Source organism: Ananas comosus, linkage group 13, assembly GCF_001540865.1.
Source record: "Ananas comosus cultivar F153 linkage group 13, ASM154086v1, whole genome shotgun sequence".
Taxonomy (NCBI): Eukaryota; Viridiplantae; Streptophyta; class Magnoliopsida; order Poales; family Bromeliaceae; genus Ananas; species Ananas comosus.
Genome location: NC_033633.1, coordinates 1,270,504 through 1,339,882, shown reverse-complemented (window position 1 = coordinate 1,339,882; position 69,379 = coordinate 1,270,504). Strand labels below are relative to the sequence as shown.

The 69,379-nt window shown below is 35.9% G+C and overlaps 9 protein-coding genes across 21 annotated transcripts in view; 2 read left to right on the top strand and 7 right to left on the bottom strand.

Annotated features, from left to right (window-relative positions):
• The window catches only part of LOC109719676 (protein DWARF 53-LIKE-like), a 13,140-nt gene extending 7,273 nt beyond the window's left edge, over positions 1 to 5,867 (bottom strand). Inside the window, 1 exon segment of the mRNA XM_020246457.1 lies at positions 5,681 to 5,867. Within this exon segment, the coding sequence (XP_020102046.1) occupies positions 5,681 to 5,867 (187 nt within the window).
• On the bottom strand, positions 17,841 to 21,173 carry LOC109719853 (60S ribosomal protein L13a-1). The gene is made up of 4 exons (XM_020246698.1): positions 20,819 to 21,173; positions 19,395 to 19,511; positions 19,195 to 19,282; positions 17,841 to 18,252 (listed from the first exon to the last, which is right to left on the bottom strand). The coding sequence occupies exons 1-4, from the start codon at positions 21,088 to 21,090 to the stop codon at positions 18,109 to 18,111; spliced, it is 621 nt and encodes a 206-aa protein (XP_020102287.1). The 5' UTR covers positions 21,091 to 21,173; the 3' UTR covers positions 17,841 to 18,108.
• LOC109719852 (probable ubiquitin-conjugating enzyme E2 C) lies at positions 22,630 to 26,151 on the bottom strand. Of its 6 annotated transcripts, XR_002218803.1 has the most exons (7): positions 25,817 to 26,151; positions 25,673 to 25,700; positions 24,408 to 24,635; positions 23,828 to 23,891; positions 23,683 to 23,742; positions 23,458 to 23,548; positions 22,630 to 23,273 (listed from the first exon to the last, which is right to left on the bottom strand). XR_002218803.1 is itself a non-coding variant. In XM_020246694.1 (6 exons), exons 1-6 carry the CDS (start codon positions 25,924 to 25,926, stop codon positions 23,514 to 23,516), a joined length of 525 nt encoding a protein of 174 aa, XP_020102283.1. In that variant the 5' UTR covers positions 25,927 to 26,151; the 3' UTR covers positions 22,630 to 23,513. The 6 variants fall into 6 exon arrangements, 5 of the variants coding, with proteins under 5 accessions (XP_020102283.1, XP_020102282.1, XP_020102284.1 ...); XM_020246694.1 differs by having other exon boundaries at positions 22,630 to 23,548; XM_020246693.1 differs by lacking the exon at positions 23,458 to 23,548 and having other exon boundaries at positions 25,817 to 26,149.
• On the top strand, positions 28,846 to 30,989 carry LOC109719850 (DNA-binding protein S1FA-like). 6 transcript variants are annotated; one of them, XM_020246690.1, is made up of 3 exons: positions 28,846 to 28,937; positions 29,117 to 29,192; positions 30,490 to 30,989. In XM_020246690.1, exons 2-3 carry the CDS (start codon positions 29,163 to 29,165, stop codon positions 30,703 to 30,705), a joined length of 246 nt encoding a protein of 81 aa, XP_020102279.1. In that variant the 5' UTR covers positions 28,846 to 28,937; positions 29,117 to 29,162; the 3' UTR covers positions 30,706 to 30,989. The 6 variants fall into 6 exon arrangements, with proteins under 6 accessions (XP_020102279.1, XP_020102276.1, XP_020102278.1 ...); XM_020246687.1 differs by having other exon boundaries at positions 29,117 to 29,195; XM_020246689.1 differs by having other exon boundaries at positions 28,876 to 28,937; positions 29,112 to 29,195.
• LOC109719849 (probable serine/threonine-protein kinase PBL26) lies at positions 31,292 to 33,675 on the bottom strand. The gene is made up of 5 exons (XM_020246686.1): positions 33,551 to 33,675; positions 32,942 to 33,123; positions 32,562 to 32,751; positions 31,892 to 32,283; positions 31,292 to 31,737 (listed from the first exon to the last, which is right to left on the bottom strand). The coding sequence occupies exons 1-5, from the start codon at positions 33,672 to 33,674 to the stop codon at positions 31,486 to 31,488; spliced, it is 1,140 nt and encodes a 379-aa protein (XP_020102275.1). The 5' UTR covers position 33,675; the 3' UTR covers positions 31,292 to 31,485.
• Positions 36,167 to 48,802, bottom strand: LOC109719848 (E3 SUMO-protein ligase SIZ2-like). Of its 2 annotated transcripts, none has more exons than XM_020246684.1 (16): positions 48,505 to 48,802; positions 47,546 to 47,626; positions 47,212 to 47,305; positions 46,300 to 46,378; positions 45,990 to 46,149; positions 44,941 to 45,074; positions 44,358 to 44,426; positions 43,438 to 43,525; positions 42,602 to 42,677; positions 41,560 to 41,633; positions 41,138 to 41,245; positions 40,140 to 40,301; positions 39,343 to 39,447; positions 39,174 to 39,254; positions 37,810 to 38,833; positions 36,167 to 37,196 (listed from the first exon to the last, which is right to left on the bottom strand). In XM_020246684.1, the coding sequence occupies exons 1-16, from the start codon at positions 48,778 to 48,780 to the stop codon at positions 37,045 to 37,047; spliced, it is 2,763 nt and encodes a 920-aa protein (XP_020102273.1). In that variant the 5' UTR covers positions 48,781 to 48,802; the 3' UTR covers positions 36,167 to 37,044. The 2 variants fall into 2 exon arrangements, with proteins under 2 accessions (XP_020102273.1, XP_020102274.1); XM_020246685.1 differs by having other exon boundaries at positions 47,263 to 47,305; positions 48,505 to 48,801.
• LOC109719847 (protein IQ-DOMAIN 1-like) lies at positions 49,597 to 53,165 on the bottom strand. Of its 2 annotated transcripts, none has more exons than XM_020246682.1 (6): positions 52,950 to 53,165; positions 52,350 to 52,485; positions 51,581 to 51,913; positions 50,876 to 51,097; positions 50,688 to 50,807; positions 49,597 to 50,567 (listed from the first exon to the last, which is right to left on the bottom strand). In XM_020246682.1, the coding sequence occupies exons 2-6, from the start codon at positions 52,422 to 52,424 to the stop codon at positions 49,911 to 49,913; spliced, it is 1,407 nt and encodes a 468-aa protein (XP_020102271.1). In that variant the 5' UTR covers positions 52,425 to 52,485; positions 52,950 to 53,165; the 3' UTR covers positions 49,597 to 49,910. The 2 variants fall into 2 exon arrangements, with proteins under 2 accessions (XP_020102271.1, XP_020102272.1); XM_020246683.1 differs by lacking the exon at positions 52,950 to 53,165 and adding an exon at positions 52,768 to 52,912.
• Positions 57,601 to 63,327, top strand: LOC109719346 (mitochondrial substrate carrier family protein C). Its single transcript, XM_020245949.1, has 7 exons — positions 57,601 to 58,892; positions 59,526 to 59,943; positions 60,464 to 60,608; positions 61,055 to 61,170; positions 61,267 to 61,345; positions 61,925 to 62,158; positions 62,561 to 63,327. The coding sequence occupies exons 1-7, from the start codon at positions 57,806 to 57,808 to the stop codon at positions 62,873 to 62,875; spliced, it is 2,394 nt and encodes a 797-aa protein (XP_020101538.1). The 5' UTR covers positions 57,601 to 57,805; the 3' UTR covers positions 62,876 to 63,327.
• On the bottom strand, positions 64,355 to 68,585 carry LOC109719844. The gene is made up of 3 exons (XM_020246678.1): positions 67,737 to 68,585; positions 65,731 to 66,515; positions 64,355 to 64,867 (listed from the first exon to the last, which is right to left on the bottom strand). The coding sequence occupies exons 1-3, from the start codon at positions 68,475 to 68,477 to the stop codon at positions 64,612 to 64,614; spliced, it is 1,782 nt and encodes a 593-aa protein (XP_020102267.1). The 5' UTR covers positions 68,478 to 68,585; the 3' UTR covers positions 64,355 to 64,611.

The window sequence follows — 69,379 nt, the reverse complement described above, 5'->3', positions numbered from 1 at the left end:
TCACGGACCAAACAGAAAAAAAAAAAAAAAAAAAAAAAACATGGAGAGCGAACCTATTCTCTGCACCAGCTGTATCCCTACATCTCATACATCGCACGCAACAGCCAATAATTAATATCCCAACATGATCGATACGATCTACAACCGTCCGAAGTTTATGATTTTCTTTTTATTTAGGAAAACTTTAAATATTCTTTTTGTGGTTTTACTCTTTCTCATTTTAGTACCCTATAGTTTAAAATGTATCAAATTAGTATCATGTGGTTTCGCACTTTCTCACCTTAGTACTATGTGGTTTAATATTTTATTAAAAAAAATAAAATTACAGGATACTAACTTAATACCAAAATAAAACCACAGAGTACTAATTTGATACACTTTAAACCACAGAGTACTAAAGTGAGAAAGCACGAAACCACAGGGTACTAACTTGATACACTTTAAACCACATGGTATTAAAATAAAAAAGTACGAAATCAGAGAAAGGGTTTTGAAGTTTTTCCTTTTATTTATAAGATTGGGCCTTTTTAACATATTAAAACAAGCTTAATTAATTAGTATATTTTAATTTTGAGATCTCCCATCATAGCATTTTTTTTAGAAAACCTCAGATACTGTGATTTTATTTTTCTCTTTTTATTATTTTCTTCACTAATTTTTTTCGTTAAATTAGTGACAAAGTTAAAATTAAACGGTGCTAAAGTGAATACTTGGTAAACCTAAATAGAGTATCTGAAGTTCTTGTATATATAATTTAACGAAATGTTAACGGGGGAGCTAACGAAAATAGAAAAATGAAACCACAGGTATTAAATTGATAAATTTTAAATTACGGGGTACTAAAATATGAAAGTGTAAAATTATATGGGTAGTATTTGAAGTTTACTTTTTTTTTTTTTCTTTTTTTTGGGAGAAGATGTAGTTATACACCGGGTGCAGGAAACAGTTTCTATAACGAGGTGGGGTGTCGGCTTTCGCGGGCTTTTTGGGGCATGTTTCGGCGACGGGTGGAAGCGTAACTGCCGGCGCGTGGGCCCCGCCACGCCGAACAGGTGCTTCGCTGTCAGCTGTTGACCCGCCTCGGCACGCGTGTTTGCTGTTCTGCGGGCGCCTGCGGATCCCCCGCGAATGTGAACGCCTTTACGTGGAAAGTGGACACGTGTCGCACGTTATTCGCCTCGAATAAAATTTTCGTCACTAAAATAAGAATAATAATAATAAAAGTTTAAGCCGCATCAAATTCATTCACTTTTCTTTTCGCTTTGAAATTCGCTTCATAATAAGTTAAGTTTGATTTGTCAAAAATAAGTGTTTTTTTTTTTTTTTGTGAATTTCATACATATCGGTACAAATATAATGTATTATAAATATATCTCTATAAAATTAAAATTTTATATGTTGTCTTTACAAAAATTTTAATGTTTTCGAATATGTCTATCGGATTTGTTACCGTTAAAGTACTACCTATTTTATAAACAAAATGATATTTTTGTCATCATAAATATATTTTTTGAAAAATTTCAGCTGTTAATTGAAAAGGAATTGTAAAAAAGTCACTTCATTAACTAATCAGGATTAAGTATTTAATATATAGTTAACTAAATTTTTCTAACATATTCTAACGATAAGGACATATTTGAAAATATCAAGAGTTTTGCAGAAACAGTATATAAAAGTTGAACTTTATCGGAGTATATTTGTAATTCACTATATTCGCAGGAATCCGTATGCAATAAACCCTTTTTCTTTTTTTTTTGCTCGAGTACAAAAATTAGAAAAATAATTTAATAGAATTGAGCTCCTATATTTTTAAAAATATCAAGTGATTGGTGCTTAGAGGTCTTCGGCCCTTGAATTAAAGGATATGCTGTTAGGATGATATATAATAATCCTCTAGGGTTGAGTCGATGGTTGGTTAAATAATATAACCAAATGGATAGAAATGATTAAGCAGTAGATCTAACGGCAGAAAACTTACAAGCACGAAGTGCTCGGTGCTTGTAAAAGCACCATAGCCGGACTCGATTTAATATAATATAATATGTGTTATATATATCTAGTAATAAAACATACTTTGATAATATTAATAATTTTTTTAATTATTTCAATAATAAGTTATATATGGTTCAATAGAACTGGGACATGGTGTGAGAATGTAGAGCTTGGTCTCCTTTATTAGTAAAGAAACTGGCCTATAGTAAAACGTTCTAGAAATTAATCTCGAATTTTCAAAATAAGTAATTAATAAGTATAATATGCAACCTTCAAATGACTTTGAATATTGAGATCTTTTTAAAATCAGAAACATAATGAATACATATTCACCGTCCTAAAAGACCATCATATTAAAAGAATTTTTATGTATTATAAATATTATGACTTGCGACACGTTGGCGCTTAAAGTATTGTATTTCACATCTAATGTTTTAATATTTCGTCCTAATATTTTTAAGATTGAGTTTCACAATCCATGGTGCATTAGGTCCCCCCTAAATTAATAACAATTCTTTTTGACCAATGATATCTCATTAGTTGCATGTGTTAAATGTTTAGTGAGATGTAATAATTAACTAGTTTTTCTTATTGTGCCATGATATGATCACCAACAAATAAGGAAGTACACCACAACAAAAACAAGTATTTTTGAAAAAGATTGGTGATATCTTGTGATTTCAATTTGGTAAATTAGTTGCATATATATATATATATACTTTACTATGTATTCCCCAATTAACATATCCGTCATTTTTTTTGGGTAAACTTTATAATTTTGCACTTTCTCACTTTAGTACCATGGGGTTTAAAATATATCAATTTAGTGCCCTTTAGTTTTATTATTTTTTTTTCTTTTCGTTAGCTTTTTCGTTAATATTTCGTTAAATTACACACAAAAAACTTTAAATACCCATCTAGTTTTATTGAATATTCACTTTAGTATTTTTTAGTTTTAACTTTGTTACTGATTTAAGAAAAAATATTTAGTGGAATTGAAAATAAAAAGAGAAAAATGAAACCATAGGGCACTAAATTGATACACTTTAAACCATAGAATACTAAAGTGAGAAAGTGCGAAACCATAGGGGCCGGTGTTTGAGGTTTTTCTTTTTTTTTTTTAATAGATCAGGGCCTCAGTCATCCTCTCATATTAAAAAATTCAATGGTATTAACAGAAAACATCATTTGTCTTATATTTCTCGAAAGCATGTAAAATACATATACAACTGACCGTCCCTAGAGCAAGTGGCAAAGAGCTTGATGGTTGGTACCCGAGGTCTCAAGTTTGAATCCTAGTTGATTCACATTTTCAGCTAAGTTTATTTCTAAATGAAATAAACGAAGCGGATAGCGTGCTACTTATCTCTCAAAAAAAAAAAACAAAAAAAAACAAAGTGTTATAAATAAGCAAAAAATTTAAGAAATATGATCATTACTTAGAAATTAAATTTGATGGAATTTAATAAACCACAATGGTTGGTAGACACCTCCAAAACTTTAGAAAACAAACAAAAATATTAAAAATTGGTAGACTTTGATATAACAAAAAATTCTTTTATATTAAAAATTGGTTGGTTACAAACACCATTTTTTTTTTTTTTTTGTTGGTGCCCTTTAAGCTTCTGCACATCTCTATAATGGAATTTAAGCAATCAACTTACGTCAAAGCGTTAACGGGTCAAACCAGACTCTTATGTAGAGTACTCATCACCCCTATTAAGATTTATGTGACTTAAAAAGAAGATAAGGATCCAAATAGTTAAGTTAGCTGGTGTCAATCTTATCCTCATCTTAATAGAATTGGGCTCCATTAAATTTCAATCTGATCATATATATACATATAAATTAGGTCACTATTTAAATTCGTAAGCAGTGTTTAGTCGAGGAACTAAACTTTAATCCCAACTATTTTCAGATGTTGCAAGACAGCTCGAATAATTTTATTTTTAACCAAAAATACTATCTTTAGTAACATCTGAATAAACAGAATAAAACTTTACTGAAAAACTCCCTAATAAGGACTAGTGTTAGCTGTAAAATATCACCGGCTATGAAACTTGTAAAGATTATAATTTGACGGTTCACGCTTGGCCTGCTTATTGAAAAACTATTTGTCTGATGGGGCCAACTTTCAAATCCTATAATTGGAAAAGGAAAAAGTAATATGGAAAAAAAACAGTGTTACACCTGTACATGGCTCTAGGGAAAATTATTGGCCACTTCATAATACCAAAAACCCTAAAATAAGTTTACACATTCTTGAAAATGACATGGGACTTTCCCTTCCGTTCAATATAACAGGATTATTATTGTTATGATAGTGAAAAAAATAATGGTGGTGGTGGTGGTGGTGGTGGTGGTGGTGGAGTGGTAAGTGTTGGTGGAGAGGGGAATAGAACCCCCCACCAAGCCCACACCACACACATCACCCTCACCCTTTTAGAATCTAAAAGCTTTGGAGTTGGACCCCTCTGAGGGCCCCACCATCCACCCCTTCTCAATCTTTATCCCTTTCTCCATGACTCTTCGATAGCGATTCGTATTCAGGCGCGCCTATTTGGCCTTACTGTAGAATATCATATTAGTTTATGAATTATTATTTTTGTAGTGACTCGACCCGCTTGCACAGTTCTTATGTTTAAGCGTGTATATAGTTCAACATCTAATCATAATCATTCGATGTGAAATTATTGGGGTGTCATAATTTGAGTAGTACTGTGCCTTCGTATGCAACAGCTTTTCGCCGTGTAATCAAAAGAACCATACCGAAGTTTCTACTGAAGGGCATGAAAATCTTCATAACTTTATTTGTTTTTGCCTTTCAAACGCTGACTCATGAGAGATGATCGTAGTGAAAAGCAAAAGCAAATGTTAGGCCGAATGAAAGGCGACGGCTAGTTCGATAGGCCGATGGAGCTTACGTAAGCGGTATTATAGATGAGTAGTTCGAAGATCACTGTGCACGCCTGTTGGACTTCTACGAAAAAAATATAATGTTGTTCGATAAAATACTCTCTTAGTATAGTTAGCAGTATTGTTAATTAGCGAAAGCACTAAATCTAAACATTTTTCAATAACTTTTTTTTGCAGTAAAATCAAAAACTCCAAATAAAAGTTCTTGCTTGTATACTTTAATTTTTTTCCTTTCCGGCTACGGTAGGAGTTCTATATTTTTCTAATTTCCACATGTCATGTTAATATGATTATTGCCGAAAGAAAAAGTAGAATCAGCGCCAGACAAAAATTCAATTTATTCTAATCAGCTCGAACTTTAAAATTTAAATTTAAATTGTTTATATAATTATTTTGTAGGGTGAGCTTCAATTTGCTTTCCTGAAGCTAAAAACATTTTTATTTGTTTTCGAAAAGCATCATGTTTGCTACTCTATTTGATGGTAGTTCTTTAAGCGAAACAAAAACAAAACTCAAAATAACTAAGTGCAACTTTTTAAACCACGGAGTCGTAAACTAAAAATGCGCTTAATCTTAAAAAGGAAGCAAATTAAAGTTTATCTTCTTTTTTTTTTTTTTTTTTTTTTTTTTTGTTCTTCTTTAAAGAGCAGAGAACTTTCTTCAGACTCTGTGTCAACCAGTTTAGGGTTTGAGTGAGGAACAGTGAAAGTGTGGTGATCTCTCTTTGTCTCTTACTATTTGTTTCCCTGCCTATCCCAGATTAAGCACATACAGGGAACACCAACATAAGTGTTTGCACAAAATGGGCAGATACAGAGAATCCAAGGTGTCCCCTTCATACCATCCCTGTTACTGGGGACAGGTGGGGGGAACTTCCCCTGCTTTTGGGTGATGATGAGGTTCATACAAGTTGTTGAAAAGGGTAGTAAAACTAATAAATGCATCATGGCCTTTTCCATGCAGCACTAGTAGGGGTGGAAACGAGCCGAGCTTGAGCAAGTTTATCTCAGCTCTATCTTGACTTGAAATTAATTTCGAGCCTAAATTTAGGCGCAAGCTCCGCTTGAACTTAATTCGAACGGAGCTCGAACGAGCGTAACTTCCAGTTGAGCGAGCTCGAGCCCTAAACGAGCCACTTGAAATTCTTAATATCATACAATTTATAGTTTATTTTTTTATAAAATTTTATCTAAAATTCGATTCGAAAATATTTCTAATAGTTCTATATACAAAATAAATATATGAAATGCGGTAGTATAATATTAAGAAAAATAATTTAGTTGAAGCGACTTTGTGAACAAGTGAGAGAGAGGGAGAGAGAGCAATTAAAGTAGGATTTTACTGGTTCCATTTTGTGGGCTAACTAATATGCCTAATAACCTAAACTCTATACACGTACATAAATATCTATATATATTTGAGCTTTACAAGCCTAATTCGAGTGACCCCAGTAATATTCAAACTTTGCTTGAAATATATTTTGAGTTTTTTTTTTTTTTTTTTTTTTTTCTGTTCAAGCCCGGCTTATTTAATTTCGAGTCGGGCTTCAAGGGAGCCAAATACCGAGCCGAACATGAGTCGAACACCAGTCGGCTCACTCATTTGACAACCCTAAGCAGTAGCAACCTCTGGTCATGTGAAATCTTAACCCTAGTTCTTTTGAATTGTGTGTGCGCATGTGTGTGTGTGTGCGCGCGTGAAACCTTAACCCTAGTTTTTTTGAATTGTGTCTGTGTATGTTGGTCGAATTTAATACCTCGTGCTCTAATATTATGTGAAACTTTTGTTTCTCTTTAAAATCTTCAGCTACTAGAGAACGATACTTCTAATATTTTATGTTCAACAGTTTTTGTATATTTTTGCTTCTAGTACTTTTCTCTTCTTGGATTTTTGTCGTAGTGAATGCATGGTACATAAGACAACAATGTTTACCAAAGATTTTTTTTCTTTCTTTTGATCTTGTCCCCAACCCCCTACACCCCATAATTATTTCTAAATTTATACTAATTTTATAATCCAATTTAGAAGTGTGAGGTTGGAGTTTTTCTTTTCTTTTTTTTTTTTTTGAAAAACTCAGTTGAGGAATTAAGCCTACGACCTTTAAAACAATAATCTAAATAACAACCACTTACGTGATTTTTGTTTTTAGCGTAACAGAGACAAGTCAAGCGCAAACATTTTATGTCCAAGATCACTTTTAAAATTAGGTAAACATACACATCCTTTCCTTATAGCTCTACCTTTTAAGCTTTTATTTAAAATAATTATTCCTTTTTAAAGAAAAGGTTGTGAGATGGGACCCACGCGAGTAAAAATTCTTAAGTTCGAATCTTTCCAAACTCCTCTTATTTAATTCTCTCTTTTTCTCTCTTTCCACTACCACGCGACTTTGGTCTATTTCTTCGCAAAAAAAAAAAATAAAAAAAAAAAAGGTGACTTATGTCTAATTAAGGATCACCAATAAAATTAATATGTGTTAAGACATAATATTTTGATTAGTATACATGCGAAAAATGGCCCAAAATATGAAACTTAGAGAACCCCAAACTTTTTCCACTTCAGAAAATGGTCCCCCACAAGATTCCTAGAGGAGAGGACACGCTTAAGGCGCGCACACACATCATGGCCATCACTCCGAGGGCGACTTCGTTGCGGAGCTCCTCAATGAGTTCTCTTTAAGACAGTTTGGTAAATCATATAATTTACTCTGCGTTCGAAGTTTAAAGATCCGTTCTGATTTAGAAGTACTTTATCCAAATCGCAGTACTAATTCAAAGGATCCAATAAGGAAGAATGAGACAACATTCCTAATTCAAGCTTTAGGATAAAAGAAAAAAAAAAAAAAAACTTTTGAGTAGGTAGGAGAGCTCTCGATCCACTGCCACGTGTTAATTGTTATCTCGATCCAAATGTACGCCGTGTGGCTTTTAATACCAAATTCAAATTCAAAAAAAAAAAAAAAAACATAGGTAGAAAGATTATTTTATTTGAGTAGAGACAAAATTGATATATGATAGTAAATCAGGCAGGAATTTTCAATAAGACGTCGTTGGGAGCTTCCCACTGAAGTTCTTTTTTTCCCCAAAATTTTGCCGTCAATTATCTCTCTCTCTCTACTTCTTTCTCTGTCAGCATTATTAAGTCTCCTCAAAGATATATGTACAACTACAATGGCTTGGAATAATAATTAATAGTAATAGTAATATTAACAATGATATTTTGCTTTTAATGTTGGAATTATTGTGGTGCCTTTTGTGAATGGAGTTCTCCCTTGACACGCACTTCTTCTTGCAGCTCTACCTTTCCTTTTTGCCTTTTATGCCTCCTTGTCCTTTCAGGTCTGGTGCGAGCCTGTCTCTTAAAAAATATATAAATATATATTTTGTAGGAGCCCTGAGCACCACGCCAAATTTGAATCACCACCCAGTTGATCTGTTCCTCATTATATTTTTATGCTCAGAGCCCACCATATCAATTCTGGACGACTCGGTTGATCTGGTCTTTTATCCTATCTTTTATTTGCAAACAGCGATTATCCTTCAATGGAGCATTCGACCGGCAGGTATACCGAAGCTTATATTGCAAGCGAAAAATGAAATCAGATGCAGAAACCCCGAAGTAGAAGTTTCAAGCTACAGACGAAGTTTAGATGTACAATACACTCTACCGTCGAACCAAACATCCTCCGCATCTGAGCCGTTCAGATTACGAAAACTACTTTTGTAGATCAATTATTGGCGGGCTCAGGCCGACCCGGCGGTGGACCAAATCTAACCAATAATTTCTCTGGCGGGCCCAAGCCGCCGCGGGCCCGCCGCCAGGCCGGTCCCTCCACCAAAAGGCCACTCCACACATATGGATATTTTCATAGATTTTGGACCCAACCAAAGTTGATGGAGTGAACAAAACTAGCAAAATAATAATAATAATAATAATAATAATAATAATAATATATAAGAGACAATCATAAAAAAAGGAAAACCTTATATTCTCATTTGGTTATGGTTTGATAGAATTGTGGTGCTTTTCCTTGAGTGAGATGGATTGATAGGAATCTGATCCCCAAACTTTTTCAAAACCCTAGCACCAAGGTGTGGAGAGACTCATTGTATCCCACCCCCCAATGTGTTGTTCATATTTACTCTCCTTTAAAAAAGTTGAGCGTGAAATCTAAAAACTTTTGGCCCCTTTTTAATTTTTTCGGTCTAACTTTTACGGTTCGACGAAAATGCTGTTAGAATAAAACTATTTAAAAAGTTTTAACGAGTTTTCTATTTAGTACCCGTTCGATTTGGGACTCAAAAATGACTTTTTACTGAAAATGTAGGCGGAAATAAATCTAGAGATTCTTTTTTGAGGGAGAAGCTGAAATAAGCATCTGATCTCCAAAAAGAAGATCTAACCTGAAGATTCTCCATTTGGCATCATCAGGAAGCTACTGAAGGTGTTTTTAGCTACCTACTTGACCCTAAGTTCTGCGACAATGGGCATAGTTTGCAAACAAAGCTTAAAATGTTTAGGTCCTGTTTGGAAGGATAACTTATTCGGTGTAAGAAAAAAAAATTTTAATTTTTGCTTCTTGAAAAATCTTGATAGTCAAATTTAGTACCTACGAATCAATTTATCTTATCTTAAAATATAATTTGAAAGTCGAATATATATAGTATTTAATTGTTAATAACTCTCAGGAGTATGTGGTACAAATTTTTGTTAGTATTTTCTCATAACAGCTCTACTCAAATAGCAACTCTATTGGTAAGACCCAGGAAATCCAAAAAAAATAATTATGAAGAAATTATTGGGACTTTTTCGAGCTGCTCTACGCAAACATCAACTTACGCTGAAGTTCTAAAGTAATATGTTAAACGAGATGACCTCTAAATAAATACTTACTCATAAATCAAAAGGTCCAAATTTGAATTTCCAAGGTCTACACAACAAAAGTAACAGATTATATAATAGTTACATATATGATCTAATAAGCACCTAGAATTGACAGATAAGAGATGAAAATTTAACTCATTAAATGGATGTTGAAGCTGAGGATAAAATCCACAACCTTTGGATGGCTGGAGCTAATTATGATTGACTCTAATACCATGCCATTCATTAAGATCAATACTGCGACACCCCGCTTTTCAAAGGGTCACACATCCTAAAACTACTCTAACTCAAACATACTTAACTCTTCTAATCTCTTGGGCCTACCCACTGCCCAAAATGTTGTAGCCACGTTAAGAAATTTAACCATATTATTTTTCATATATAGGACTATTCCAAATCTTAGGACATTACAGTTAATATCAGAGTCAATTACCAGCTGAAAATGTGAGATAAGTCTGGCTAAACCAGAATTATACAGCAAGTAATCCCCATAAAGTCGGATAAGGCTAACGAGACAAGTCTTATATCACCTGATAACTGTGAGTGTACTTAAATCTAACAAAGACGCCATGATTTAAAGGGAAAAAGAATCTGATACATCCAGATTTGGAATATATATAAAAAATAATATGACTAAACCTCTTAATACGGTTATAATATTTTGAGTTGTGGCTAGTCTCAAAAAGTTAAGAGGATTAATGGTGCTAGAACTATAGTAACTCTGGAATGGGTGACGATCTGGTAAGTGGGGAGTAGAGATGTCAATGGGTCGAATTCGAGGCGGATTTTTAAAATCCGAACCCGAACCCGAACCTGACTCCAAACCCGAGACCCAAACCCGAACCTGAACCCGAACACAACGGATTTTAAAAATCCATATCCAAACCCCAACCCGACCAAAAATCCGAAACCCGAACCCGAACCCGAACCCGAAAATTTGAACCCGAAACAATTATTTCTTTTTTCAATATTTCAAAATATATTATATTAAATTTAAATTTTTAAAATACAAATTCAAATATAACATCAAATTTATATATATATATTATATATAATACTAAATAAATTCGGGTTCGGGTTCGGGTTCGGGTCGGGTACAATCAAAATCCATATCCGAATCCATATCCGTCGCGTTTTTATTTTTTATATCCATATCCAAATCCATATCCATATCCATATCCATCGGATATATCCGTTTCATTCGGATTCGGGTTCGGATAAAATTTCGGATATCCATATCCATTAATATCCCCAATGGGGAGGCAAAGGCATGTTAAGAAAAACGGTCGATGCATGTTCCACAAAAGCAAATCTAGTATAGCACACTATATGACAAATTTTAGCTTCTTAATTAATTCTCATCAACCTTAGTTTTAACTAATTACCCTCATTCCTGTTTTTGTCTCATTAGCTATATATATATACCTCAAACCCTAGCACTCCTAGATGTCCTGTGCCAATTGCGTTGCATGTGCCCAAGAACGATATACTAAGATGCGGTTTTTGTCCACATTCTCCCATTTGTGGGCCTTCATTGCGTGCCTTTTAGTTACTACAATTAATTATATGGTTTTGATCTCATTTATATTTATATATAGCATGGAAAGGTCAAATTAACAAAGAGTGCTTTTCGGTTAAGCTATACAAGGGCTAGCCCCTTTTTTGGAAAAGCTCTTTTGGAGTAGAGTTGTTCGTAAAAGATACTCGTAATTTTTTTAGATAAATTCTCTCAACAACCCATATAGTATAAGGCAATAAGAGTTAAGAAATTTAATATGAATTAAAGTTTTTACTTTTGGGATGGAAATTCTACTTGGCCTTTCCATTAACTGAAGCAAAAGATAATTTTCAGAGTTTTCATTTGTTAAATGCTTTTTTTTTGGGGTGGGGATAAAAATGTTCAAAATTTATCTGAGCTATGAACCATTTTGAGTTCATTATATTCAATTTTTAAAAATTTTGATTTTACTAGTCGACCTTTCAATTTATTTGATTTGATTCAGCCAACAGCATTTTAATTTTAAAAGTTAAACTAATTGCTTACTTCAATAAATTTACAATTGTGAAAATTGTATGTAATATACTAATTTAACATGTAAAAATAAATGATGCATCCAAATTTTGAAGTTAAAATGTCATTAACAGAATCAAGTCAAACAAATTGAAAGGTTGGATAGCAAAATCGAAATTTTGAAAGATTGGACAGATGACTCAAAATGGTCCATAGCTCAGTAAGTTCTATACGTTTTTACCTTCTGTTTTTGAAGAAAAAGGACAAGAACAAGAAGATCGAGTTGCTTGAGAAGCAAAACCAAACAACTACTAACCGATTCGTCTCCACTGTGGAGTATAGTTCTGTTTGATCAAGTGTTGTCGAAAGAGCACAACATTAAATAGCTTTTCTGCGAAACAAAATCAGAAGCACCCATTCAAAGCATCTACGGTTAGAATCTCATTGCTACCTTACATTTGCAACAAAAACTCTTCATATATATCTTCGTACGTCAAATATTTTACTAGAAAGAACTACAGCTGAAATCAAGACAAGAAGCCACAGTAATTGGAGTGCTGAAAGCCGAAAATTCCTGCCCGCTAATTAAGAAAGTGATAAATTTGATGTTGTTGGACAAAATCTATGATTTGAAAAGATGCATGATAAGAACCACATTTGTTTTGTGCGTGTCCACAAAAAACAATCGAATCTCCAAAAAGATGAGAATCAAATATAAATGTTGCTAAGATCATTGCATTACTTTACAAGTGTTTCTGTAGCAGGGTCAAAAACCTTCACCATCTACAATGCATCACTTCACTTTATTCTTGCTTCTCTTTAAAGACTCGGCCACATTCAAAGTAGGACCCTAAATTATGCTCTGCGTAGAATATACTGTTCAATCGTAATGTTATGTTAATAGTTTAGTAAGATAATGCATAAATGGGAAAAAAAATCTATATCTCAACTTTTATATAGCTTTCGCAATTGTAGCCATATATAGCAATATTCTGTTAAATCACTCCTCAAACTTTATACATATATATAAATTAATAATATTTACTATCTTTTTTTTTTTTGTCCTCAGATGCATAATAGTAGTAGTAGTATCACCAAATAGAAAATCCAAGCATATAGCAAATACTATTCCTTCAGTTTACTGCGAAGAGCATTCTAGCTAGTTTCTCTCCCTCTCTTTCTATATATATATATATNTATATATATATATATATATATATATATATATATATATATATATATATATATACAAACACACACAAACCACACCATATATATATATATGCATGGTAATAGGATATGTGTTATATTTTAACTAGTATATATAATTTGTAAATAACACGACCAAATAGATAAAAATTGTTAGAATTGTTGCGTAGTCTCATATATACTGGATAGAAGAAGGATTTTAGCTACAGAGATAATATATATTTGTAAAGAATTTTTATCTATCAACTTAAGCTTTTGGGTTGATTCGAGCCATTTAATAGAAACAACAATTTCACTATTTTGTGACACTATAAGCTAGATGGAGAGTCAAATGAAAACATTCTCCTAGCAACATGCATGATATTGATCATGAATGAGCTGGAATGCTCAGGAAAGAACAATTAAAAGAAGAATAGTACAAAAATCTATCCTCTAAGCCTACACTAGTTAAGCACTGAACACACAAATGTATATATGCCATGTTCATGGGCAACCAAGTTATATATTCATAACTAATGAGAAAGGAAGCATCAAAATGCCCACAAAGTCAATCAACCTAGCTAGTTGGGTAGTGGTGGTGAATAGCAATGCTATGAATGACCTTTGTACTCAATGAATATGCTCCCTCATAGGAGGGTGGATTAGATATGAGAGAACATGATAGAGAGAGAGAGAGAGAGAGAGAGAGAGAGAGAGTCATAGCATGCTCATTGAGGGGACCATTAATTCATCCCCACTTGTAAAATGACTGAGAGCTACACTAGTTGATAATACCCCCACTACTAGAATAGAGAGAGAGAGAGAGAGAGAGAGAGAGAGAGAGAGAGAGAGGCTATGTCAAAGCATTCAACGTTCCACTCCCTAGAGCATTTGGACTTAAGCCAAGAAGGTACTCAACTAACTACATGGAAATGCTTTGGACATATGTCCTATGGGTACCCACAATTATATGAAGTAAAACTTCAATAAAGATCTCTATATCACAATAGAAGAATCGATATCAGCTGCCGGATTGCACTTAAGTTGCATTGTTGATTCATATAGATTGCAGTTCGACAGCTGGGGAGTTTCTCACTAACGTTTTGTTTCTATTGCCATTGATGTATTGATCTGCACTGCAGGCGCGTACGTCGTCAGTCCAAAATATCAGCGATATTTAAGAATGAAATATTAGGGTACTCATAGCGCAGTATATTCTATATATCATTAATTTGTGCTTCTTTTCAAATCACTTTTTTCTTTTTCTTTCTTTTTATTTTAGTGCTACATAGATGGTCAAAGCCTTAATGCTATGTAATAATTAGGCTTTCTGTTGAGAGTAGGCCTGGGCCTCTGAATCCTCTTTCCTGTGTGCTGGGTTTTCCCTGTGTAATTCCTTCTTGTCCCTTTGTGGGCCATTTTGCAGTAAAACAGGAGCTTGTTAAGGCAAAAACAAAGTAGAATCTAGAAGTAAAATCTCTCCTCTCCTCCTCACTTTTGCCCAGAGAGAGAGGCAGGGTTTTGGGGCTGCTGCAGCAATCATGGGAAAGCAGTGTGCTATTTTGTATAGATGATGCATGATGGTCATGATCATGATGATAATTAATGGCTCACAATTGGGCAAATTAAGGAATATTTAAGAATATAGTTGATAACTCAATCTTGTAAATAGATTACAACGAGATCTTTTCGAATAATGTTATTGTCCGCACAGTCCAAAGTTTCATTCTATATGAGTTTACTTATACATCAATATCTCAAAAACAGAAAAAAGAAAATTGTGTGAGACTCAAAAACTTGTCTCTGTGAATCCACACATATGACAGTTAGTTAAATTTTAGCTTACTGAAGTTGGAATCCAACACTGGTATTGTGTCATAAAACCTACCAAACATAATATAATAACTATTAATTAGACATCATTTGTATACCTCTTATATAAAATTGACATATCAGCTTCACCTGGCCAGTTGAGGCCTGGCCTTTCTTTTGTGGGGATGTGGAAATAGAAGATCTAGTTGCCCTGTGGCTGATGGCAGACAGACTTCCAATGAGTGTGGGTGTGTGGAAGACAGCTACAAATTCACCACTGTGACTGAGTGGTGGTGTCTGATGGCCCAATGGCCCAGACACATTCCACAACTTGAACTCTGCAAATTTTTAGAGGGGGTCCCGCAGATGTGGATCTCAAAATCTTGCAGAGTATTAATTGATATGACCTTTTACTAACTGCACATTCTCTCATTTCTATGGGGGCAGTAAACACTAGTAGAGTAATTTTGTTGAGAGTTTAGTACTTTTATAAATAAGCTCAGTTAAAATTATGAAACAATTAACATTCGAATTTGGAACTTTCAGATACCAACTATTAAATTCTTAGCCAACTATGTAAGACATAGTGGATCATAAATCTATTATTTTCCCAATAATCAAAAATAAATAACTGCCAATTAGTGTAATCTTATTACCTGAGCTATTGTCTTAAGAGGTCACAATTTGGTCCCTCGAGTGTGTTTAATAAATGAGGCTCGAAAGGGCTTCATGGTTGGTATCTGAGACCCAAGTTCGAATTCTAATTGATTCACATTTCCAGCTAAGTTTATTTCTAAATGAAATAAACAAAGCGGGTAGCGTGCTACCTATCTCTCAAAAAAAAAAAAAAATAAATGAGGCTCGAACCAACTGTCCCTAACGCAAGTGGCAAAGGACTTGGTGATTGGTATCCAAGATTCCAAGTTCTAATCCTAATTGATTCACATTTCTAGCTAAGTTTATTTTTAAATAAAATAAATAAAGCAGATAACATGTTATCTATCTTTCAAAACAAAAAAAAAAAAAAGCTCGAGCCCTTGGCTTCTTATAGAGGGTGTAAGGTTAAAGAGCAAAGACCAAAGATCAAATAAGAGAAAAGAAAAAAAAAAAATCAGAATTAGTATGCCTGCTTTAACTGATGGTATAAAAACATTTTTTATATGATATATTTTTAGCAAATTTAGTGAAAGATATTTTTGCTTTTCTTTTATTCACATTAATTAGTCTATTTATTCCTCATTATCTTAAGATACTGTCAACCAAATATGTAGCCCCACAATTTTTTTTTTCTTTTGTATGATAAACTCTCTTCAACTTTTCTTGATTCCCTTGTCTACCAAACCAACATGTTTTAAAGTACTGGGAAAAAAAATATACTAAAATTTTGTTTGGTATCGTTGTCATTTTTTTTTTACTATTTTTAAATACTAATTATGTATAATTTAATATATCAGTAGAAAACCTTTCTCTTGTTGTTATGATTAGTTTACATGTAATCATTTCGGTGAAGTGATGGATGATAACTTATTTATAGAATTTTAGAATCCAAGAAAAGAAATTAGTATCAAATTTTTATTTTATGTTGCCAAATAAATATCTTAGATGTAAAAATTATAACCAATCTATCATTTCTTTCTACACTATTTAATATAAAACTTCTATTTACAAATTTTTAGAAAATAACAATAATATCAAAAGATGCTTAAGCTTAACACTGCAATGTATGTGTTATAGTGATAACTGATGAGTTAAAGGGAGGCAAAATATATTTGCTTTATCTCTCTCCCAGTAGCTTTGCCAAAATGTTGCTTCTCCCACCCCCAAACACACACATAAACATAAATTTCTTTTTTTCAAAAAAAAATGCAGCTAATCTCTCAAAAAAAAAAAAAAAAAATGCAGCTGAATGTTACATCTAGCATCCCAATGCTAGTAGAATGAGTTCTAGATTGCTCATTTATGAACCAAGGAAGCATATCAAGTGAAATGGCTCAGTAGTGTTTTTTTATTTTATTTTTTTCAAGAGAAAGGTCATATATTATCCACTTTATTTATTTTTTTTAAAAAAAATTTAGTTAAAAACTGTAAAATAACTAAAGTTCAAACTTGAAATCACAACCATTAAATTTTTTTGCCGCTTGTACTAGAAATGGTCAAAAAGTGACTCGTTATTATTAATAATTGGTAAAAGTGTATGAATATTATTTAAACTAACTATTTAGATTTGATTACTCAAATCTTTCAAAATTTTGATTTTACTTACCAGTTTTTTAATTTATTTGATTTGACTTGATCAATGGCACATCTGACTAAAAAATTTTAGCTAATTACCTGCTTTAATGAGCTTCCAATTATGAAAATTGTATAAATAATACAAGCTAAACATATAAAAATAAACAACACATTCAAATTTTAAAATCAAAGTACCATTAACTTACTTAAAACAAACAATTGAAAAATTATATAATAAAATTAAAATTATGAAAGATTGAATATCTAGATCCAAATGGTCAATGATTCATGCAAGTTTCATACAATTTTACCTTATTAATTTTGTGGAAACTACTATATGATAGTAGCATACTTAGAAATTGAAAGGCAATGGTACCAAACTTGCAAGCAATTTTTTGCTTCAAAAAAGAAAAAAAAAAAAGAAAAGAAAAGAAAAAAGAGCAACTAGTCTAATGTAGTATGCGACTCACATAAACAAAACAGGACACATGAATTGGTAGAATTTTGCATCTAATGAAAATTAAACAGAGCTCGATCAACTGGGTAAAGAAGGTGAAGCTACTGAGAGTTTTACTATCATATACTAAGCATTGCGTAGACCACGCAAATACAATTGTTGTGTATAAAAATGGAGTTTTGCATGCCTAACGACATTGCGACTGCTAATTCAAACACAAGATTTCAATCACCAAAGACTAAGCCTACAAGTTAATAAATGGAATTGAACAACCTGAAAAACAAAAAGATTTAAAAAAAAAAATCGGATGCTGAAAAACAAACAAAGATAGGTATAGAATCTCAGATGTAGGGCTAATTCGACAAGACCAGCTAAACTTGCTTAAGTGGCAAAAATAAATTTAGTTGCAATCTCTCACCAAATTTAACCATATCCAACATAAAGCAACATATCAATCAAGAAAAGAACTACTTAGCTAACACAAAAATCTTCAACACAATTTGATAAGTTACCGACATTAAGCAGCATAGAAGTCTACTGACTCCACACATCTTCGAAAAACAAGGGACTCAAAATAGTTTAGCTCATTGGATTAAGAAGTGCGAGCTAGAGAGTACTAATATTTGATGGGAGCAAGGATGTCTAGTTGGGAACCGAGCTTCTCTTCAGCAGTCTTCTCCGCCTTCACCCGCAGCTTCGCGAGCTGCTTTCTCCTTTCGTACGCTACCTGAGCTCTTTCTTTCCTCTTGTTCTCTAGTTCCTGCACATAGATAACACACAATGTGTGTTGAAACATTTTTCCATAATAAATGATCAATGATTCAAAACATCATACTATTGGATAAAGATGCAGGACATTCTGTCCTGATCAACCTAAGCTAATAATTAAAATATGATCATACAAGGTCATGCATAAGACCAGAATTAGAATACCTCTGTTTTGCCGCTAGGACACAAAAGCAAATCATTATGCTAAGTTGCATAAACACGATTGAAAGTTTTGGTATGCTATGTTGTGGTACAGAAAGTAATTTCACAACACCATAGCATAACAAAACTTTTCCTCAACAATTCTTATTCTTATGAAGACCAAGTGTAGGAATTAAGTTCTTTACCTCCTTCTCGACCTCAACTGCTCAGATTACATACAGAATAGTATGATCTTATTCAAATGGAGATGTCGTGGAAAAACAAAGACCTACATCACAAGCCCATTCCATTTCTTCCTACTTCACAAAACTCACAATAAAGGATGTGCGGTATGAATGAATAGTTGTTGGCGGAAAAACAAATCAAGCCACCAATTTTGGCTCTGTTAAGTTCCTTCTAGAGATTGCCATTGCACTCACTACTTGAAAGTGAAAACCACTTGTGTGGTTGGGGTAAGGGATTGAAATTTATGTAAATCCAATCCAGTTGCAAGCAATATGACCATTTTAATTCGAAAGTGGACTGTTAATATACATAAACAAGTTGAAGTACATTCTTGATGTAGAGCAATACAACATTCTAAAGCACAATCAACCGACAAAGCTTAATAACGCATAACTGTTTGTAGACTTCAAAAAATGTAGGAAAATATAACTAACACTTCAAACTGTAAAATGTAAGAATATAGAATTAATGCTTAAAACTCTAAAAAATGTAAGAACATAGAACTAATGCTTAAACGTAAAGGAAAAGGGACCCAGAGTAATCTAACCTTGATGGTATCATAGTGATTCCATCCAACCTCCGTGGAGAGCCGACCAAGCAAGCAATACTTGTGCCCCGGCTGAAGCCTCAAAACCCTAAATTTCCCAAAACATCAAACCAGATCATCGATTTTGCTTATCTAGAGACAACTCTTCATAAAAGAAATGAAAAATAAACACTGAAATGGTAACAGGAGAAAGATCTCACTTGAGAGCATCAGGAATGACCATTCGCTTCATCTTATCGTACGGCGGAGGAACCCCCTCATACGCCTTGAGCCTCGCCAGCGCCACCTCTCCCCTCTTCGTCTTGTGAGGTATCATACTGTGAATCAATGCAAAACAGAATGACACTATGTCTGGAACCAAATTGAGACAGAATTGAATTGCTTTAAATCAAATTGCTTTAAAATTCAATCATTCCAATTTTATCGAATCTGGGGCTAAAATCTGTTATTTGGAATAAAATACAATTGTATCAAATTCCTTTGCTTACTTGAACTATTTATCTTTAGTGATGTTAAGACTTCACACTACAAGATACTAAATAGCAATAAGAATCATGTCCAAGGATTTAAGGTACCATCGGCACGGGCTGTATCCGTACCGTATCGTACCAATAAGATACCGGCACGATATAGCCCCCATGCCGATGGCACAGTTCAAACCCCTTTTTACCTTAAATTACTAAGTAATTTTTTCAATAAAGTTCAAAAGATTTGATAAAAATACGTAATAAGCAACTAGGAAATTTTGTTGCTAAAAAAAATAAACTTTTCATATCATTATGTGTCGGCACACATGTATTTTCTATGGCCAGCACGCATCGGTATGGCCCGGCACACACCGTGCCAGCAAGTTTATGGCACGATTCCGTGCCACGGCACTTAAATCCTTGATCATGTCATATCAAATTGGGTTCTCTTGTGATGTTCGGATGTATAGTAAAGAAAAGAACACAAAATCAAAGAAAACTAACATTTGTTAAAGTTAATTTCACTCTTCTGGACTTCTCTCAATTTTTGGAAAGCGGAAAAAACTACTATTTCTCTTCCTTCTTCCCCTCAAATTTGATTCCAACATTGGAAAAAAAAAACTTAATTTTTTACCCAAGAATCTCTTATTCCTCTACATTTCTCTCCCTCCAAACAATGCAAAGCATTAGACATCCATGCAAAACAGTAGAACAAATACGAATCACGAACTAATGAGCGTCTCCAAACAAGGCACGCATCATGTAGCCATAATGTTCTTTTCCTTTCTCCCCTAAATTAATATCCAAAACACAAAAAAAGAAAGATTTTCTTTTTCGATCTTATTGTTATTTCTCTTCTCTAATGTCCATTTGAAATCCATGCAGAGTTGCCGACCCGCAGTGATATACACAAATCACGAACCAACGAGGTTTCCAAACAAGTAACCCTAATCTCGCCAACACTATAATCTCGTCAACACTAAAGGAGAGAAAGAGAAAGAGGGAGATCGACTGTTAAAAAATGATCTTTTTTGCTTTGATTTCTCTCTCCTCTCAATCTCAATCCAACAAGTACATATCAGGAAGTAAAGGAAACGATCGAAAAACAAATAAAGCAGCATATAACCCACGAACGAGAGATTGGATGTTGTTGTTACCCTCGGATAGTGCGCCAGAGGATCTTCGCGGGGGCGCGGAAGTGGATGGGGCCGTGGGAGGGCTTGGTGTTCATGCGCTTGCGGAGGAAGCGGAGGTACTTCATCTTCTGCCGCACGAGACCCCCCGAGAGGCAGATCTCCTCGCACCGCACCACCACCACGCGCTGCCCGTTCAGGAGCTCCTTCGCCAGGATCGACGCCAGCCGCCCCAGCATGTGGTGCCGCGCGTCCACCACCACGCGCTCTGCGCATATCCCCGACCCCGACACCATCCCTACTCCTACTTCCTACGGTTAGAGTTAGGGTTTGGGGAACCGCGAGGAGGCGGGGTACGAAGGAGAGAGGAGAGGGCCGGCTAGGGTNGGGTTGAGTGGGTGGTTGGTTTAATAGTATTATCTAACGGATGGAAATGATCAAAGGGTATATTTAATGGTAGAAAACTCAATAGTACCAAAGGTTTGGTACTATCAATAGTATAGTAGCCGGACTATATATATATATATAATAATGAGTATAATAATAACGGCTAAATTGAACTATTGGTCCTCAAACTAGGAAGCAAGTAAAATTTTAGTCCCCAAATTTTAATTTACTTTAATTTCTGACTTTAAATTTAAAAAAAAATATTATGCTATCTAGTTTATTTTTTTTAGAAACAAATTTAACTAAAAATACAAAATAATTAGTTTTCGAACTTGAGAACTTACATACCAACCATCAAATCTTTTGCCACTTGTGCTAAAATGGTTGGTAAATTTTATAAATTATTGTAATTGAGTTTTATAATTTAATTGATTAAATAATAATATGTCACTGATATAATAATTATTATATATAATATATAATAATATTATAATTGATAATGTGAAAATATTACTGCCACGGTCTGCCGCATGCTATCATTCAATCAATTAGATTGCAATATATGACTTTATTATTACAATCAAAAAATTCAAATCAGAAATAATAAAAATTAAAATTTAAGGATCAAAATGCCATAGATTTCTTAGTTTGGGGATGGAAATTGCAATTTAGCCGTATATTAGTTACTTTGGTGCATATAGGGAAATTGGAATTTTCGTTTCAAACACATTGATGCGATGAGTAGAAAAATAATAGTCCTTAGAGGTAATAAAATGTGTAAAATGTACAAGCCACTTTAAAATGCACCAATTGCATTTCTCTTTTTGAAATTAGCCCTTAAACACATTTTGTTCAGTTATTAATTGCATAATTACTTCTTGAACTTTTTTCCACTCTTAATGCTGGTCTCTAATTTCTAATTTGTTTTCGTTAGGGATATTTCGCCTTGGTCTTCATGTTGACCTTTAACTTTTTATTTTAATTTTTGTTAAGAATATAAATTTTTTTTGTAATTAGATTCCTAATGTTTAAACCAACTCATTCTAGTAGCAAACAATTTTGGGCATACTAACACTAAATAGAAGTGAAGAGCTGATTTTTTTTTTTTTCCAACCTAAAAAAGAGCTTTAACATTAAAATGAAATAAACTTTCGAACCCTAGAATAAAATCTAAAGATTAATAGTTCCCCTGCTGGCGCAGTGAAAACCTTTCCTGGAGGGTATAAGAATACACTTCTAGTGAACATATAATAATGCATATAAAGGCAATTAATGTTTGGAACAAAACTGTACCACAAAACTTCAATAAAATGCGAATCTCGAAGCAAATTAAGTATGATCCTCTTTACTGAGAAGGCTATCAACTGGAAAAAATTCTATGCGAATCTCATAGCAAGTTATAAAAAAGGAGAAACAAGATCCATCTTACTGGGGAGCTCGTCTCAGTACCCAAACGCAGCATAAGGCTTCTCATTGACTATCATGCTGTAAAAGCACTTCTGCAAGAGCTTGAACCAAACAGAGAGCACAACACCAGACATGGTAGATAAAGTTCGAAAGAGAAGAAGTTGTCATTACAAAGAGTTGCACATTAGACTTATTAATACAACCAATTACCAGAAGGCTCAAAACTACCATTTCTAAGGTTAACATGCGCAAAAGAATGAAATATACAAAGCCAATGACCAAAAAACTTCCATTCACCCCCATCTAATAAGGCATACTTTTTCGAATATTGCGTGCGGTAGTATACTTCATCTCGAATGTTCTGTAGTTTCTTATACATGAAAATAAGGTATAAGGGATCTATTGGTAAATAATATCTAGAATTTTCCTAAGTGAAATCTTGGAGAACAACGAAAGTAAAATCTTTAATTGTTACCGCCCGAAGAGGAGGTATTCTCAAACTTTACAAAGAGAATTATGAAACTGGCGGTGCAAGGTGGACAAGTTTATAGCCTATTTGCGGAAACACCAACCCTGATCCACAGATGTAACTTACGGTGTTCTCCGTCTGTTTAGAATCAAAAGTTTCAGCTTTCTGAAACTTCACCGCCAAATGTATACTGTTTGTGAACCATCTTCTTATATTCTACAAAAACAAGAGCATTACAAAGTAAAAAAAGAAAATCTCGTACACAACATGTGCATAGGATAAAGGTTATACACGTCAAATGAATAACGGTTAGATCCCCTGCGAGATCATCTATCTACATAAATAACCCCATATAATCAGAATTTTAATCTCTACCCCACGAAATGCTGTTGCTTCTTACCTTAGTACCATTTTTTTAAGTGGGGGTGTCATCCAATTCATGTGAGAAAGTTGGTTTTATATTAGCAAAAACTTCTCTAATGGGGGACTTCCTGTAAATAGAAGGGTATACATGAAGGGTAATACTGATGTATAAGGAAATTCTCATTTTGCAGGGATCTATGTGTGACTATCTGTCTATCTCAAAGAAAACTACAAAAATAGTAGAAGACAAAAATTAGCACACCTTCTTGGTTGCTCCATAATGTTGCAGCATAGCTATTGAGAGGACTTTCATTGTTGGGTTCTGTTATTAAAGAACTTGAATCCAGAATGAAAATTTCCAGAAATATGAAGTATTTTTGCATTTAGTAAAATTTCGAATGACTTACCACCAAACAAGCTCTGGATGGACAGAAGAATTGTTCTGCAATCGTACGCTGAAGACCACATGTCCTAAGATGAAGCACAAAATGAATTAATTGGTAAGGAGATCAGGTCCATATATAATAGCACGGGGTGATTTCCTCTGTATCCAAAAAAAGTATTTAAATATCTAACACACCCTCTATAGTCTATAGGTTGTAATATAACAGACACCAGACACACCGTTTCTAACATAGATCTTCCCAAGTAAATGCCCTTACCATCATAATCCATTTAAAAAAAACTAAATTAACGCATGTTAAGCAATGGTTCAATATTGGAATTTCCAATTTGCCCTTTGCTTGATTTGATCCTCATCATGTACAGTAAGTCTCCAAAGGGCTAAAGGGGTACTTTAGAAGCATTTGGTCAGACATAGATGGCCTCTTACCACTAAAAAAGGGACTTAGAATGATTACCGATATTTACAAGGGAATATATCATATTTTCAACTTCAGGAGGGTAATATGATATTATTGGTAGCCAGGAGTTTACTATTGTAGTTTTGATATACTAATGGTAATATCAAGGCAGGCTGAAGAGTACCTGAAGAATATCTAGGCAAATATTGCCACATTGGTCTACATTTGGATGGAAGCATGGAGTCTCAAACTTGACCACTGGAGGCTTAAACGGATAGTCAAAAGGAAAACGCAGCGATAGCTTGAAGGTTAAACCTTCATATGGAGTTCCTTTGCTTCCTTCAATAGTACCAACCCAAGAGAAAATGTTCTCGCCTTCAGGAAACGCTGATACTCCTGCATCTTCACTCATCTGCTAACGAAGAGAATGACTAAAACTAGGGAACAGACTACAGAATATAACTTGATAACAGAGAAGAGAAAAGTGGAGGCTATGCTGTTTTTATATTTAGACATTAATAACATAAAACTAACGGTAAAATCAAACTATAAAGGAAAATGTTATTCTTACACATAACTTGTACAACAATTTACAAAATTCGGTGGTTAGAATTTATTCTTTGCCTTGTGAATTACAACAATCACCTCGTGATTGATACCTTTTAACCCATTAAATACAGGCACATGCCTTGTGAAATTTGCTTGTTAAGTATAGCATTACTCAAACTATAAATCGCTACACGCAATTCTCAATTAGATTGAACCAATCAAGAGACTCTAATAATATATAGAGAAACCAAAGCACCAAGGAAGCACAAGTATATGGGTATGTTCAGATGCATCAATATCTTGTTCAACATATCTCTTGTTTACTCAAAGGGACACATGTTAATAATTGATTTCGAAAGGCTTGTTTTTCAGAACGAATAGCATGATTCTTTTCTCGTACTGCTACAAATTACCTCATAGGTCTCCTAAAAAGTCAGGAAAACTAAGGTTTCACAACAGCTCAGAACCAAGTGTTGTGCTGTAATCACAAAAAAAAATTCTCATAAACACACAAGTTATCAACGGCTAACTTTTCTAGTACCCAAACAGATCCTACTATACTAGCACTTTTTTAATTATGTAAATTTTTAAATAATACCATTATACTATCAGATTATATAAAAAGGAACTAACGCAATCAATAATCAGCTAAACCAGCAATAACAAGGGCTACCACCCACTTTGCACGATTGATTCCCAAATCACCAAATGAAACGATATGATAAATTCATCTGGTATGAATTACGAGATATAATGTACCTAATTCAACTCTGCTAAGGTTTATCAGTTAGGTTCTCCGTTAATTCGCCTCTAAAAGGGCATTCGAATTGTTTTCTAACCTAAATTTAACCAGCTTCGTCAAATCCAATCGAAAGGGAGCGAGATTTAACAAAAACGCACCATGAGAGACATCAATTCCTTCTGGAGCCTGCAACAATTTCGAATCCGGAATCAAAATTGAGCCCACGATAAAGCGAAATTCGAAAAAAATAGAAAAAAGGGGTGCGACGCGATCGATCCGATCCCGATTCCCGATTCCCGAACCTCTGGGACACGGAGGCGGCGTCGACGGGGTTGGTCGGAGGCTTCGGCTGCTTCGGCGCCGGCGCCGGCGCCGGCGCGGCGGCGCCGGCGGTGGCGTTCCGTACCTCCATCTCCGCGTCTCCTCCTCGCGATCGAATTCGATCGATCGATCGATCCCTCTTCGAATTGGGGATTTATAATAGTATGAGAAGTGTAATTGATCTCGATGAGAAGCGCTAAGATTGAGATTGAGATCGAGATCTATCGAGAGAGAGATCGAGAGAGAGAGAGAGAATGGGGATTGGGGACGAGTTGTCGGAATAAGAGAAAACGACGAGGGAAATGAGGGAGACGGAACCAAGTAAGAACGTGGTCCACGTGTTTTATCCTATCCTTCGTTTTTTTTCCTTTTTCGTGTAATTTCGAACATTTTTTTTTTTTTTTGGTTAAACATNCTCGCTTTAATATCACGTGGTTTAAAGTATATCAATTTAGTATTTTATGATTTTTTTTTTTTCGCCAGCTTTTCTATTAACATTTTATTAAATTATTAAATTATATATAAAAAATTTCAAATACTCTATTTAAATTTACCGAATATTCACTTTAATATTTTTTAGTTTTAACTTTATCACTGATTTAACAAAAAAAAAAATCTGACGAAAAAAAATATCTATATATAGAATACTAAATTAATATATCCATACGATACTAAAATATGAAAAAGATACAAATCAAGCATTTGGAACTCAATCACGGAATAGTATTTGCCCCTAGGTTTTTGAGGAATATAAACCATATTGGCTCATAAGTTTCTCAGGATGAGAATATTTTTTAATAATCTATTGTTGTAGTGGTGTGTGTGTTTAAATTATTTGTGCGAGCATATAATAATAAGGGATAAAATAGATAGAGGTAAATTTTTTTTAAAAAAAAATAATAATCTTTTAACACTTTTGCATGGGACTGGTATGTATATCAAAATAAAAAATACCATATGCACACGTTGTTATAATAATTGTACTCAGTTAAACCGAATTGGATATGTTGTTATAATAAATATTGGCACTAAGTTAAATCGAATCGAATACATTCATAATCGGACTTAGATCCGACGATTATTATATTATCTAATTAGACTAGACTTAATTTTATTTTTAAATTAAAAAATTAATTAGAGATATATTCGGCCTAATCTTTCACTTATCTATTATAAATTAAATTTTAAAATTTGACAATTTAAAATTTTAAATTAAAATTTTAAAAATGGCATATTAAAAGGGTTTGGGAGGCCGAGGAATAAACTTATAATTCTACATGTTTAAATTGAAAATTTTAATTAGAGATTTATTCGGCCTAATCTTTCACTTATCTATTATAAATTAAAATTTAAAATTTGACAATTTAAAATTTTAAATTAAAATTTTAAAAATGACATATTAAAAGGGTTTGGGAGGCGGAGGAATAAACTTATAATTTACGTGTATGCAAGATATAATATGAGATACCCACCCCTATTTGGTAATATTTTCGGTGTAATTTTGGACCATTTGTAATGTAATCCTGTCAGAATAACTCGAACCAAACACACCCTTAAAATTTTGATATCCCTTTTATAAATATACAGCTATTCTCTTATAGATAAAATACAAGAAAAAAAAATATTCATAAATTCATGAGTAATTTGTAAGTCATATTATTAGAGAGAGAATCCATTAACCTATTGCTTTTAGAGGATTTTAAACGGTGGATTACAGATCGTATTTGTTCATAGGTCAATCTACAACGGATTTGGAGCGTTAGAAGACCTTAATGAACAACTCGAGAACACGTGAATCAATTTCTACGATCCAGACTCATCACATTCTAATGCGAGTCGCTTTCACAATAGGTACGAACAATTACTTTCGCTATGTTTTACCGTAATAATATGTAAATTTTATATTCCATCATCCAAAAATTTAAAATTTTTAAAATTTTTTGTATAAAAAAATTAATAAAATAAGTGAGTAAATATGAACATGGGAGAGGCTAAAATGTAAAATTTACACTTAATATGTAGATATATAAATAGTACTGCTCTATCATAATAGTACTGCTCTATCTACACTTTTGAAAATATTTGAAAACTAAATTCTATAGTTTTTCGACATTATTTGGTTAGTGATCAAAATATTTCAAAATTGATAATTTTAATGGTCGATGTGATGTATTTGTAAACTTAACAGTGTAAAACAATCTAAATCTGATAAAATTTTTATAAATTTTTTTTTCACTGAGATAAGTATCTTTGCTTAAATTCAAGTATTTTATCATTATTTTTTATGAGATTTTTATTCTTAATCGTTTATTTTTGAACTAATCATTTGATAGGTAAATGATGTCAAAAAATTATAAAATTAATTTCAAATACTTTCAATAGCGTAGATACTTGATAAAATTATATAGTTTTTTAAACAAAAAATATTTTTTCCCTCTCTGTATAAGNAACTTTATACGAATATATTTTCAAGTGTATGCATTTCGAAATATAATGCATTTACAATTACATAAAATCAATCTGTTGCTTGGTGTAAAAATAAAATATATATACAATTTTCTAAATTTATCAAATTTTAATTTATATTTTACTCATTTTATTTAAGATTTATAATTTTTTAATTCGGTGCTTTATTGCCTTTCTTTTCTACAACTATAACATTACACCAATATTTGAAATTACAAATCTTGTATATTATAAGAGAATGACTTTTATAAATATATATTTCAGTCCTCTCAACCCTTTTTTTTTAATTTTTATGGCTTTAAAGAGATAAAAAAATATTTTCATACTATTTTTTTGCACATATAGTAAGAAATTAAAAAAAGATTAAATTTAAATTTTATTGTTTGAAGCTCTGATTTTTTGTCAGCAAAAGCTCCGCAATGTTTTTATAATATCTGAAACTTTGAGGGATATATCTGAAACTTTGAGGGACTATTATGTAAAAACATCTATGATGAACCAATAGAAATGCGAAGTCGACGTGTAAAGAGCACAAGAAACAAAAATAAAAACAAAATAAATAAAAAGAGAAAAAAAAGGATAGCGAGAGGGAGAGAGAAAGGAGAAGAGGGAAAGAGGAGGATCAACCACGCGCAGGTACTCAAAAATCTCTTCTTTTTTTTTTCTTTTTTTTTTTTTTCCAAATCCCTTTCTACATCGATTCTAACAATAGAGAACAAAGCCCTAAATTCCCAAATCGAGGATCGATTTGTAGATCTCTTTGTTTAATTCACGAATCACTGGAAAAATGTTGTGATTTACTCCTCAAAGTCCAGGAATCGGGGAAGCGGCGAGTTTGGATTTGGTGAGGTATTGTTCGCCATGGCCGATCAGTTCTCGTTTACTGATGGAGGAGTAGGTTTCCTCTTTCTTAGCTTATTTCTACTATTTTTTTTTTGTAGATCTCACGTTAATTTTTGATAGATCTTGTGTTCCTCGCTCTTTTTTATTTATTTTGCTGCAATTGATCTGATTTTGGTGGCCAATGAGAGAAAAATTTTGCATACTTAATGCGATATGAGGTGTTCGGAGACTACAGTTCTGGGGAGATCTTATCGGAGGGTTTTTGTTTCATCAAATCCTTTATTTCTGATGATTATTTGAATTGTGATCATTTCTAGGGTTTGAACTAATGATTTTGTGACTTTGCATGCAGATATATCTCATTATCATTTTAATGATTTTAGGTTTATTAATAATTCTCTCCATTTATGAATTTGGTTTACTTGCATAATTGCATTCCTTCTGAGGTGTCTTAGACTCGTTTCTAACTCATTGATTGATTCAATTCAAGAGCTTTTCCATAGTATATAATTACTGCATGCAAACTTGGAAAATGAGGATTGCTAAGAGCTTGAGTTTAAGCTTGTTTGGCTTGGATTGTTTGGAGCTTATAACATCGACATGCATTTCTTGGTCGCGAAACGCGTTTAACTAAAGTTTACTTGATGCTTTTGGTGTTTGCACTAGTTTGTTGTTCTTACAGAATAAGGCCAATCACTTTGCCTCACCAAGTAAATATTCTTCTTTATTTATTTATTTTGGTAGTGTGTTTCTTCTGCGTTCACCCGGCTTCCCTTAGGAAGTAATAACACTTTACTTTTCTTTATCTACTAAAGCATTTTCTTTTATGTGTTTGTACATTTTTCTATTTGGGGTACTTTAGCTATTTATGTGTTTAGTTCTATTAATTTGTTAAGTGGGATTTAGAAGATTATTAAAAGATGCTTCAATTTCTTTTTATGCGAATTTTGATTTCCCTTCTATACGTAAATACTATGAATATATAATTAGTTGAATTTATTCTGTGTATACTACGTACGGCAACTATTCTTGACCTCCTCGAATGTTTATGAAGACATCTTAGGATTATGTCTACTTAAAGTGTCTTTATAATGTAATCCTGAATACACGATGCAAAGAGTAGAGTGAGGAACTTGTGGATATGGAGGATTTAAGAAGTGCATGTCTACACAATAAATAATGTAAAGAGGAGAGCCAGGAAGTCAAACGGACCTCCGCTTTATTGCTGTTATGCTCGTGGCTCCGTTTGAGTTTTTGCTGCTTGTTTTGATAGGATTTATCCTGTTATGTGCTTACTGTCTTTGATTTCTGATTTTCTTTTCTCTTTTGTCATTTCAAATCACAGGGTAATGTTATTATCGAGGAGGGTAAAAAAGGATTGAACCCTGGTTTGATCGTCCTGCTTGTTGTGGGAGGCCTTGTGCTGCTTTTTCTAGTCGGAAACTACGCTCTCTACGCATACGCGCAAAAGACCCTTCCTCCGAGGAAGAAGAAACCTGTCTCTAAGAAGAAGATGAAGAGGGAGAGGCTGAAGCAGGGGGTTTCGGCACCGGGTGAATAAGGAGGTCGCAGATTCTCATGTCAACAGTTTTATGTCAAAGTCCAACTAGTTTGAAATTTTGCTTATCAGGTGCCAAAAACTTTGCTCGGTGTTCAAAAAACAAGAATGTGGGGAACCCCTAGAACTCCATTGTAGACAAATGATGCTAATTATTCATCTTTCTTTGAACTGTCTCAGATCCTGTGTTGCGTTTGAACTTCGTTTATTCATCATATTGTTCATTGACTATGAACTATTTTCAACGCGTTTTTCTAAAGATTGACCTATTTGACGGTCGGTTATCATTTTGTGAATTGTCAATGAATGACTCGAAGAAGGATATCGTACCCAGTTCAATATGATGTTGGCTTTGGTAATGTGGCTTTTGATTATTAACAAAAGTATTCTTGAAACATTTTGCATTATTTATGTCATGGCTTTTTCAAGTTGTAATTGCTTCATCTTATTTAGTTGAGTGTAACATGCAAAGATTTTTTATGTTGCCTTCTTTTCCTGCGTGATTTTCGCCTTGTATGCACATCATCTTTTTTTTCCTTTTTTTCGATTATAATGTTGAATAAATAGAATACAGGTCCTATTATCAGCTTTCTCTTACATTAAATCGCACATGATTAAGGTAAATAACAGGGGAAAAACCAAAAAAGATCATATGAAAACAAAAGTTCCATTGCAGAATGAAAAAAGGAGTTAGCAAGCCAGGCTAAGCCAAATGTATCTCATTTTTTGTAAGTCACTTCATTACTGTTCTTCTCTCATTGGCCTCGGCGGCGGCCTTGTCGATCACAGTTCGATCTCGTCGCCAAGGGAAGGAGCATGTGATCTCGGGATTGCGGTACCGTCACTCGGGCCCGTCGCGAGGAAACTCAAGGCCATGACGACATCAGCCATCAACGGCCGCACCGAAGCCTCCTCTTGGAGGCACATTGCCGCGACTGCTACCGCTTGATTCAATCCTTTCGAGGGGTACTCTCCCTGAAGGAGAGGATCCACCAACTCCAGAAACCTCTTCTGATCCTTGAACACTGGCATCGCCTGCGTCAAAGGAATACAAACATGAAAAGATAAGCTCACATGCACTCTTCGTCGACAAAACCCTAGTTATGATCATCGCTAGCTGCAGAAGCTCCAGTCGTGCCAAACAATTCATTAAATCTTCGAAACTTATAACTCGGCTAATTAAACATACCCAAGCTACAAGATTCTGCTCTTCTTTTGGCCTTGCAGTGTCAATGACCCTCCTCCCTGTGATCAGCTCAAGCAGAACAACTCCAAAACTATACACATCCGATTTCACCGTGAGATGGCCCGTCCGTGCGTACTCGGGTGCGCAGTACCCGTACGTGCCCATCACTCTCGACGACACATGCGCTTTGTCTCCGGTCGGTCCAAGCTTTGCGAGCCCGAAATCGGAGAGCTTCGGATTGAAATTCTCGTCGAGGAGAATATTCGAAGATTTTAGATCACGGTAAATTATCGGCGGGTTCGCCTTCTCGTGTAAATACTCCAGGCCTTGAGCAGACCCGTAAGCTATTTTCATTCTCGCGTGCCAGCTTAAAGGCTGCTGATCAGGTGGCAGATCTGTTAAGATGAAGTCGCGCATCAGTTACTACGTAAAACACATGTGAAGCTCTTCGATTCATCGGACTCAAGCTCATATTAGACACTAAAGATGTGGGACTTAAGTTCATCCAAGATCCACATCTATTTGAGAAATTTAGAGACTAATCGCGATTCATCGGAGACTGACGACAACAACTGTGTTCTAAGTTGAGTTTGAACAATCCCTGAAAAGGTTTAGAAAGTAGAGAACGAAAGATGAAATCATCAATTCATGTACATTTATGCAACTACTATACCAAGCAAATGATCTTCCAAAGATCCCAAAGCCATGAACTCATACACCAGGAGTCTTTGATCCCCATCTGCGCAATACCCAATGAGATTTACCAGATTGGGATGATGCACAAGACTGAGCATTAGCACTTCAACCAGAAACTCCCTGTTTCCCTGCAGCCCATTCCTGTCTAGTTGTTTAACAGCCACAATCTGAAAAAAGTTTTAAAAAAGTATATTAAAAAAAGTGTGCATTATTGACAAATTTGTAGAATTTACTCGAATCATAGCGCAGTACGATACAAGTAAAATCACTTAAGGCGTCTGTTTCAAAATACGTTGTAGTTGTAGTTTAAGTAAGTTCGCTACGTCTTTACCAAACGAAAAGTAAGTTTCTGTGTACCTGGCCGTTTTCAAGGCGGCCCTTGTAAACTCTACCGAACCCTCCTTCGCCTACAAGAGTTTCGGGTCGGAAATTCTTCGTAGCTGCTGCAAGTTCGCGGAAGCTGAATGTTTGAGCTGCGATATTTCCATTGCCTGCATCTTTAGGGGTCGTTTCGGATGAGCTCTTCTGATTGTTTCTTTCTGTAGATAAATCATAAGAGAATATACATAAGACATTAACTATCAAAGGAACTGATAATTCTGCAAGGAACTTGGTGCTAAATTCATCGAAATCCTTATGTGTATACTACCAAAATAAGAAAAAATTCAAGGCACAATTTTCACCTGTAACACTCTAGCAACCCTTGGTAGTACTTTCACATAACTTATACATCACAAAAATATGCTTAACTTAACATGTCACAATTGTTCTTGAAACTATGTTTAGAAACTCAAAATTGCTCTTTAAAACATGCTTAACTTATATATCAATATCATTTCAATAAGGACTTCCACCCCCCAAAAAATATCATATAACACAAAGTGAATATTTCAAAATTTAAGAGTCATACACACAAAGTTTTTTAAAATTTGAGGACAAAGTATGACACTAAAATGTGGAGCTCACGGATATTTTTCGCAACTTCTGCGTTCGTCGTGCCTTCGACCGCTTGAGCGGAATCCTTCGAGGGATTATAATTCCTCGCCTTTTTCTTGTCGGATGACGATGAGAACCAGCGAAAGCAACTCATCTCTCTCTCTTTTTCTTACAAATAAACCTATATATTCTTCAAATGAAAACCACCAAAATCTACTAAAAGGGTATTAATTGTAGCGACCACCGCCGAATTAATCATCGAAATTTATCCATCGAAAATAATGACCACACATCAACGGAATCGAAACTCAAAACTTTGAAAAGCAAGTTTGATCAAATCGCGGTCTCTTTTTTTTTTTTTTTGAAGGGTCTCACAATTAATCTATGTAACCTCAAAACATGACGCGAAACCGGAATCGAAAGAGAGAACGATTTCTCTCGATTCTGAGATTGAAGGAGAGAGAAAGAGAGAGGATTTGATGGAGGGGTTAGAATTTTAGGAGTATATTATTTGAAGGAGAGAGTGGAGACGTGGATGCAATTTCGCGGGAATGAGGAGAGAAAGAGAGCTGGAAATGAGAGTGTTAATAGCCGTTGGAAATTTTTAAAATTGGTAAAAGTGCATCGAGGCCCACTCAACTATAAGCAATTTTAACTTGCCCCTTCAACTTCTACTTTTTTCAGTCTTTGGGAATTAAGTGATTCAAGTTGAATAAATTAAGAATTTTATTAAATTTAATCAATAGTTGAATCAAATATTATAACTTAATAATTCCGCAGCAAATAATATTCAAATAATTTAACGACAATATAGTCATTAAATTTAATAAAATTTTTAACTAATCATAGAAAGAATAATCCAATTTCAAGATATTGAAAATTTGAAAGGTGTGAATTAAAAAAAAAAAATTTAAAGTTAGGAGAACCATTTCAAATGGACTATAAAACATTTATTTTCTTTATATATGCTGCTTAAATGCTACAATACAAGTATATGCTTAAATGTCAACTATATAGCTGGTCTTATTATTCTTCAAGGAATTTTTTTAGGCACGATAGTTGCCAAGTATGCTATGCAAATAATGCAAGTCAAAGTTTAGGAGATGATTACCTCCACACCGAAAATAAATTTTAAAAAAATAATATGGTATATCATAAGCCAATATATATATATATATATATATATATATATATATAGAATTAGGTTATTATATTATCTATAGTACCGGAGCTCGTTACTATAGTCTTGTTTTCGATCTTAGGGTGTTTAAATTAACGATCCATACCGTCAAATATGATTTAGGATATATGAAGTTCTTAGGAATAAAATTTTAGTTTTTTTCAATATCATTTACTTAGTAAATAAATTATGTCAAAATGGACGGTGGAAATTGAATATTCTTTAATTTGAGCATAGGACTTTCAAATTCAAGATCAAGAATGTTAACCTTAATCTAGATAGTTTAAAGTATTTTCTATCAAAATTTGAAGAAATTTAGATTCTTCTACACCGTTAAACTCCAAACTCGTCATAATAGCCATTGAAAATTAACAATTTTGAAATAATTTGATCATAAAGTAAACTATGTCGAAAAATAATAAAATTTTATTTCTAAAAACTTTAAATACCCTATATCAGTTTTAATGGTGTGGATCGTTGATTTGAACACCCTAAAATCGAAAACGAGACTATAGTACTGAAGCCCCGGTACTATAGATAGTATAGGAAACTAGCTATATATATATATATATATGTATTGCAAACTTTGGTGCTAATTTATAACTAATCAATGCGAAGCACAAACCAAAGGAAAGATACAATCCGGGCTTTCCCTTGTGTATCTTTTTATTTTTGGTAATAGGCTATAAAATATTTAGCCGTCTAAGATGAATATTCTCCGAAACACTATATTTAGAAACTGTTAATGTGTCGGCATATGGGCACAGAATATAAGCTGCATTATAAATTTGTCGATATATAAATGGTCCATAGAAGGTTCTTTGAAGGGACTCGAAAGCATTCACCTGAATTAGATAGTGTTTACTAACATTCTCAGCGATGTACTTGGAATATGCTTAGATCATCACTAAATTTATTTTCAATTGAAACTATTTACAACTTCGATTAAATATCCTTGCTAATCACCTTTCGTTCTCATCACTCTACCAACATGGATTCTTAGTGAATAGTTTGTTCCCTGCCATTATGTCACGCCCCATTATGTCACGCCCCGAAACAGCCAACGACTAGAATTGGGGTTATTCACTTTCCAATCTGCGCTAGATTTCAGGCCCCGTGAGACATTTCAGGCATTCGAAACCTAGCGCAGACCGAGAAGTGGAGAACCCTAATTCTAGTCCTTGGCGGTCTCGGGACGTGCCACATTAAACACAGGGTGACAGTAGACTATACTGTATCAAGAGGATCCGACACACAATATAAACAAGATGAATATTTTAAGTTTCCTAGGTGTTGGATTGACAAGCAATTTTAGCTTTTTCAAGGGGCATGAGTGCAAAAGGTATTTACCCCTCAAGCATTCACTTCTCAAGAGCTAAACACAATTTGATCAGCAATTTCAGTATCACCCAAACAATGGGAAAGGCAATTTCCATTTTTATCTCTTTATAATTTATCACCTGCCATAAAGAGAAATAGGATGAACTGCTTCAAACTAGTTAGAGAAACATATTTACATCATGTGAATTTCACCGTACAAACAAGAGAAGAAAAAATAAAGCCTCCACAGTTCAAATACATAAAATCTTAAAGGCTGAAAATATAGAAACACCTCGTTTTTTCACTTTTCCCTTTTGACTTTAAAAAATCTACATTTTATCCCTTCAAAATTTCAAGTTGATACACTTAACCTCCCTCCGTCAGAATTCCATTACTATTTCTACTATTTCTTATAATTTGTATCAAAAATGCCCTTCAAAATAACAAAAATATAATAAAAAAAATTTTCTCATAAAACAAGTAAGAACAATTTAGTAATTTCGCCCTTTCCATTAACACCATAATTCTCTAAAAATATTTCTGAAATTTTAAGGGGGCAAAATATAAGTTTTTAAAAACCAGGGAGAGTTGAACAAACAGGTATTTACATAATTTGTTTTTTTGGCATTTTAGCCAATCTTAAAACATAATCTTACCTGCTTGGCTAATAACATCTAATCACAACTCGGAGGCGCCTAAATTGTGCCCATTTGCAGACCAGAAACCATTACGAACCGACCTCATTAAGATGGGCTGTTAAAAGTTACCCGGCAACTCGAAGAAGTTTCTTTCTACAGCCAACAGAACGGCAACTCGAAGAAGTTTCTTTCTACAGCCAACAGAAACTCGAAAGCATCTATCCTCATCTGTAAATTCAAGTCCAGTATCTCTCTCTCTCTCTTTCTCTCTGCTTCCCTTCACTGTAAATTCCTCTTTCTTCTATCAATTTTACTTGGTTGTCAAACCCCTTATAGTCGAAAAAGGAAAAAAGGGTTCGCCTCCTTTGTTAAGACTCAGCAGGGAACTAATCAGAGTCTGTATCAATTGATAGAACCAGTCGTTGCCGAACAGATCGTGGCTGGCGAGGAGGTGAGAAAGGACCAAAAGACGGCTGACTTTTGGGGTTTGTCTTGTCGACTCTGTCATACTTCATGCTCCCAAGGATTGAAGCTCCATCTGGAGAAAACAATGCATTAAAAGGCTTCAAAATGTGGAGCACGACTGAAAAAAGTTTATAGGGTCTCAAATTTGAAAGTTTGAGGATGCAGAAATAAATAGTTAAAGCAATGTCCAAAAACAATAGAACAAGGAAATTGCATGGTACCCTGTTTAGCCTGGATGGAGCTTCCGTAGGAGAGCTAATGTGTGAAGCTGTATAAAAAAGCAATAACAGCTTTTTTTTCAGTAATTAATACTCTCCAACAGCTTTCTCCACCACAGAAGCAGAAGCAGAAGATTCAAATCGAAGATTCTGTTTTAGGGGTTCACAAGCTCACAGCTTCCTACCCCAACAAAAGCAACAGATCTTTCATTGTTTAAACATTTAACTGCTTCCCAAAGTAGAACTGTTCCATAGGACAGACCATATAGGCATCAAAATGAACATAAATAGGTGGAGAAGATCTCGGTCTGAGTGTTACGAAGTGGAACATAAACAAAATAAGAGAGAGCAATTAAATAGTGACCGGCACATGATCGTAATTTGGTCTATACCCTTCAGGAATGTATCTTAATCAAGAAAAACTATTTCCAGAAATCTTCGAGAAAAGAGGAAAGCTCATATACTAACCGGCATTGACCAATCTCTCCATCTCCAAATCGTCAAACTGTCCTCCCAAATCCAGCCCTTCAGTAAATCCACTATCACCGCCAACACCAGGAGAGATCCAATTATCAGAATTGCCACAGTTTGTTGTAGTAGTAGAAGTAGTAGAACAGTCATTATAAGTGGCCTTCATTTTACCATTATCAAGCTCTTTAGAAAGAAGACCCACCAAAGAATGGTCTTCCTGAACAAATTTCGAAGGGTTATCAATAAGGCTTCCTGCCAAATCAGCAACTAAAGGGTTTTGTGTGGTTTGCCCTATATTACCACCTGAAATTGGCCCATATCCATCAATAGATGAATTGAGTACTTGGGAACTACGGTCAGTTTGAGGAGATGTCTGGTAGTCCCAAAATGGCACTCTGAATTCATCTGTATCACTGTCAAGAAGATCAACAGACGATGTTCTGCTAGTCACTAGTCCAGGTCCTTCAACATATGTTCTAGAAGCTTCCGGAAGATTTCCGGAATAGGAATTACCAGTATGGAGAGTTGTGCCAGCTATGGCAGACACCACAGCTATATTCTCTTCATCAGAGTCACTGAGTATTATAACATCGGCGTCTTTTGGTGATGTTGCTGCAGGATCTCTTTCAAAGTTAAGAGAAAGAGAATCGAGCTTGAACTCTTGACTAACACATGGATTTTCCACATCTCTGAAATTATCAGTGGCGCTGCAGTTCATTGAGCTAGTGTTTTTGTTCTCAAAGTTCTCTAGCACCTGAATTTCAAAGGCCAGAGGCTTAAATTCTTCAGGCTTGACATCCTCCCACAGTTCATTATAATTATTCTTGATGCGCGAGCCCTCCTGTCTAATCTGCTGTGTGATATCCGATTTAGGTCTAGGCTCTTCATCTTTAGCCATACAAAGAGTACCATCAGGTGAATGCCACTGTGAGAGCTCCCTATATGTACTTCCATTCTTTACGCGCCAAGAACCATCTAGCCTAGCTTCAATTTCGGTAACATCTTCTCCACAATTTTGCATCTATGTCATGAAGAGAGAAAATAAATAATAAAAACAACTAACGAATAAAGGTAAATTGCAGGAGGGATCCCCAACATTTACACAAGAATTTACTTTGCTCTGCTATGTTTGAATTCTTATGATTGAGTCCCTGATAAAATTCGATGGTCTTTCATTGTGAACACGAATTTGCCAAAAATTTTAACTCAAGGTCTTGGTTGCAACCAATAATGAAGGCGAGGGATTCGATTACAATTACAAGGTTGGGGATTAAAGTGAAGCCTCGTGAAAAGGCTGGCATCTGTTGTGCAATTTACATAATGATTTAATTAAGCTTCATTAAAATGCCAGTAGAACCCACCAAAGAAGTGATGCGATTGAAGTAAGGATCAATAACGATGCTCTCCAAAGAGTAGTTCTTCATGCAGATCGGACATTGCCACTGGAGAAAGTAAAACGGGAAAGATATCAAGCTAGAAATAAGGGAGAAAAAGGATTAATTCTATAACATTTCAAAGTTTCTTTTTCACCTTCCTTGAGCGTTGATTGAGTTCGACGAAAGTTTCTAGATTAAAACAACCCATGTGATCACACTGTTTAAATCTGGCAGCGACTTTTATTCTTGAACCACTCATCTACCAACAAAATTTAAAAACAGAATTAAACTTGAGAATTGAGACGGTAGAACTAATCAACCTTTTGATAGAAGAAAATCAAAGAAGTAATATTTTGACACAGAATTAAATTTAAAGAAACCTGCACCACAAGAAGGCCACTGTATGATTTTTCAAAGCCAAGCTTGGCTCTAGGGGTACAATGAGAGTGAGTCACAGGTTAGGCTCAGATCGCGTCAAGCATTAATGTTACGTATTATTCACAAGGTTGCATGGGATTAAAAAAAACGCAAGAGAGGTTCGGCATTTTCAGAGGGAGAAAGCTAGGCTAGAATACTTCTAGAAGTAAACAAGGCCGTGTACTCCCGCAACGTTTCTGGTAATAGGGCATCCGAATCGACAATTGGCACCATTAATCGCCATGTAGAGTATTTGAACTTTTTAGGTTTCAAATTTTTTCAATATCATTTGCCTAGTCTTCAAGTAGTTCAAAAATTGACAATTTTGTAATGGATAATATAAGACGAATTTACCACCACTTGATCATTAAGCAAATGATATTGTAAAATCATGAAATTTGATTTCTAGGAAAATCATGTTTGATGGAGCCGATTATCGATTTGGATGTCCTATCGCCAAAAACAGCATAGAAATAAAATGGCTCCATTTACTTCTAGATAACTAAACAAAGGCAAATTAACGATACTACTTACGGGACATCGGAGATTGATAGTAACAGAATTGGACACAACTTCAATATCGCTGTCACTGTCTGCATTCTCTGTTGCAGTTCCACCATTGATACAACGACAAACACGGACAAGGGCATCATTGAAATTTTCACCATCTGCTTCCTTTGGCACCAAACTGAGTACCTGTAAATTAAATACAGATTGTTACCAAGAACTAAAAACTACCAAGAGAGGCACAAGAACCACTAAATGTCATGATCATATATAAGGTATTGAAAATGCATAACAGAACCTGTAGCAACTTATAATGGCTAACCTAAGAAGATAATTGAATACGCCCTCCACTAGTAAAGTTCACAGTAATGCGAATATATGTATTAGTTAAGAATTGTATGACACTATGACTTTGCATGCGTGTCCAATCAGTTGATCCACAAATTGGATGCATATGGCAACTTAGGCCTTCCAATGACCTGCCAAAGATGGATACAATGTCCACAACTTCTGTATAACCATTTGACATCAATTAAAACATGTCCAGTAGTGGGACTACATAACAATCTACACTTTGACTGACTGTACCTAGCGCAGCTGGCTAAGGGTTTGATGCATGGCACCTATGTTCCCAAGATCGAAGCCTATTTGCTCCAGATTTCTAGCTGAGATCATTTTCTATACAAAAAATGAATGAAACAGATAGCTTGCCACCTTTCTCTCTCAAATAATAATAATAATAATAATGAAATTTCTGCACTTTGAAATCCTGAAGGTCCAGTAACACACGAACTATTGGTCTTTGAAACACCATTGCGATGCTTCTTGTCACCAACAATTACACAAAATTATCATGTAGGGATACATATGCCCTGTACAGTTAGTGATTCGAAAATCTGCAAATCAGAAAGTAACAAGAAAACAGCACTTCCATGGAAAGTGATTGAATTATCAAAAAATAACATCAGTATAGCAGATCATGGAAACTACCAAGCTAAAACAAAATAGTGGAAAAGATTACTAACCTGATCAACTGTCAGCCGTTTTGCAATTCTGACACCAAAACAAAAGACTCCACCATTGCTTCTTGATAAGCATATCTTATTAGAACCTTCCCTGCTGCACACAGTGATCTGAACAAATGTATTGAAAGAAACACTTAGACTAATAAAACAATACAACAAGATCAAGAGAAAATAGAGAACATAAACCAGCAAAGGGGCTTTTCAATATCCCTGCAAAATCATCTACATACATAAACATCCCTGTAAAATCTGAATTTTACATGCCCCTTGAAACTGCAGCTTCTCTTATAAACTTACCTTTACCTTAACAGACACTTACACAGGCATGTTTGTGTAAATATGTTAACAAGGAAAACACATCAGAGCGCTAGAGATCACAAGTAACAGGAGTAACATGCTGTACAAAGATGAAAGGCACTTACCACTGCACCATCATCTCTACCGTTGATTCCTAACTCCTTCGCACGGGGCCTGTCAAATATAAGGATTGAAACACCTGCAAGCAAATGCAAAATGTAGAGCTGAAACGATAACTCAGATCCAACTAGTAATCTCTAAAAGGGAATTGCAGATTTATTAGACAATTTGGTTGGCCTTTAACTCACACTAGCTCCAAATTTCAGGCAATCATTCATCCAGCTTTGTCAAAGTAAGCTGAATAATAGTAAGCATTCAAAAGCACAGCTGCCATGAATCTCTTATTTGCATTTCATCCGTTAGTACGGTACTTAAAATAAAAGTTTTAAGGAAGAACTGCACTAAATATAGGCACTGTGATGCAGGAATTGAATGCTATGAATTTGTTTTGATCTATTTGATATCCAACAGCATGAAAGGAAGATGATAATTGTCCTCACTTCCTAATGATGCTTTATGGATTGGCAAGAAAAATCCATTCTCAAACATTAGATGACAATATAGGTTCAGAGAAATGTGATATGACGCATGAAGAGGATTAATAACATTCAGATTCCATTCACAGCAGCAAACTGGCAAACAGAAGAAAAATAAAGGAAAAAAATATCTGTGCTTTTCCCTTGATATAGCAGATTCAAAATCCGAATTGAAAACCCTGTAGAGTTGGTAGCTCCACCCAATTTGGACTGTCTATATAGCTCTACTTCTCCAGCAAAAGCTAAGTAAATATTAAAGATTTCAGAAGTTAATAACTATATTTCTTACGAAATTCTGCGGTAATTTATCAGAAAGAAAACAATATCAAATGGCCCGTTGATACAGAAAGAACCACTTCTAAATTAGAACATGCAGTATGAGTACATTGCCACAAAGCATCCCAGCTGAGTAGCACCAGCTATTTAAGTCATAACAAATAACAAAATAGTGAAGCAGCATAAAATGGCAAGTAAATAACCAGATTGCTTATAGATTCTAGAAATTTGCTGTGAGAAATGAAACAATAAATAATGTATGTCAGTGCTGAAAACAAGCACAAGAACTTCATACCATTAACATCTAAAGCTGCATTTAGCGGCCAATGCATCCTAAATGGAACTTTGTCATTGAGAAGAATACACCAAACCTGTAAGAGTATGCACCATGAAGAAAAACATGCACACAACTCACTAAGTCAACAACAATAGATATACATGTAACATATCAAGCACCAAGTCAAAAGGTTCATGGGACTTATTCTGAGATGCTACATGGAGTGCATGTCGAAAGCAAGATAAAGAGATTAGTTTTTACTAAACAAATATTTGGTCAAGCCAGCTTCTGTATAGCAAATACTCGGGTAAGATTAGCTATCTAGACCACCTTAATGCCTTATCTAGAAGTGGAAAAATAAGTTTTGATGCTAAATTTAGCTATCACTTCTTAATAATAATAAGATAACTACCATAGGTGATCATTTTTAATAGCCACTCTTGAAATTCTTAAGCCGGTACACTGCAAGTATAAAAAAGACCTTCAAGAAAGCGAAAAAAAAGGGTCAAAATATAACGAAAACGGGTGAAGAAAATTGAAAGGTTATATATCAATCTCATTTTATGCAATTGTCTGTTTTTGAATAGAAGTTCTCAGTAATTAAATCAGAAAGGAGGAAAATATGAAAACAGGACATTTATTTTAACCTATTTTCTACAAAAATCCAGAAGATTTATGAGTTGCAAACATCTAATGGAAGATCAAATGTACTGGAATATGTTCCAACATACAAAAACATAATTCAGCAAAAAAGAACAGCAGTATACATAGGAAAGATCATCCAGAATTAACGGTGATACAATCTAAATGCAGAGAGATAACTACGCCAGTATCATAGGAGGAAACAAAGCAACCTGAAGATCAAATTCGGATCGCTGCAGCATTTCTCTGTTAGATCTTGATAGTGGAAAGTTTTTCTCCACACTTTGGAGAATGGTTTCCCTAGATAAAAGAGCATAACACCTCAAGTATTAAAGGAAAGCAAATTCTCATATCATGTAATATCACAAGTTACCAACATGGAGAAAGTAGCTCATGCATCATATTTCCAACAAACAAAATCACTGATAAGGAGTTTTTCAATTGCCTACATTTTACCAAAAATACTAAATGTAAGGCAGGCTGACAGAAGTATGGTTATGACGCTAATCAATGGAAAATAATGACGACGAACATACACAGGACCTAGCAGGAAACTAACAGAAAAACAACAAAACTCAAATCACCTCTTTCTATCTTCTCGTCTGCATCATCAAACTCTGAGCAACTTATTGTCCAAACAATAAGTGCCAGCTTAGATCTTAAACCAATTTACACCTTTATCTACATCCAGAGAACAGTCTAGCAACACAGTCACATATGTATTGCTACCTGAAAGGGTTCATTTGGCATTCCTTCTGCCTTAATAAGAGTGTTTTAACTTCTTGCAGAAGGCCATCCAAAGAGAAACCCTTCTTTTTTAAGTTTGAGATTTGCTAATAACATGGGGCTTCTGGTAATAACATTGGCTGACTCTGACCACTTGACAATCACTTCTTCAGAAATCTCAATAAGTTCGGATCACAAAAGCAAATGGAAGCATATTATGTATGGGGACAAGAAGCTGGATGGCTAATATGGTTAGAGGCATATCACGGCTGATTAGCTGTCAATAATCAATACAAGGGAGTATCAACATACACTTAAATCTCAGTACCAAGACAAAAATCTTGCCAGATACTTAGGCACATTCTGCAATTAAAATAAAACGCATATATATCAGAACATAGCTCACCTGTCTGCATCAATAGAGGACGAATCTAATTTCACAGGAAGTAAAGGATGGCAAATTGTTAACCAAAATCTGTATGTTCCAAAGAGAAACAACCATTAGAAATTACAACTCAGCCAAGAAAATTAAAGAAAAAATAACCCACAAGTATTAGAATGAAAGGAGAACCTCTGAAGAGAAAAGAAAACATAAACACACTAAGAACAAGAGTCAATCTTTTGCTCGGATAGGTTTGACGTCGGACTTAGCAAATAGGAAAAGTATGCCTTTATGGTATTTTCAACATATTAAAAGATAAGTTAAAAAACAAATTGCAAGAAATGAAGAGAGCAATTTCCTAAACTTCATCGTATAGCTAAAAGCAAAGTGAGGACAGAGTAACGGACCCTTGGATAACATTTTCTAGATAGTCAAGCAAATTCTACAAACAGGTGAAGTTCCTTACAATAAAGAAAGCAAACCAAACTGTAAAGACGCCAAAAGGCCATCCTTCACAACCATAAGAAATATTCACTACGAGAAAAAATAGGAGAGAGGTAACAATACTATAGGGTTATAAATACCAATACAAGTTGGATGGACATACGGATCTGCCCTATTGATTCGACATAATTCGCAATAGAAGCAGGATGGAACTTCAGGTGGAACACCCTCAATTGGTTTCTCCGGTACAATAACACAGTCAATGTGTTGCCAAACATTACATCGTGGATCTTCACACTGAAATCAGCAAAGAGAACCATTTATCAACACAAAAATAGTGATGCATCTTAATGAAGCTTAACATAAACAAGACAGGAGGAGACAGCCGCAGACTAAGAAGCGAAAGTTGCTTTTCATAACAAGAAGACAAGCCCCTAAACGTTTTCAAAGATTCTAAGAGCAGAAAATTTGAAAAAGCCAACAAAATTACAAAGGTGTCAAAATAAACTTCCAACAGATATATTATTATATTTCTGCTGCATTGTATCTCCTGCTGAAAGGTGAAATTTAAAGTGGTTGATGCTAGTACTTTCTAGTTGTAATTTCTCGGTTGATATGACTAACCAAGCAGGCTGGAAACTTCTATAAAACTTCAGAGAATCATGTTGTCAGTACATATAAGAGCCTGAGTAGTAAATACACCTTGCTGAGCCTAAAATTTAGTCAGCTTTGAAATATGTAAGTGCCGGAAATTCTATTGCAAGATCATTTTGATCTCTTGAGTACATACCAAAACTGGTATGTATCATCAAATACAGCCACAAACAGAGAAAGCCTACAATGGCTTGTGGCCGAGTCCCAACAATTTTTCAGGGGTTCGTAAGAAAAACTTTGGGCAGCTCATGAACTAGAAAAAAATGGCAAAGGACATGTCACAGGCAAAAAGTGTGGCTGAATACAATTTCAAGTAATATACTTGTTACAACACCTATTACATGAAGAAATTCTAATAAAGGTTAAAGTTGGTTTCGGTTGCCATTTTGGCCCTTGGCCAAAGCAAAGTGTTTTGTCAGGTCGGCAAGTTTTGGATTCAAGTTTCAGCAGTTACGAGTTGGAACTTTCCTAATAATAAGATAAAAAGGAACATGATAATCTCTCAAGTTTCGCAAATCACAATGATTAAAAACTATATAAGACAATAAGCATTGGTACCTTAATCATGTTTTCTGTCGTCGATGAGCTACCACAAGGGCAACGAACCTTTATATCTATCTGAGCAAAATCAGCTATTTCTTTCTTACTCTTCACATTATTTGCTAAGCAACTATGGTTTTTTGATGCAGAATCAGTAGCCTTTGGAACTTGCATTTGTCTAGAGAAAAGTGAAAAAAAAAATGCATCAAGGTTGAGAGAGATTTCATGCAAAGGATTGTTGATTACGCCATCTTTAGAGAATCCAATGCAAGAAATAAAATGAAAATAATAAAAGAAAATTAAAATGATAAATAAATGTGTGTCTGACCTGTAAGTGTCATCAATTATTTTTGCTACTTCTTCTTTTCCAATAAAATCTTTTCTTGAACAACCATTCAAATCAGAGACTACAAAAAAAATAAGGTACATATATTATGGAGACTCAGAATGCAAACAAAGGATCCCCTGAACTAAATCAAGGAAATACAAACATAATACACCATGGACATATGATATAGCAAAAGGCATTGGTGCAAAACACTGCAGCATTTTCAGGGGTTTCTCCAACCTTAATAACAGCAGGATATGCAGACTTGAACACACATGTAGGTATGCAAATTGAAAGTTTCATAAGATGCTGATGAGCAGAAAGTTATAAACGCTGGCACATCTAATCAGACGGATGAAGTAGCAATAAGGGAGAGCCTAAACACGTAGAGACAAACTAGAGCATACATACTCCTGTCTGGAATTGTTATAATGCTTTCTAAGCTAAAGCAAAGCTGCAGTCCTTCAGCAAAGAAGAAGTAGAAAACCATAACAATTCATGCACAGGTCTGACCAAAATTAACAAAAGGTATCAATGAAATGACGAATTAAATTAGAAAAATCGAGAGAATATTTGAAATGTTCAAAATAAGTAAATATAGGCTTTCTTGTGAAGATATTAATTAAACCTTCGAATCAAGAAGAGCCTGGTAATGATACTTATAAATTATATAAACAGTACATTCCGAATAGAAATATAACATACATCAGCAAATAATTTACGGGAAGTAATAATTTATCGAGAGCAACGTTCAGGCTTCAATTCAACGATATATTATTAAGATCCAAGCATATGAAAAATTTAAGTAGGATTAGAGCAAATCGTTCTCTTTGGTGCAATATCACACTTAAATAACCAACACAGCATACGAACAGAGGGTTAAAAAAAGAAATCACAGCGGACAAAACGTACTATTTGACAATGTTACCCTATCTGGAGAAGACAAAAGTGTCAAAAATATACCATGCTCATCAGAAAGTAAGGCTAAAATCCTGTCAACAAGATCCTGCAGATCAAATAGAAAAAAACAACTTAATGAAAAGAAAATAAAGGAGAAGAAAACTGCATAAAAAGAATTACAAGACAGATGAAAAACAATATCCATTTTCCAGCCAAATGAAGAGTTCAAGTACACAATAATGAACTGACACTTCAGAAGTCACTCATTATGCAGAGAATAACACACACGCACACATCCATCAGACCAAGTTGATGCAAGACAGCAAATTCAATATTCCCAGCTAACCTGTTTCTTCCCTTTCTTTACTAGACCGAGTTGATTCAGGACATCTTTAAGCTCTTTTATTCTGAAGCAACCCAATTTATCCTGCAATCAAGCATTCAAATAGTAAGATAAAACAAGTTACAGACTTATCAGACGCTATCAACTGACTAATGGTACAAATAAATGTATGCTCAAAAAATTTTAAAAAAAAAAATGAGTGCAGATAAGGGAAGCACAATTGAGTGAAAAAGTTTGTCTCTGACAATATTTAAACTCAATATAGAAGCACATCAACACTCATATTACATAATGCTTGTTAAATGTTACTTCAGTTTTGCAGTTTTAGGGCATGCTAAGCTCATAGCTTCTAAGTAACATGTTCCTTGAGCTCTTGTTGTTCAAATGGTTTTACCACAATAGGGGTTATACATTGCAATCTAAATGGTCGTCCCAGGATGCTAGACAAGGTCCAGGAAATAATTTATCTTATTCAACGGTGAACAACCTAAGCAACTTTTTGCTTCTTTTCCTTCTTTTTTCTATAAAAGTTCGATTTTTTAAAGAGGACGAGTGGAATAAAACCACTTTTCTTAGCTCTCCATTACTAGCTTCAAAAAACCACCACCATCCGCATCAATTCCAACCTAACAAATATAAAAAGAGCAAAAAAGCAGCAAACATCAATAATCTGAAGTACGAAAAATTGCAGCACCAACACAGGAGCTCTTGCACAAGCTAAAATTACGAACCCTGATTCAGAAAACAAACTCGCCACCAAAACCAAACAATGTGCTGAAAAAAAACTTAATTTAACAGCATCCAAAAGCTCTTCCATAAAAACAGCCTCAATCAAAGTAAAGCAAAGTATCCACACACACACTTAAATGATCAAATCAAACAAAAATACTATAATCTCATACGCAAATATTATATATCAGGAAAAAAAAAAAGGTAAGAAACCACAGAAAAAAAAACACGACCTTGCAATCGGAGACCAAATCCATCGCTCCCCGCGCCGCAACGCCACGCAATCGCGCGAGAGCAAGAGGAGATCCAAATCCGATCGGAATCTGATCAAACGAGGACGAGCGATAGAGTCGACGGAAGCGTACGGCGATTGTTCGATAAACCCTAGGACGAGGGATCGGCGGATCGAAGGATTGGATACGAATCCGCGAAGTGTCGACGCGAGAGCGAGAGCGAGAGCGAGAGAGGGGGTAGTAAAAGTGTCGACTTTGGCGGCTCGCTGGGATCATCGGTCGAGTGTTCGAACTCTCTTTCCATTTTATACTTGTTCGTTTCTCTTTTATTTTAGGATTTTTATTATTGTTATTATTATTTTATTATTATTATTATCAATGCGTTAGCGTATCTGACACCACAACCTTTGATCGGTTTGATTGTTCACTACATTTAAATATGCAATCCAACAGTAAAAATATATAAAATATTATATAAAATTATTTTATAAATATAATTTTTGAACAAATAATTCGTTTGAATTATATTGAGCAAGTTGCTTGGGCTTAGTGGTAGGTACATAATTTGGATTTAGAATGATTACAATAAAATACATCAAATTCCAAAGCTGATGAACTCTGTTTGGAAATGCGGAAAAAATTACGTTACACACACGCAGGAACAAAATCTTATTTATTTGTATATGTAATATCATGTTTAGTATCTCACAAATCACAATAAGTAAATTATGACATAATCTTACACATGCTTGGCCACTAATTAAATTTGACTTGCATGTTAGAGATGTTTTTATTTTGTTAAATAAAAACTTACTAGAGACTTATTTAAAATGTATAGGTATTGATGTGTGTTGAAATTTCTGTTTTGAATCTTTAGTAAAGAGAGATCAAATTTTTTACATTATAAATTTTACATTCTACAAGCAGCAGGTTTTCTGCAATCTTTTGATTTCAATATTTTGGGATCACATTGAAATTCTAATTACAATATTCAATAAGTAGAGAACTCCATGAACAAAGATTATTTTGACAATGAACGATAGTAAGTCAAAATAGATGTCCTTTTTTCCTCCAAAATATGAAACAAATGACTAAAAATTAAAGGTACAATTATCTAAGTTTTAGTTGTTAACACTTAATAGTTAGTACACTAAACATAACTCTGCAAACACCCAACAACCAACCATTCTCAGCATACACAATCCAAACAAACACCACTATGTACATCGATTAAAAGCGAAAGCGCACAAAAACACCGCAACAACTCGACGTGATCAACGACACGAAATCACAGTTAGAAACATTTCACAAACATCCTTTTTTTGCCAATGAAACAAACCTCTCAGCCGAGGAAAATCCCACACACAACACGACAATCAGGCAATAAATAGAGGAGCCGAAGTGATCTACTTGTTCTCTCCATTGCTTGTTATTGAGGCAATTTCTAGCTTAGGGGGGCCAGAGTGCCGCCGCGCACCCTTCCCCGGGGACGTCAAGCCGGGCTTATCCATCGCCGGAAAAGATAGCCGCTTCTTCGCGGAGCACACGGCCCCCTTCTCGGGAGTATCAGTCTTATCGCTTAACAAGCTGTAGAACCGGGCCTTGGCCCGTGCAGACTCTGTCGACTGCATGTAGCCCGGGACAGCTGGTGAGCTCGCCAGACTGTCGTCGTCCCTTACAGAAGACACGAACACTCCTCCTAAACTGTGCCTTCTGGGCCGTTCCGATTGCACGCTGTGCATGCTGCGCAAATCGTCCTCTGCGGCCCACCGGCCGCTTCTCGGACTCATCGGTTTGATCTTTCGTGTCGTTGATGGGGGGGTCGAAGGGGATTGCCGGCTGGGTGGACGGGCCGGTCTGTGGCGCGCGGAAGGGGTTCGATCGATGAATGGTTTGTTATTGTCCTCTTTTGCAAGAGCGGCGACATTGTCCGGTGCTTTATTTGGCGTAGTGTGGCTTTCCCAGGGCCTCACGGCCATCCACCGCTCGAGCCAGCTCCAGCCCCACTGCGGGTTGTTGGGGTCGATGAATGTCGGGTTGGCGGTTCGGGAAGTGTTTTTCCACTATTCAATTTAAAAAAAAAAAAAAATGTTCGACAAATTAAGTAGCGAATAATGAGGTAGATGATGAAAAGGAGGGAACTTATTAGAGAGCATACAAGAATTCAAGGAGAAGAGCATGACCTGATGAGAAAACGCATAAGCGAGCGTCCTCTCTCTTCTTATTGCAGCTTCGTGCTTGCTTAAGAGATTGGCTTCGATTTTCTCTTTCGATTGAAGACTGTCATCCCAATTCTCACCAATCTGACAAAAAATTTGGATAAATAACCAGAAAGAGTACTGAAATCCATTCATATTCCACAAATACTTACCTTCAATTTCTCGAGTTCCCTTTCACGTTTCAGCTGAAGCTGTCTCTGAAGAGCCAGATTTTCTTCGGACATTCGTATTCTCCTAGAACGAATCTGTGATTGAAGTCTTGCCAGTGTCTGCATGGAACGTAAGGCGTTTGCCGTCTGACGCCTCACGGCATTTCCGTCGACCAGGGACTTCAGCCTGACAAGTCCTCTCAAGGCCCGCAAAGCTCTCCTCGCCTTGTTACAAATGTTTATAAAATTATATTAATTAGCTAAAAGAAGAAGAGCTTCGAGTAACAGGGGATAGTGCACAACAAGGTTCATCAAAAACTAACATGATAATTCCAATCTACCAAGTTTCACTATCAAGGAAAACTGAAGGATCTTGAGACACATCTCATTATCACTTCGAATATTTGCCGAGTTCAAACAATTCAATCTGTTTCACTTCTTGTCTTATCAAAATTAGGATTTTGACGGGAAAAAGTTCTTGCTTTGTCAACTTCAAATTTCTTTGATACCTAGAAGGTGAGCAGCGGAATGGCGACAAGTTTGTAGCAGATTTATTATCTTATTTATAGCATTCATCTTAGTTAACAGGATCATCTGACCGAGAAAAAATTTATAGGTAACAATCATGTGGCAAATGTAAGGGACAAGAGAAGGGGATTAAACAACATCAGCTGTAACAAGCTACAAATAAGTGCACTAATATTATACCTTGTACCCTCGGAAAGCGGTCTGGATCTTGATTGCAGCAACCTCCTCTCGCGATTTAGCCGAAACCCTAGTCGTGGCGGTGAGCCTAACAACCTCAGCAGCGGCTTGAGCGGCCACAGCAGCGGCCTCAGCTGCGACAGCCGAAGCAAGCGCAACAGAGTACACGTGCTTGTTCTGTTCATTCTCCGCACTCGTCAATCTAACTTCCTTAATCTCCTCAGAGGGAATAGGAGGAGGGGGTTGTGGTGGTAATGGACCATCACTTGCCGCCGATTCCGTAGGCGGCGGCTCCGAGTGCTTCACTTTTCCAAACCATCTCTTCTTAGACTTGCTCTTCCGGTGACGAAAGACGACAAATCAATCAGTTAAGGTTTATAATCATACTCAAAATATTCTTCGTTTTTATGGTAAACTCATGAATACTTCGAAAACTTTTTTGTTGGTTAAATATTTCTCCAAAAACAAATCACTAACTCAGTGAAAGTTACCACAAAAAAATACCTACACACTGGCTATCTATTATTCAAATAATTCACAAACTTATCTAATTATCCATACTCGAAAGCATTATCCATTGTATTTTCAACTTGTTCTACTTAAACAAAACAGGTAAGATAATTTTATCATAAGTTTTGTTTCTATATATTTGTTATGTTTCATATTCAACCTTTATTTAACCAAATTACTTCAATTTTTTTGTTCAAATTTAACCAAATTCACTGAAGAAGCTAAGGTTAGTTATAAAAAATAAAAAAAACACAGATTTTACCTTGGATTTGTTTTCCTTGGATTCGCAGCTAAAAATTTTCTTCACAGCAGCAAACCACTTATTCGTCCTGCCCATCTCTCTCTCTAATTCTTCTTATTTTTATAACCTTTTATTTTATTTTTTTCTCTACTTGAACCTTGGTCAATGAAAAAACACAACAAAAATAAGATCACATTAGAACAGTATAAAATCCAATACCCAAAATTTATTCTCCTTTTTTTTACACTTGATCCTTGATGAACAACACAATTAACTCATTAGAACAGTATAAAATCCAATACCAACACTAGATCCGAAGGGAGATTCCCTTTTACACCTAAAAACAACACGAAACCAAGAACACCAACTTCTCCAAGCCACAGAAAAAAAAAAAAAAAGGAAAAAAAGCTAATACCAATCAACAAGATCAAATTTTTACCCCGAAAAAACGAGTAACTACCACGAAGATCCCACCTTTCCCCGAGGAAACAAGCGAGGGAAACTAAAAAGATCGCATCGGAAACAACACCAAAGTGCGCAAACAGTGCAAACTAATAACCCCACCAACCCTAATAAAAGAAAAAAAAAAAAAAAAACTATTTTGGGATCCAAAGTTGTTACCTTTAGCTCATTTCCCCATCGCCGATCCCCAAAGCGATCACCTTTCCCCTTCTCCTCTCTCTCTCTCTCTCTCTCTCTCTCTCTCTCTACACGAAAGAGGAATCGAACGCTTGCTTTCTCTCTCGCTCTACCTCTTCTTCAAAAAAAGGCGACGGAGGGGGAGGAGAGAGAAAAGGAGACGGGGGAGGAAACGGAGAGAGACCGGGATTACGCGCACCCGGATTTGTACCCGGAACCCCCGGGCGAAGCTGATTGGCCGAGCTCGCGGGCCCCACCGGGGACGAGAGTGGGACCCACCGCCAGTGGAACGGAGGCTGTCCCTTTAACGAAAATTAAAATATAAAAAAAAATATGTAGGATTCCACTCTGAGGAGGATTGAAAACTATTCCCTGCACCCGGTGTATTCAATACCTTATCTATTCTTTCTTTCTACTACGTCCAAGGAGGGTTTGGGGACCAAAAGGTCACACGTGTTTCCCGCCCCCCCCTCTCTCTCCCTCTCTCTCTCTCTCTCTCTATATATATATTATATATATAGGCCGTGGCTACTATACTATCATGAGTATTGGAGCCCTCGTACTTATAAGTTGTTTTTAATAATGGAGCTTTCGAATCGACGATCCACTCCGTTAAATATGATCTAGAGTGTTTGAAACTTCTAGAAAATAAATTTCGTAAATTTTCGAAATCATAATAAAGNCAAATTTTAAACTTCAAATTTTAAAATTTTAAATCTCTAAATTCTATGAAATTAATTAATTAATTTTATTAATAATACGCGTAATAAATTGCGTAATAAAATCTAATCTGATAGATGCAATTTAAATTATATAAAATATCGCTGTATAAAAAAATACGAAATTTAAATTTCATGACTAAAATTTTAAAAATATAGTGTTTATGTGTGTATATATATATAATTAATTTTATTAAACAATTCTTCTACTATTTTATTTTCCTTCTATTTATTATTATTTTTAAATTATTTTGATAGATTTATTTCAAATTATTTTCATATAAATTTTTATATAATAAATTGTTGTATAAATTTACTTTGCGCATATATCAGTTTTAATGACTTTTATTTAAATAGATTTAACTATTAAATTATTTTTATATAATTTTTATTTAATTAATAATTAGACTTATAAAACTATATAAAAATATTTAAAAAAAAATTATAATAAAAATATTTTTATATCTGCAGCATCGCGCGGGTATTTCACTAGTACTACTTAAAAATTAGGAAAACTTGAAATATCATCTATGTGGTTTCGCACTTTCCCACTTAGTAATTTGTATTTTAAAGTGCATCACTTTTATACCCTGTATTTTTTTTTTGGTTATTCTCTCTACTATTTTTTTTCGTTAAATCAGTGACAAAGTTAAAAATAAAAGGTACTAAAGTGAATATTTGATAAATCTATGGAAGGTATCTGAAGTTTTTTGTACATATAATTGAACAAAATATTAATGGAGGAACAGACAAAAAGAGAAAAATAAAATAATAAGATATTAACTTGATATATTTTAAACCACGTGATATTAAAATGAGAAAGTGTGAAACTACAGGGGTGGTATTTGAAGTTTATCTAAAATTTTATAATAGGGATCTCTAAATCAAATCTAAATTGATATTGTTGGTTTTGGTTTTTCAATGGAATTCCAAAAATTATATTTTAACAACTTAGTATAATATATGTGACGTAATATTAATTATAAACTTGTACAAATTATTCAGTATATTTCCACTTATTTTAAATATTTTTTTAATTCCAAGCCCTGATTGTAATCTCAACTACGATATTTTAGGATATTTAAATAACACTCATTAAATAACAGTTCTTTCTCTACTATTCGATTATTCCACTATCTAATGACTTAGTAGTAGATTTCTTGTGCATATATATATATATATATTATTTAAATAAATAGTATAAGATTATATAATATCAAATTAGATTTTTAAATTTAAGATATTAATTTTTAACAATTAGTTGCTAATGAGATAGATCCGGTGCATGCTAATTTCTCGCATAGAAACCGTCCCCAGGATAAGAATAGCGTAAAGGGTGGGTTGTAAATTAAGTGGGTTTTGTTATTAAAGCGCTTTTTTGGAAGAGGGATTAGGAAAAGTAACAAGAAAAAGCTTGTTGATGGGGGGGTTTTTTAAAGGCAAAGCTGCAAAAATGGGAATTGATTACTGTAAAACAAGTCACAAGTGTTGACTAATTATAGAACTTAAATTATGACATGATTATTGTTGGATGAATACCAAACTAGTGCTAACATTATTTAATTTTTTTTAATCAATTTTTATTTTGGCGAAACTAGATGCATCAAAATTCGATTTTTGTTGTAGCAGAACCATAGGAATTTTTAATTTACTTTAGACTTTTTATTTGTGGTAATATTTGACAAATATAAAAATATAAAGTTTCTGCTACACAATGAAACGGTTGAAATAAGGTTTTAAACCCGTAAAAGAGAAACTCCAAGTTAGGTAGTTAACCTGTCAGATCGTTGGCGCTAATTATTAATTCCAAAGCTAAAGTTAGATAGTTAAACCGTCGGATCGTTGGCGCTAACTATTAATACCAAATGCTCGAGCTGTTAGACATACGCAACCAATTCACTTAAAGCGTTGACCTCACGCCATTTTGAACATGACTCTGCCCAATATAACCTCCCGTCACAAGTAGGGCCCACTTCGAACATGACTCGGCTTAACATAACCTTCCGTCACAGGACAGGATCCTGGTCCATCTAAACACATTTGCAACATGCGGGAATCAAACCAATGATCTTTGGCTCTAATGCCACTTGTCGGATCGTTGGCGCTAACCATTAATTCCAAAAGTTCGAGTTGTTCGAAATACGCAACCAATTCACTTAAAGTGTATAAATACAGTGCCCACAGATCTCAATTGTGACTCGGCCCACCCGACCTCACGCCACTTCGAATATGACTTGGCCGATCCAGAGTCACGGCATTTCGAACGTGACTCAGCCCAACATGGCATCCTGTCACAGGGCAGAATGCTGACCCATTTAAGCCAACAAAAACTTGTGAATTTAACTATAGATCATAACTTTTAAACCGAATAATACTACAAGATGATATACACTATATTATACTGATACTTAATAAAATCTCTGAATATGTTCGGTGAAGTTGGTTATAGAAAGGTAGAACTCAAGTAATTGTAGAACAATTGCTTTTGTAAGTGGTTCTTTACAAATAATAATTTTTATGCTTTATAAAAGTACCTGGAGAGTCATTTTTTATGAAGATGCTTCTGAGAAGTCCCTTTAAGAAAAGCTGCAGCAAAAAACATTAGCTTAATCCGTAGTACTACTTGTACCTTACTACAGCAACACATCTACATGCATGCTCCATTTCCACCTGTGTAATTATTAGGAGCATTTTTTTTCCTTTTTCTTTTTTTAAAAAAACTCTCTCATGTTTTAAGTGGTTGGTAGTGGACCTAGTGGTAGGATAAGTTCCATGGCACAGAGAATTCACGGGCACTGGACACAGGTCACATTTTTTTTTCTTTTTCAAGTAAGGATATATCACGGATATTTGGTGATCATATAATAAATTTTTTAAAATAAATTTAATTTAAAATATACATTAATTAAATTTTAAATTTTAAAAAGTTTAAGTTACAACTCGGTGTACTAATCTTATCCACAAATTTTTGACACTAATAAAAATTTTTTCAAGTTCGAATCCTAGTTAATTCACATTTCAGTTAAATTTATTTTTAAATAAAATAAACGAAGCGGGTAGTGTGTTACCTATTTTTAAAAAAAAAAATTTTTTTTTTTAAAAAAAAATCAACCTCCTCCAAATGTTTACACACGCACAGCACTAGTAGTGATGCAAACGGGGCGGATCCGGGGGCGGGAGAGTTCCCCCACCTCCCGCTCCATTTCTTATCGGGCCGGGGCGGATTCGGGGCGGGTTACTTTTCATTTTATTTTTGGCTCCCACTTACCGCTCCATTCGGGGCGGATCGGGGCGGGAGCCGGATTTTTGACGGATCGGGGCGGATTGAAGGAAGAAAAGAATCTCCCACCTCCCGCTCCATTTACTTGGCGGATCGGGGCTGATTCGGGACGGGTTATATTTTTTTATATTTTTTGTTCCCACTTACCACCCCATTCGGGGCGGATCGGGGCGGAGCTCCACCAACCCGAATCCATTTGCATCCCTAAGCACTAGTGCCTAATCAACCCTCCGATCAACCTCCACAGTTAATCTCCACCGTCCAATAATGAGCGGTGGAGATTGGCCAGTGTATAGTTCTGCGGTGCATCGGACGTCTCCGCATGCGCTTACGACCTTTCGCACGTACGTGGCCCCCGTGCTACTACGCGCCGGGCGTCCACGTCATATTATCATCAGCGTTATCCTTTTCCGACACCCATAACTTCGACACTTATTGCGTACCCAAACATGGGTTCCACAGTAACACGGGCTCATAAAGTGCACGAACGGACGAACCCAAGGTGGGTTCAAATATTGGGTCGAATTGTGGGTTGAAATTAGTTCGCGACTTTATCCAACGGAATTAAAAATAATTACTTGATATTCCCACCCCCTTTTATTTCGCCACTCTTCGTTTCTCTCCTCCACTGCCCCTTCGTCTCTCTCTCTCTCTCTGCGAGCTCATCCGAAACTTCACACTCTCTCTCCTCTCTCTCTCTCTCTCTCTCTCTCTCTCTCTACGATCGATCTAGGGTTTCCCATTTCGCCATTTTGAGGGGGAGCGGTGAGCGAGCGATGTGATCGTCCTTTTCGGCGGACGAATTGCTTCGTCTCCGATCGCTCTAGGGTTTCCGTACGATGGTTTCGGGGCCCGATCCGGTGGAGTCCCTCGTCCACGCCGTGAGGGGCGCGCTCTCGCCGATCGAGGCCGGGTTCTCGCGCGCGGCGAGGGATCTGGAGTCGCACTTGCGGAGTTCGAGAGGGGAGGCGGGGAGAGCCGAGTTGTTGGAGAAACCTGGCGGGTTGGCGACGAAGAATCGGACCGATGATGCGGTTTTTAGGGTTTCTGCGGCCGCGGAGGAGACGAAGAAGGGTTTTTCCGCTATGAAGATGCCTATGAAGTCGCTTCTCGGAGCCCTATTCCCTAATTCGTCCAATGGGAATGGCGGAGGCGGGGCAAAGGCGGATTCAGTGAGGAAACAGGGGAAAGAGGAGGCTAGGGATGGATCGTGCACGAATTGCTTGCAATTTGTGGCGGATTGGTCAATTCTACTCAATAACTTAGCTCAGGCTGTTCCGAGCCCTTTCAAATCTGTCAAAAAGTGCTTCGGGACGCAGCGGGAACAAGAAGACGAATCCTTATTTGTTCCTCTACAGAAGGCGCAAAGCGGAGAATTTCACAGGGCCATAATTTGGGAGAAGCATAGGGATTCAAACTCGATTGGAGATTCCTTGTCTCTAGAACTGCTACTATGTCTCGCAATTGACAGTTTGGTTCACAATTTTCAGATGCTTGAATTGATTTGCAAGGTTTCTAAACCTTCCCTGCTTCCTCAATTTGATCATTTGAAGATAATCAAGGGTTTGATCAGTGGTAAAAAAGCGGATTTTGATGGCTTCCTCTCAAATATGAGGTTTGCGAGAGTCAGTGGTGCCCCGGCTAGTTTGGTAGGGGCAGCTTCTTCTTCTGTTAGTGATGAGAACGAGGCCCGTGCCTCTAGTGGTGGCACAGAGGAACCCGAGAGTAGCTTACCTCAAAAGCTTGCGAGTGGATTACTTAACATTCCCTTGTCGAACGTTGAGCGCTTGCGGTCTACCCTATCGACTGTTTCTTTGACTGAATTGATTGAGTTCATTCCTCAGTTGGCCAGGTCCACCACAGATCACCCTGATAAGAAGAAGCTATTCTCGGTTCAAGATTTCTTTCGGTACACAGAAGCTGAAGGTATACCTGTAATTGTAGAGCTAATGTGATTTTAGAAGCACTAAGGCCTTATGCTTTCACTTTTGTCTTGAATGAAGGTCATCTGAATCGACAGCCACTATATTAAACATTGTATACAGTATTCAAAGTACTTACGAACCTAATTTTAGGAATTTTTTTTAAATCCATCTTATGATCAAACAATATATCACAATTGGCAATTTTAGCAGCCGGGATAAGGTGTTTGCTCTTTAACTGTGCAGAAGAATCCAAATTAGTTGATAAAATGTTTGAAATACTTTTCATTATCCAGAGATCAATTCCCTTATCTTAAATTGGAAGACTCTGTCCTCTATTTTTCTAAGATTGTGTCAGTTATCACCCTCTTTTGTGAGTTGACACACTAGAAAATAATTTTTAAAGATAATGAAATTTCGTACATAGTTTTTTTTCTAGTCCTCTGGAATATGTTTAGCAGTGTGAATCAAGTGCTCTCGAGCATCTTAACAACCCTAGGATTCTCAAGCTTAACAAAATTTTAAAAGAGACCTGGGGAAATCTATTTGTGTAATTTTGCGTGTTTGCTGGATAATTTTAATTGTTTGTAGTTATTTGATTTTTCATTGCCTGCTTTACCTTTTTTTTATGCTTCAGGAAGGCGATTCTTTGAAGAGTTGGACAGAGATGGTGATGGGCATGTAACTCTAGAAGATCTTGAAATTGCTATGAGAAAGAGGCGCCTGCCAAGGAGGTATGCACGCGATTTGTTCCGACGAACTAGAAGAAACCTATTTTCAAAATCTATTGGCTGGAAACAATTTTTGTCCTTAATGGAGCAGAAGGAGCCAACGATACTTCGAGCGTATACTACCCTTTGTTTGAGCAAGTCCGGAACACTTCAAAAGAATCAAATCTTGACGTCACTAAAAAGTGCAGGTCTTCCTGCAAATGAAGATAATGCTGTTGCAATGATGCGTTATCTCAACGCAGGCTCCGGAGGATCAATTTCATACAGTCATTTTCGGAATTTCATGCTTCTCCTTCCTTCAGAGCGTCTTGAAGATGATCCAAGGTATGTTATGTGAATTTGGTTAAATTGAAATTTTCCATATGGCATATGAAATTTAGTCGGCAAGAAAATAATCCTTGCATATCTGCAATTTTAGCATGTACTTATGAGATACTACTTTATTATCATTTTGTTTCCTGTAAGGTATCTCCTGTGTCAAATGATCTTAGCTTTGTCTCAACCGAACACCTCTAGATATCGATGCTTTAGTTACACAAATCCATTTGCTTCTTATGTAGTTTTGGTAAGTGATAAATTTTGAAATGAGCTGGATAGAATTCGCTTTTCGTTTTTCTCCTTGTTGGCCTTTAGATTCATACTTCAATACATGCAAAACGGTGTGCTCAATTTTGATTCTAAATTTTTCTAAACATCTATGAATTAATGGGTATATTAGCCTGATTTTTTGAAATCTGGTTTCACTAGTTAGAGTCACAACATTGATCTATTAGTTTGTTTAATTTCATTTCTGGATGCTATACTCTCTTTGTTGAGTGATTTGGTCATTCAAAATCATATCTAGGAGCATCTGGTTTGAAGCTGCTACAGTTGTTGCCATCCCCCCACCAGTGCAAATATCTGCTGAAAATGTTCTAAAGTCTGCTTTGGCCGGAGGTCTTGCTTCCGCACTTTCCACTTCTGTTATGCATCCTATAGACACAATGAAGGTATCTCTTAAATCACCATACCTAATTTGAGTTCTTTTTGTTTATTAATATAATTCTGTATAGGCTGTTTATTTGAATACAATAAACCTTCATTCTGAGGTTGTTCATTGTTTAGATGTAACTGAAGAACTTCTTCATTGGCTGACTGAGTAATTCTTCTAATACTTTCAGTGACGGTTCCGGAGAATGTACACCATTCATTGTGATTTGCTTTTACAATTTTCAAAGAGCCTTTCTCTCTTATTCTTTTTTAATGTATTGCCTCTTCTGGTACTTTTGATTATATTGCTTTGACCTTAAATTGATAAACCAAATGGTTAACTTTCTGGAAGAAAGGCCCTCAGAAGTAAATCTTTCTTCCAATAGGGTATTGCAAGCATTTCTAAAATTTATTTGGCATCTAGAATTTCACCAACTAACCTTTTGTGAGTTTCGTACCATAACAGACGCGTGTACAAGCGTCAACACTCTCATTCCCAGAACTCATCTCTAAGCTCCCACAAATTGGGCTTAAGGGACTATACAGAGGCTCTATTCCTGCAATTCTCGGACAGTTTTCGAGGTCAATTGTTTTTTCTGATTCGTATGTTGCACTCTTTTCTAACTTTTTTTTCCCTATGCTTCACTAGTACTCATTTCTCTTTTCTTCCACTGACAGCCATGGATTGAGGACTGGGATATTCGAAGCGAGCAAGCTTGTGTTAATCAATGTAGCCCCAACACTCCCAGATATTCAGGTAATATTGATTTTCCTGCAATAAGTTTTTCACGATGGAATCTGGGTTCCTTTCTTATTGTTGAAAAGTTTTCCTGCTTCTCTCATGCAGTTTCCATTATCCATATGTTACCATTTCATTGCTTCTTCAAATTAGTAATTGTGGAGTTGCATCACGCACTCATTCTTTTCCTTTTGGGAACAACGTATTACTTCTTTGCTTTATCTGTTTGAATTTTTTTTTCCCTCTCCATGTATTCCTATCCCTGTGAAACTTCTTAGTACTTGTTTATTTTGAACTTGCTGCTATCTATATGTAAGAATTACTATTTGAACATTGGTATGCGCATGGCAGCTGAAATGGGCTTAATATTTCCTAAATAGACATGTAATTTTAAGAGCTCCTGGGGTTGATATCCTTTTCATAATTTTATTAAGTCACCAATGCAATTTGCCCAAGTGTGACTCCATTATTTGCGTAGTTTTTTACATTTGTGGATCATTTCGCAGTTACTAGTTTGATTTGGTTGCACGGGAGTGATTGTTTATTCTAGTTCGATTTGGTTGCATGGGATGGGAGTTTACATGCGCTCCTTTGTAGGTGCAATCTATAGCATCTTTCTGCAGCACAATCCTGGGGACAGCTGTACGGATTCCCTGTGAAGTTCTTAAGCAGCGGCTGCAGGCTGGCATCTTTGATAACGTAGGAGAAGCAATTGTGGGTACTTTAAGGCAAGACGGACCTAAGGGCTTCTTCCGTGGTACTGGAGCAACTCTTTGCAGAGAAGTTCCGTTCTATGTTGCTGGCTTGAGTCTTTATGGAGAAGCGAAAAAGGTGTGTACTAATTTGTTTGCCCCTACTTGATCGTTCCATCTTTTCCACAAATCAGACCTCTATTACTCTTAAGTTGGTTCAAGGTTTTTGGAAAAAGGGAAAAAAAAATCCTCTGTTAAGAACATTGTGCTTCTTGTTTGTTTTCTACTTGATGCATTATAATTGTTGCTATCTGCTTGTTGTCAACACTTCCTTCAAGCAATGCTACAAAGTACCTAAAAAATGCGCCTCAGGAGTTTGTGGTTAGTCAACGTTCTGGCCGTGGCTTTGAAAAGTTGACTTATCAACAAACATTTTGGAATGCATTCAGATGTGCACATAGCATTACTCAATTTCCTTTACTTTCAAAACTCTTTTTGTATCTCATCCTTTGTATCTCTTTCCCTCTCTGTCCCCATAAAGGCCACACAGAGCCTCCTGAACCGGGACTTGGAACCGTGGGAGACGGTGGTGGTGGGGGCGCTGTCGGGCGGGCTAGCAGCCGTCATTACCACTCCATTCGACGTGATGAAGACGCGGATGATGACGGCCCCGCAGGGGGTGCCCGTGTCAATGCAGATGGTGGCCTTCTCCATCCTCAGGCAAGAGGGGCCCCTCGGCCTCTTCAAGGGTGCCGTCCCCCGCTTCTTCTGGATCGCCCCCCTTGGCGCGATGAACTTTGCCGGCTACGAGCTCGCGAAGAAGGCCATGGATAAGAGCGATCAGATGGATGGATAACGCACCAGTTTTGTTAGAGAACAACAGGAAAGAAAATGATGACGTTTTTTGTGGGTCGGCCTCTCCCATCCATATTACTTGGGCAGGATGAACTCAGAGAGGCTGTGTAACCACCCCCTCCCCCCTCTTTTTTTTTTATTTTTTAAAATTTTAATTGTCCCATTACAGTCTCTACTGATGCGTTGTTTGGTTTCATATAAATTTTTGACGTTCTAAAAGAGAAGTTTGGGTTCCCTTGGGCCTTTGGAAAAAAATCATCAATTTTTCTTTTTTACTTATTTTGTTCTAGAGCCCCTCAGCTATTTAAGCTGATTGGCGATTAGATTAGATCTTTACTTAGACCTATTGTGCATAGTTGTGATCTTGGCAAATTCTTCGTGTATGTTGATGTTTAATATCACTGAGAGGTGATGTATTGAAATGGCAAGGTTCGCTCCTTTTATTTCGTTGATTGATTGATGTTCATGATGATTAGAGTATTAGACTTATTTTTTTTTTTATTGTGGGAAAAATAGCGGTAAATATACTTGTCGTTTCTTATGTAGGTCCGTGAAAATTATATCATAATCGAAATCTTTGCAATTTACACAATAAAATGTTTATCCAAAACTAAATGAATTGAATTTTCTTTTGCGCGCCGGAAGTCTAATTCTCTAAACTCATTGCCTAATTTCTAGAGTCTCAAGCCTGTCTATCCAGATTCTCCTCCAAACATCCAGTGTTGGAAGCAGACTAATATATGACAAAAATTTTTGGGAAAACTTTAAATATCATCTATGTGGCTTCACATTTTTTACTTTAGTATCCTATAGTATAAAGTGTATTCTGTGGTATCAATTTAGTGTCTTATGATTTCATTTTTATCATTTTATTATTGATTCTACTAATTTTTTTCGTTAAATCAATAACTAGCCGAAGTTAAAACTAAGGAGTACTAAAGTGAATATTCAATAAATCTAAGTGGAGTATCTAAAATTTTTTGTATATAATTTAACAAAATATTAACAGAAAAACTGACAAAAAGATAATAATAAAACCACAGGACAGTAAATACACTTTAAACTACAGAGCACTAAAGTGAGAAATGCAGAACCACAGAAGTGGTATCTAAAGTTTACCCAAATTTTTATGCAAAAGCTCCTTCTAATACCGAACATATTAACAGGACACATCCATCGCTCATCAAAAGGACAATACCAACAAAGAGATTGTAACACATGTTTACCTCGGGAGATAGATCTAGATTATAATTCAATACTCTCAACTCATTCAGAAAAAGATTAGATGAAAACAACAACAACAACTAACTTAGGCGCCAAACTCCAAATTACTCGACAGCAACAACAAATTATGGCAGAAAAGTTCATGCAGCAAAGGTTCTCCATATTCGGCAGACGACAACAAATTATGGCAGAAAATTTCTTGTAGCAAAGTTATGCCATCTCCGTCGCCTGCCGACAACAACATGGATTAAAAAGATGCAAATCAAGAACCACAAAACAGAAAACCGCAAAAGAGCAACATGAGATTCAAGGGACCATTCAAATTGCTATACAAGCATGAGAAGCTCTTTAATATGCTGACCACAGAAATATTGGTTCGAACAATATTACCATGCTATAAACTAATTAAACAGTTATTCTAAGACTTTTTTGACAATGACACGAGTTTGGCAGATAGTATTCAAAAGAACAAAATGGAGCGACAACTTTCTGATCACATAAATTTGAGCCAGCCTAATACCGGCGACGATCATAGTTGTTATAGTTATTACCATAATACACACGATTATGGTCAGTAATATGGTGCCAACCATGGAAATCGTACTCATCATCCTCGTCTTCATCCTCATCGTTGAAAAAGTCCTCGTCATCATCCTCGTCCTCTGTATCATCGTACAAAATGTTACCTTCCTCCCACAGCGGGCAAGAACAAGTCGCCCTTTTATCTTTCCATTCCTTTCCGCAGGTATAGCAGAATTCATGTCCACACCTGCAACAGAGAATAAGATTTCAAATATTGTGTGTGTGTGAAGGAGAGCAAGAGAAGCTGTTGAAGCTGTTCCTGCTGCCATAACAATCTCTAGTACAAAGTTTTTTCAACACAAACTACCATACAAAATCTGGAATACAAGATAATACATACAAAGTCTTTTCACACAATTTAACTTACAAAATCTGAATACAAGAAACACCAATAGAAGGGCCAGAGCAGCAAAAGCATGACCAAGTTCCCAAATGTGATAGATTGTGTGCTTAGTATAACTGTTAGACGCTCCCTTGCGTGCTTTTCCAAGATATATTATTTATCTTTTTGTTCACTAGTTAGTCAGCTCACGATTTGTAGCAGTAAATCATCATTGATCCTTTTCTCCTAATAATATGAGGTTGGCTAAAGCAACACCATATTTTGGCACCAATAAATATTATGAGTAGTCCCAGTACTATCCCAATTTTGTGATTCAGGTTCTAGTACTTTTCACTTAAACGCTCGAGTACCGGAACTTTTTCATGCATTGCAATTTCCATCCTTTGGCGCACCCCCCACCCCCAGCCCCTTCCCCCCCCAACCAAAAAAAAAGAAAAAAGAAAAAACTAACAATAAGTGACTATCCAAAAAATTACTTTCAAAACTTATTGCAAGCAAACTGAAACAAGACACTTTTTACGATCAGGGATAAAATTGCAATATGTAAGAAAGTTCAGGATTATAGTGTTTAAGTGAAAAGTAGTATAGGGACTGGGTTCCAATATGGGGAAAGTTCAAAAACTACCCATACATTTTTTACTCAATGAAAGGTTGAGAGGAAATGATATGGAGCATATAAGAAACATAAAGCACAAGAAAAAGGGCACCTGCAAGTCATATGAAAGCAGCCCTCGGCCAGTTCAATCATATTGTTGCATTTGGTGCACTGTCTCCATAATTTCTGTCTAGCAAGGGACTGCAGCTTTGCATCCTCAGGACGGGGATGTGGATGCAGCCTTTTGTAGTCATAACACGACATCTGGTCATGCCACAGAACTTTGCACTTAATGCAGAAAGGTCCATTACATTTGATACACACTCTTAACCCCGAAGTGTCAACAAAGGGTTTCTTAGAGGAAGAAGACTCCTGCTGAGGGCGCATCGCTTCATCCAGTGACATCAAGGCCGAGCACTTTGGGTTGGGGCAATAGACTTTCTCGGCTGCAGGAATAGATTCTTCCTTTATGCGCTGGGTCATAATCTCTAGAAGTTTTGGTGACAAGAACTTTCTAGAACTTTCAACATTCAGTTTCATGTTGCAGCCATCATGCGGACAAGAGGGGAGCATCCCATGGAGTAACTTCACTTCCGCATGTTGCTTCATACAAGAAAAGCAGAAGTGGTGCGAGCAGCCATTGACAGCAAACATCTCAGAAGAATCAGTAGCTTCCAAACAGATGATGCATGTTTCTTTTGTATTTTTGCTGGGACTAACATCTGCTTTCTTTGTGATCTGAGAGTCTATCACGTCCTTCGCAAATTTAAAGACATATTTGACATGGTTCCGCGGCAGCAGGAACATTCGGTATCCTTCGAATTTCCTTTGTAGTAATGAAACTTGGTTGATCGTATTTGCAACCTTACGTTGCCTGACGATCCATTTTCCAGTCAACTGCAATAGGATTTAAAAAGATGAGCGGATATACTCAACAATGTAGTAGTTCTTTGTATGTGCAGAAAAGACCTTCACTTTTATGTAAAGTGAAAGCTCGTCAAGATCAAGTTTTATTGTGAAACAGTAAATCATCATTAAAGCATTGATAAAAAGCATACACAAGTGCATGTAAACTATACACAACCATGAGGAGAGATAACAATACTGTAAGACATTAGCATATAAACCGAGGATTTAAAGTTCACTTTCACGATGATCAAATTTGGGCCAAAATTCTAGGTTTCAGCCAATAGGAACAGAGAGAATACCAACACAGCGTTGCCCTGAAGCAATTATAATTACTGAATACTTATGCCTCATTTACTTAAGGCTTCCTTAATATCAAATGCATGGCTACCACTTCGATGCTCAACTCATTCTCTAATTTCAAAAGCCTATGTAGGTTCATGACAAAGTTAAGTAGCATTAAAGTCCACCTTCCGACCAACAGCTTCAATAAATCAAATAATCTACTCTATACTTCCAATCAGAATAAAAAATCACAACATACATATTTACAGAAGATGATAGCTTGTTTGACATCACTCATTCTTTTCAACTGTTTCTAAAACTTCTGTTTTGTAATCAAATATTAAACATTTATGCAACTTTAAACTTGATTGCATTGAGAAGTGAATTTTCTTTTTTCTTCACTCACAGGGACTTCAACATTTCTTTCTCCATCCCCTTCATTGCCCCTCACAAATCTTCAGTAAGAAGCCTCATCCCAAGACCATAGACCCAAACTCCATATACCAAAACTCCCACCCCAAAACAGTGGCCACTCCAAACCATATAGGAACTCTACAAAACATGTTTTGTTTTCGATTTCTTTAAGCTGAAAAGTAAATTCCCTACCCCTTCTCTTCCACTCCACGAACCACATAAGCAACACGATGGCCTAAAAGTTCCCAAGAGTGAAATCATATCGATACCCAGCATATCCAATCGAAACACGCTGGAATTCAAGGAACGATAACAACTTCTACAGTGAAAGATAAGACCCTAACAAAAATCAGTTCTAAGCAGATCATACCCCTTCTTTTCCAGTCCAAAAGGGCAACAAAGGACCATCAAGACCTAAAAGTCCCAGGAATCAACATCAGGCTCGTAAATTCAAACAACATTAAACATCAAACGAGAATGAGATTCAATAATTCTATAAGAAGGATATCTCACATGATTATAAAGGACCTTATAGTCCGAGAACACATTGATCCTTTTGATGCCCAAAGAGATGGCCGCGTTGAGCCCCTCGATCAGCGCCTTCGTCTCCAACATCTCGCGGCTGGTAGCCTCCGCCGGCATTGGCTTCTGAATCTTAAGCACCAAATTGTCCCTGGGATCGCACACCGCCACCCCGATCGCTCCAAAGATGACCGAGGAGCCCTCCTCCTTCGCACTCGCCATCCCCTTGAAGTAGAGCCGGAACGGCTCCTCGGCCTCGCCGTCGCCGCCGCGCCCGGGCCCGGGCCCGGGCCCCATCGGGCGCTCGAAGTCGTCGCCGAACTCGTCCCACTCCTCGTCGGGCATCATGAGGATATCGTGCGCGAATCGCCCGTCGTGGGCGCGGCGGCGGAGGTCGTCGGCGACGCGGCGGCGCTCGGCCTGGGTCTCCTCGCTGTCCTTCCGCTCCTGGCGGAAGCGCTCGAGCTCTAGGGCTTGGAGGCCGAGGACGAAGACGAGGTCGCCGCCGTCGCCCTCACCTTTTCCGGCGATCGCCACGGCGGAGGATGACGACGGCGCTGCGGCGGCTGAGGCGGAGGCGGAGGAGGAGGGGAGGAGGGCGAGGGAGGCGGCCATGGCCTCCTCCATTTGGAGGCGAAAGGCGAGGTCGAGATCGGACTCGGCGGATCGCGCGGCCATGAACTCGCGGTGTTGGTCGGAGACGACGTGGTCGAGCTCCTCGGCGTCGTCCATGAGAACGAAAGGAAACGCCCGTCTCTGTCTCTGTCTCTGTCTCTCTCTCTCTCTCTCTCTACCCTCGCTTACTCGCTCGCTCTCTTTTATAAACAAAACAAAACCCCTCGCTCGCTCTCTTTTATAAACAAAACAAAACCCCTCGCTCGCTATTCGAATCGCACCCATCGCAGTTTCCGGACCCGAGAATCCCAAATTCGTTTCGGTTCCCCCGGAAGGGGTGCAAATAGATCCAGGTTGGTGTAGCTCCCGCCCTAGAGTTGTAAATGAATATGGATATCTAAATTTTATCTAAATTCAAATCCGAATGAAGCGGATTTCATCTGATATAAATGGATATAGATTTGGATATGAATATCAAAAATAAAAATCCAACAGATATGAATTTGGATATGGATATTGATTGTACCCGATCCGAATCCGAACCCGAACCCAAACCCGAACCCGAATCCAAACTCGAAACCAAACAAATTTAATATGATATAATATATAAAAAAATTCAAGCCTTTAGATCTGAATCTAAAGGCTCCAAAAAAAAACTTACACTTTTATAATCTAAACCAAAATACACACACACACACACACACACATATATATATATATATATATATATATATAGAGTCCGGCTACTATGCTATCGGTAGCACGGAGCGCTCCGTGCTACCAAGTTGTTTTCGATGATGCGGCTTCCAAATCGACGATCGGCTCCGTTAGACTTGATCTACACTATTGAAAGTATTTNTACATCTTTCTATCCAATGGCTAAAAACTCAAAAGCACCAACCCCTTGGTGCTTTTAAGAGTATTCTAGCTCAAGTATATACATATATATAGAGTCCGACTACTATGCTATTAATAGCACAAAGCACTTGGTGCTACCAAGTTTTTTGCCGTTAGATCTA

Bases quoted from the DNA above. Each gene is read 5' to 3' on its own strand.
- LOC109719844 (XM_020246678.1), bottom strand. From the start codon at position 68,477: ATGGACGACGCCGAGGAGCTCGACCACGTCGTCTCCGACCAACACCGC. The intron at 66,516-67,736 runs GTGAGATATCCT...ATCCTATTGCAG, and splicing joins ATAAGGTCCTTTATAATCAT to TTGACTGGAAAATGGATCGT. The intron at 64,868-65,730 runs GTGCCCTTTTTC...TCTCTGTTGCAG, and splicing joins TGCTTTCATATGACTTGCAG to GTGTGGACATGAATTCTGCT.
- LOC109719850 (XM_020246687.1), top strand. From the start codon at position 29,163: ATGGCCGATCAGTTCTCGTTTACTGATGGAGGA. The intron at 29,196-30,489 runs GTAGGTTTCCTC...TTCAAATCACAG, and splicing joins TCTCGTTTACTGATGGAGGA to GGTAATGTTATTATCGAGGA.
- LOC109719849 (XM_020246686.1), bottom strand. From the start codon at position 33,674: ATGAGTTGCTTTCGCTGGTTCTCATCGTCATCCGACAAGAAAAAGGCG. The intron at 33,124-33,550 runs GTGAGCTCCACA...ATTTATCTACAG, and splicing joins AGAAGTTGCGAAAAATATCC to AAAGAAACAATCAGAAGAGC. The intron at 32,284-32,561 runs GTATAGTAGTTG...TCATCTTAACAG, and splicing joins TTTGGAAGATCATTTGCTTG to ATCTGCCACCTGATCAGCAG.
- LOC109719346 (XM_020245949.1), top strand. From the start codon at position 57,806: ATGGTTTCGGGGCCCGATCCGGTGGAGTCCCTCGTCCACGCCGTGAGG. The intron at 61,171-61,266 runs GTCAATTGTTTT...TTCCACTGACAG, and splicing joins ATTCTCGGACAGTTTTCGAG to CCATGGATTGAGGACTGGGA. The intron at 62,159-62,560 runs GTGTGTACTAAT...GTCCCCATAAAG, and splicing joins TTTATGGAGAAGCGAAAAAG to GCCACACAGAGCCTCCTGAA.
- LOC109719847 (XM_020246682.1), bottom strand. From the start codon at position 52,424: ATGGGCAGGACGAATAAGTGGTTTGCTGCTGTGAAGAAAATTTTTAGC. The intron at 51,914-52,349 runs GTAAAATCTGTG...CGTCACCGGAAG, and splicing joins CCAAGGAAAACAAATCCAAG to AGCAAGTCTAAGAAGAGATG. The intron at 50,808-50,875 runs GTAAGTATTTGT...ATTTTTTGTCAG, and splicing joins GGGAACTCGAGAAATTGAAG to ATTGGTGAGAATTGGGATGA.
- LOC109719848 (XM_020246684.1), bottom strand. From the start codon at position 48,780: ATGATCCCAGCGAGCCGCCAAAGTCGACACTTTTACTACCCCCTCTCT. The intron at 41,634-42,601 runs GTATGAAGTTCT...ATTTGCTTGCAG, and splicing joins TGCAGCTTTAGATGTTAATG to GTGTTTCAATCCTTATATTT. The intron at 38,834-39,173 runs GTGGGTTCTACT...TTCATGACATAG, and splicing joins TCAATCGCATCACTTCTTTG to ATGCAAAATTGTGGAGAAGA.
- LOC109719853 (XM_020246698.1), bottom strand. From the start codon at position 21,090: ATGGTGTCGGGGTCGGGGATATGCGCAGAGCGCGTGGTGGTGGACGCG. The intron at 19,512-20,818 runs GTAACAACAACA...ATTGATTCACAG, and splicing joins CTCTGGCGCACTATCCGAGG to TATGATACCTCACAAGACGA. The intron at 18,253-19,194 runs GTTAGATTACTC...ATCTATGTGCAG, and splicing joins ATCACTATGATACCATCAAG to GAACTAGAGAACAAGAGGAA.
- LOC109719852 (XM_020246693.1), bottom strand. From the start codon at position 25,926: ATGGAGGTACGGAACGCCACCGCCGGCGCCGCCGCGCCGGCGCCGGCG. The intron at 23,743-23,827 runs GTAAGTCATTCG...CTTTAATAACAG, and splicing joins CATCCAGAGCTTGTTTGGTG to AACCCAACAATGAAAGTCCT. The intron at 23,274-23,682 runs GTGTGCTAATTT...TTGTTTTTGTAG, and splicing joins ATTATGGAGCAACCAAGAAG to AATATAAGAAGATGGTTCAC.